Source organism: Pistacia vera, unplaced genomic scaffold (assembly GCF_008641045.1).
Source record: "Pistacia vera cultivar Batoury unplaced genomic scaffold, PisVer_v2 Contig1108, whole genome shotgun sequence".
NCBI lineage: Eukaryota > Viridiplantae > Streptophyta > Magnoliopsida > Sapindales > Anacardiaceae > Pistacia > Pistacia vera.
In genome coordinates this window covers 234915-302898 of record NW_022195147.1, presented here as the reverse complement: position 1 = coordinate 302898, position 67984 = coordinate 234915, and the positions used below count along the sequence as shown (strand labels likewise).

The 67984-nt window shown below is 37.7% G+C and overlaps 3 protein-coding genes and 1 pseudogene across 3 annotated transcripts; 1 reads left to right on the top strand and 3 right to left on the bottom strand.

Moving 5' to 3' along the window:
- Positions 1-35: 35 nt before the first annotated feature.
- Positions 36-6819, bottom strand: LOC116140334 (serine/threonine-protein kinase RUNKEL-like). Its single transcript, XM_031425982.1, has 10 exons — positions 6569-6819; positions 6386-6475; positions 5880-5932; positions 5618-5693; positions 4819-4880; positions 4657-4735; positions 4506-4565; positions 2727-4373; positions 1557-2426; positions 36-1437 (listed from the first exon to the last, which is right to left on the bottom strand). The coding sequence occupies exons 1-10, from the start codon at positions 6614-6616 to the stop codon at positions 325-327; spliced, it is 4098 nt and encodes a 1365-aa protein (XP_031281842.1). The 5' UTR covers positions 6617-6819; the 3' UTR covers positions 36-324.
- An 8575-nt stretch (positions 6820-15394) lies between these two features.
- LOC116140385 (chromatin structure-remodeling complex protein SYD-like) lies at positions 15395-19727 on the top strand. The gene is made up of 7 exons (XM_031426030.1): positions 15395-15480; positions 16233-16347; positions 16467-16528; positions 17427-17542; positions 17655-18458; positions 18846-19051; positions 19707-19727. The coding sequence occupies exons 2-7, from the start codon at positions 16243-16245 to the stop codon at positions 19725-19727; spliced, it is 1314 nt and encodes a 437-aa protein (XP_031281890.1). The 5' UTR covers positions 15395-15480; positions 16233-16242.
- A 4588-nt stretch (positions 19728-24315) lies between these two features.
- Positions 24316-29886, bottom strand: LOC116140374. Its single transcript, XM_031426023.1, has 4 exons — positions 29654-29886; positions 29453-29509; positions 25779-29327; positions 24316-25461 (listed from the first exon to the last, which is right to left on the bottom strand). Exons 3-4 carry the CDS (start codon positions 29286-29288, stop codon positions 24316-24318), a joined length of 4656 nt encoding a protein of 1551 aa, XP_031281883.1. The 5' UTR covers positions 29289-29327; positions 29453-29509; positions 29654-29886.
- Positions 29887-55819: 25933 nt separating this feature from the next.
- Positions 55820-58655, bottom strand: LOC116140366 (annotated as a pseudogene).
- Between the last annotated feature and the right edge of the window lie 9329 nt (positions 58656-67984).

Below are 67984 nucleotides of genomic sequence, written 5' to 3'. Positions count from 1 at the left end.
AAAAGTTATGTAAACAACATTTTGAAGAACAAGAATTGCATAGAAGGTGATCTAATTTGCTTATGAGCAAATTTTCAGGAAAAAGAACTCATTGAACAAGTGTATAGATGATACAAAAGTATACGTAGATTATACAAGGACAAGCCTCACATTTCATTTATCATTGACCTCCCCCTCAAGATTTCACGAAAATAGCTTTTTATGTCCTAGTGAAAAGCCGATGAATGAATTCTAAGAGCACTTGCAACTTAAGGCAATAAATTACCCGAGAGGCGATTGCTGAAAACAAGATGGAAGAGCAACTCACATGCCGTTTCCAGGACTTCAAATGCATCGAGGCAGCCGCTGCAACTCAGAGGCTGCAAGCAAGGCAGCATTTGTTAAAGCAGGTATACCTGAAGTTTTCAGCTCAGCAATAATGGCTTCAATCCTTGAGATTTCCGGAATAGATATGGATAGAATCATTGCGTGTGACAAATATTGACTACAAGAATAACCAAGAGCATGCAGCATCCGCTGCAAAATGAATTGAGAGTTGTTCCTGCGCCAAGACTCAAGGATCACAGTAACCTTTGGAAGATTAGTAAGAAATCCTGTGGTGGCTTCTCTTGGAGCTGACTTGAGTAGCAATACAACACATTCAGATGCCACATCGGCAATATTTGGTTCATGCGATCCACTTAGGTCCAGCAAGACACCGACATTTCCACCAAAATCCATTATGTCTCTTATACATTGCTGTTGATCAATTGCACTGCTAAACTCAGAAGGGCAATCACCTAAGAGTGCTGGTTCTTTGTTGATGACGCCTTTTCTACAGCCTACTGAACGCAGAAGAAAAGCTCTACACAGGCCAAGAGTTGGTTCAAGAAAATCTTCCATACCCTTTGCATATACAAACTCCAAAAGGTTTCCAATCCTCCTAACTACTTTCAATTGAGAAAGTAACTTGGATTCCATTTCAGGAGCAGATGCCAGAGCCAGGCACAATTTAACACTGTTTACATTTGCACTTGATAGATCACCGAGCAAAAACTCGAAACATTGTGAAACTGTCTTCAGATGTAGAATGTCTGAAATTTTAATATAATCAAACTCTATGAGCATCACAAGAAGCTTCTGTGCATACATGGGTATGGGATCTTCATCTTCAATGAAGGTAGGGTACAGAGGAAGGAAATGAGAATTGGATATGGACTTCAAGTCTTTCAATCTCTGCTGATCCTCAAAAGGTTCACTCAGAAAAATGATCATCACGTCAAATAAAATTTTCAGGCACAAAAATCTGGCATCACCATCCTTATTACCCTTATATAGAACAGCCAGACTAGGAAGAATTTCACGGGTAAAAACGTCAGGGCTCCCAAGAATTGACGAGGACTCCTCCGCAATAGACTCCAGAATTCGTAAAAGAGTTATTTGAAAGTCATCTCTCCCCTGAAAATAAAAAGATGATTTTTATACCCTAAAGTTTTGCTTGACAGTCAGAAAGAACACAAATGTCTTTTCTATGATGAAATCCAGTGATGACCAAGCAGCAAATAGTGGTTACTTACCTGAAATGGTGTCTCCACAACTCTAATAAGATTTGCCAGCTGCTGCAGGACCAGAGGGCTCACCACCCTATTCTTAAATGATGAGCTCCCAAGAAGATGAAGAACAACTGGAAACAAATGAACACTGGTTTTTGGCGCAGCTCGGCTGGTGAGGGAAGAGATCTGCCCATGGCGCCTTCCTCCCATCATTTGTTGAATATCTCCAGTTATAGTATCTAGTAGACCTGGTATAATAGATGTCACAACATGTACAAATGAATCCAGACATTGCTGCACAAAACTGTCCTTCTCTTTTGCCAATCTATCCACTGACGAAAGTAACCTAGCATTGCAAAAAAAGTGCAGCAGCCACCTTTTTCCATTCTTACAAAGGAGAGAAACAAAAAGAAGTGCTTTTCCCCTTAGAACTTCACTTCCCTGTTCGATTAGAGACACAAGACTAGGGACCAGATTCTTATCCTCCACCAAGGATAGAAGGTGTCGTCCAAGATTGGTAAACATATGGCTTCCAAGCATGGCCATGTTTAGAAGATTTAAACTGATTTGCTGCTCACGTGGACTACCCTTAACAAGGACAGATGCTATGTCCTTGAAAGAAAGTTTCTCCATAACTGGCTGAATGCTAGGAGGATTGAAGCGCACAAGGCGAACTAAACATGATCCTGCAGTTAGCCTCATGCTTTCCTGTTTCCCTGCAGCTCTGTATATATAACACAGGTTGGTAATGACATCCTGGGTAATGAAACGAGCAACCCAGTGTCCACCTTGACTGCAGATGTTTTCAATTGTCCTCAATGCATAAAGTTGAGTCATATCATCTTCCCCTTTACGTAAAACTGAAGACACCAATGAAATCAACGAATTTGGAACCTGCTTATCCAACAAAAGAAAGTTAACCAAAAAGAGAAAAGTAGAAGAAGAGCAACCTAATAATGCTCAAAGGATCTAAGTTATCCTGTAACCAACAGCTATCTAAGAGCATCAATTTTAAACTTCAATAGATGCACAAAAATGGAGAAAACACATACAGTAAGCGAATTAACGGAGTACAATCACAAGTTCTGGCTTTTTGGAAGTATATAGAACCAAAAATGCACAGAATAGTTAAATAGAAACACAAATGATGTGTCACAAAAAAGAAATGTTGTAGCAATAGATTACAAAGCTAACCTGCCAGCCAGATGCTGCCCGGCTATCCTTTGATGGAGATTCTGGTGGATTGCTATCTCTGGCATGTTCATTCTGTGTTGAAATATAGAAAAGCAACTCACCCAAAGCAGCCATCGAAAACCTCCTCACTTTTTCTTGCTTGTCCCTAAGGCCATCAGTTAGTGAGCCTAAAATTCCAGAATTTGCCAAATCATCTTCAATAAAAGTAGAATGCCGAATGAGCAAGCCAATAAGCGAAGCTAGCTGCACTCGCAAAGCGGATGTCTTAGACAGCCGAAGCATTTTAACAAGCAAGAGCATGATTGGCCCATTGGTCAAGATATTGGCTGCATCGGCATTATTGCTCAACATTTCAAGGTATCTAATCACATTCTGCTTCTCCCCAACACTAGCGTTTCCATTAAGAATGGCTAGAATCCTATTGTTAAGAGCATCCAGCTGCTCCTTTGACATCTTCACAAAATCAGATGCTTGCAGGGCCTCAAATGGAAGTGAAGGAAATACTTCTGATACTTTATCAGCTTTTCTGCTGGGCATTACAGGCCGGACTGAAAGATCTGATGGATGCCAAAGTACCTGTGAAAGGATGTTAGATGATCTTGAAGAATCAGAATCATGGGCAGGCACTGAACCTTCTTTAATTCTCTGAATTTTGAGTTGAGGGCTGACACTGGGTGGAGTAGCAGCCACTTCAACATGCTCTGAAGATGACTGACGATCAGGTTTCCTTGATTCATCTGAGGCAGGCATATTATATACAGGTGGTGTGTCTAAATGATGTAAGTTGCGGCCACTCTCTTCCAGTTTCTCATGATGTGGAGTTTGAATAGGTGATTGGTCCTCAGTTGTACAAGGAGGATTATCAGACCCATCTGCTTCATCTTGTGACTCATCTTCAGCATTTTCATTAAAATCAAGTTCCATATTAGTGTCCTCAATTTTGACTTCAGAATCATTCTCAGAGCCATTAGGCAAGGGCCTTCTATAGTTTTCTTTCTCATTCTCCCTCTTTAAGTTTGTTTTTGCTATTCTTGACAAGCGTAAGAGATTGACACGCCTAGTAGCACTGGAAGCATCTTTCTGTTTCTCCTCGACTACTCTGCCAGATGCCTTAGTTTGTGTCTTCCGGCCACTTGGTGTACCCCTGACTGGAGTTGATCCCAATATAGAATTCTCATCCTGTTTCATACCACCTTTTGCATCTTTTTCACGTGATTTAGGAGGAGTCTTGCTTTGTAAAGATCTATCACCGTTACGTTCTGAGAGGCATGGTTTAATGTATGATTCTATCATATTATCAAAAGCAGGCTGAGGAGGTAAAGGCACTACAGTCAATTTAGTTCTCCAAAAAACATGTCCACACACATCAGGCCACTGCATTCTTTGAGCTGGATCTTTTACTAGTAGAGAATTGACCAAATTGGCAAAAGGACGGCTTGGAGTACCCGGAAGAGGTGGCGTTGACTCTGAAAGGATGGATCTTACTAGATGAGTGAACTCCCTTGCCATAAAGGGAGGCCGACCTGCATAGCACTCATATAGTACACAACCTAGGGCCCACAGATCAGATGCATAAGAATGGACTCCTCCATCCTCAAAGAGCTCAGGAGCCATGTAACAGGGTGTTCCACGTTTTGCTTGAGGCAACTACAAAAGTTCATTGAAGTACAAAAATAAGAAAAAATGTAAGAAAAACTAATGTCAAATCTTGATGACTAAGATCATCCAAACCATAAGCATAACAAGTAAAACATTACAGTATGTAGGATAGTAGCATACCATGGAAGAAGGAGTTTTAGATATCTCACTCAATTTCCTTGCCAACCCAAAATCACATAGCTGCATTCACAAAGATAAGGATGCTTGTTAATAAATTACAAATATCCTCACAACATCCAAATCATAAGAGGAAAACAAAATGCATAATCACCTTTGTATGTCCATTCTCGTCCAATAGGATGTTCGATGGTTTCAAGTCACAGTAAATGATTCCCTTTGAATGTAAAAACCTGACAATAGTGACCACAGCCAGAAAACATTACATGTAACAACTACACAAGAAGAAATAAACAAAAAAATGAGCATTTCTTACTGCAAAGCTTTGACAAGGCCTAGAGCAAGATCATGAATAGAATCTTCAGGTAGCTGATTATCCTGCAATTCATCTATAAAGAATTACAATGCAATTCTAAATTTGCATAACATAAATAAAAAGACTCCATATTAGTATTATGACAATGTTCATTACAATATTAAGTTGATACTATAACATAACTTTGCAAACCAACAATTCCACTATTGCTGAATCATAAATTTTCCATGTATTAGAGCAGTGGTTTATTTTAGACAGCCCTCAAATAACTCAGAGGAGACATAATGTAGAGAAAGATGCCTTAATGTTTTCTTAGAGCACTTAATACAGCTGACCTAAGGAATTGTTAACAGACAGGAACTTGATGTTATCCGCAGTTGCTTTAAACAAATATATGTATTGAGGATCAAATATGCTAAGTTGGTTAAAGTACAAAAGTCAGTAGTTAGATTAGAAACAATTACATAACTGCAATCTGTCTGAAAACAAAGTATCAGGATTGAATAGTTTTCCCATGTATGGGCATATTTTGGTGGTTCAGAATTTTTGGGTAAAAGATCAAGTGCAGCTCAGAGTTATATCATCTTTCTGACCTTTTGAAAATTACATACTGTCGACGATCATATGTTTTTTGTTGGATATAACAATCCATGTATGTGTCCTCGTTACTTATAATCTGTTGAAATATATCTACCCATGGAATTATCAATGACATTGTCCAAAAGTTGACCATGCCCTTCGTGCTCAGGAAAAGAACCAAAGCATAAAAAGTGAATGCAAAAACAAAAGTGAAGGATACCTGCCGTAGTAAGGTCATTAAATCACCTCCAACGCAGTATTCCAGAACTAACCACAAATGAACAGATGTTTCATACCTGGTTGGCAAACAAAATAACTTGTAAGAGGGAAGCAAAACTTTTGATTAAAAAAAAAAAAAAAAAAAAAATTCCATCATAATTCCAGGTGAAAAACAATGTACTAAAATTCAAAGAGGAAACATCAAGCAACACAACTATACCAACCATAGTGACTTTTGTAGTTCTGCTTATTAGCAAACTTACCAGGAATAGAATTTTAAAACGTCTGGATGATCTAGAGAGTGAAGTATCCGCACCTGCATTAAAATCAAAAAACAAAAGGCCCAAACAGTGAGTCAAATTGTGCTGGATTTCAATTGCAACCAATGTGAAATTAACAATGTCTTCGGTAGAATTATATCTATGGACTTTGATTTAATCTACTCATAACATAAATTTCAAAATTATAACCAACTAAAATCTGATATTACTTTAAACACCACATTTCTCATACTTGCTTACTACCTAGTGATTAAGCTTAAAATCTTTAGAAATCCACAACTTGCCGAAATCACTTTAGCCTTAAAACATTTCAAATTGGCTCAAAAAGCATCAAACCACTACACAAATATCATATCCTTTTCATCTAATCTTTTTTTTTTTGTTTTTTTTTTTTTTTTTTTAGCAGATTCACGTTTTAACCCTCAATTAAAATAAAACACAAAATCACGCAAATTAACAATCAAACTCAACTACTAAATCTCGCTTACTTCTTGAAGAACCTTGCTCTTCTGCGATTTATCGACGCTCTTAATAGCGAAATACTCGATAGTCTTCTTCTTCCTCCCTTTATAAACAGTCTACACACAATCCGAACAAAGTTAAGTGAATCTCAAACTAATTTCAAACAAATTATCGGAGCCAAAAACTGAGAAAGAGTTGAGAGAAGTTACCGAGCACTTGCCGTGGCCAATGGCCTCATAGATGTGATAGTGATTCATTTCAGCAACCTAGGGTTTCAATTTAGCGATGAAACTCTGCCGTGAGGGAGATCCCGACAGAGAAAATGCCAGTTTGCGGTAGTGTGGGAATAAAAAAATTGGGAGAGATTTTGCTTGAACCAAGGAGTGGATATGATTAGCGTAAGAAACGGCTAGTGATTGATTGGTCAAATGGAGATGGAGAGAGAGAGAGACAGAGGACGGACAGTGTGTATGAGCGGGAATATGAATGCAATTGAAAATCAAAAGCTGGAATTATAAAAAACCTGTCGGGGATAAAGTACGCCTCGTATCCAAACAACACGGGATTTGCAACGGCATTAAACAAAGTCACGTGATTTGCACCTCCAAATGGTTACTTCATATACTGTTTGGTAATTTTGCGTGCCTACTTTTTGGCTTTAGGATAGAGAAAGAAATTTAAAAAAAAAAAAAAAAAATTGTGTATTTGAAAGTTTTTAAGCTAAAATAATTTAATTTTAAACTAGGTTTTATAAAATTCTAAGGCATTTAAATTTTTTAGAAATAATAAATAATTTTTTTTCCAAATGTTTTATAATGAACTCCATTTTTGTTACTTATTTTATATTATTTTTTCATTCTTATATATATATATATATATACACCAGGGCAATGTTCTAAAAACTGGACCGGACAATGACCCGTTTAAGGGTCCGGTTTGACCGGTTGGATCGGTCGGTTGGACCGTAATTTGTAAAAAAATTTAGTCCCTGAAGGTTTGAAATTCATCAAAAACACCCCTATAATACTCCCTTAAGGTTTGAAATCTATCTAAAACACCCCTGTCGCACGAAGATTCTGGTGAGTGGTGGCGGTAGCGACGATCGACGGCCAATCGAAGCTGGAATCATGGGGCTTTTGATGTGCAGGTGCTGGCGACTCTGATGGTGGTGCTAGGGAGTTCCATCGGCGTCGGAACTCGCCGGAATCAACAAAAGAAATCCGACGTTGCGTAAACTTTAGGTGGATGGTGATCGACGAAAGCTGGACAACGGAGACTGAAAATGGATGGGTTTGGTCGTGGAGATGCCGTCACGTCGAATGGGGGTGTTTCTCCGTCGAAAGATGCCGAAATCCGGCGGGATTTAGCTACGATTGGACAGCGATTCGGCACTATTCCAGCGGTCCAACCGCGGTCCAATCCGATTTAAATCCAAATGACTGTTTTTATATATATCGGACCAGATTTGCCGTCGGTTGCCGGTCGAACCGGTCCAACCGGACGGTCTGGTCCGGTTTTCAGAACATTGCACCAAGGTGTCGGAAGGTCAGTTTGCATGCATCTCTAATAATTTCCAAGTCATAGGATCTATTGAACACCCTTACAAATATAGTAGGTGACCACCTTATGAGACTAAAACACAAAATCTCTTAATAACCTAAAGTCTTGCCATCTGCTGGTCACGTTTATATTTTCATTCTCATTCCATGTAATAATATAAACTAAACAAATTATGTTAGATTATACGTGTTTGTAACACAACAATACTGTAGCAGTTTACAAACTTTGTCTTATAAGAAACAATACTAAAGCAGTTAACAAACCTTTTTTTTTTTTTTTTTTTTACATTACAGTATAACCTAACTCCCTTTTTTGTTATCTGTTTGAATCCGTAAGAAATGGATCAAATACAAGAGGGTACAAGAAACATTTTAATCTAGATTTATACGTTGAGAGCGTGATTATATAAGATAAATATTTTTTCTCTAAAAAAATAATTTATTCATCAATAGCAGCAATTGATCTCATAAAAGCAACCAGCATAATTTTTGTGCATCCAATTACTGAAGACAGCAACTTTTTAATTGATCGATTATGTGTTGCCAATCTAGAAAGCCTATTTAACCAACTAAATATTCTTGAAATAAATCACTCCTGAATAAACCTTAAATTAATAAACGAGGAAATATTAGGTACACTAAACTTGTTTTACATTCTTTTCACTTATGATTTCATCATATTTAATATAAAGTAACTTGGATTCACTTAGATCATGCTTTTAAGCTGAGATAATTCATGTGCTAAAGTAGATGCGTTACAAATAAATATTTAATAATTAGAAAAAAATTACATATAAATTATTTTGGTCCGATCAAATTAGGGTTAAAAACATTTTTCTCATTACGTTATTCAATAATTAATCGTCCATCTCATAATTATTTTTAGAGTAAATCTTATATATTCCACCTTAGGGAGCTTTGTGACAATAAAAAAAAAATGATAGTTGTGATGCCAAGGTTTACTCAAAACCTTAGTGATTAATTTAAAAAAAAAATTCAACTTATATTCTATTAATGAGTATTGTGGGGGAAATTCAACTTATTTCAATTTGATAAACGAAGGAAAAAGATGAGATTCTATGGATTGTAGATAACCAAGGTACGTCCCTGAAAAAGCCCAATGGGCCAGACATTTTTGTCAAATGTGCAATAGATCTGAGTCGATGGGAAGTCGACATGTGTCTAAATAGCAATGGACTTGGAAAAATCCAAGTATAGTTTCTATCTGGTTTAATGGGCCGAACAGTGGTAACTAGCTACTGTTTGCCCAAACCCGAAAATTTTGCCTAAAGGAAGGAGACTCTAAAGTAACTGCAAATTACTGACAACTAGCGTGGCATACTGGCATCCGTCATTGACATGAGTTATATTTGAATAAAAATCATAAAATTTGGCTTACGACTCAATCTTACAAACTTTACTTCACAACTTTAATGTGACATTTTGCAAATAGGCAACGCAACCCATAATAAACATACGAGCTCATTTACGAGCTGTCACGTTGGGGTTGTAAAAGAAAATTTATGAAATTGAGTTGTAAGTGTAGTATTACCTATTATATTTTCATGTTTAAATTGTGACCAAGAGCTACCATCTCACACACCGTCATGCCACCAAAATTATGGGACAGAGCCAAGGACGCAGCCAAGATTTTTAATGAGTGGGTTTAAAACATTCAAGTTGATAAAATTTACAATAAATTTTTGTGAGGTTAATATGAATTTAAATAGGATCAAAATTGTAAATAATATAAAATATAGAAATATTTTTCAAAGTTTGAGTGGGCTCAATATGAATTTAAGTTGTCAAGATAATTTTTTTTTTTTTTTTTTAAGTTTAAGCGAGTTCAATTGAACCTTTATATTGTAGTGTGACTACGTCTATGGATGGAGCCTAGAAAAGCCTATATACATCTGACGGTTCGAGGTTTTTTTTTTTTTTTTTTTAAGTTTAAGCGAGTTCAATTGAACCTTTATATTGTAGTGTGACTACGTCTATGGATGGAGCCTAGAAAAGCCTATATACATCTGACGGTTCGAGGGCTCAAACCATATGAATCCTTTGTGGAAGCGGTTTAAGGATATATGCTTGGCTAATACAAACTTTTCTTCATTTTTATCAATTTTGTAATTTTGTTATGTTGGAAAACTCATCAACACCGTTAACGATAGTGCATCTTTATTGAGTGATTATAGGGCAACAAATTTTCATTGAGTCATTGCAAGGTAGGCCTGCAATCGAACCGAACATAAATGAACAGGCTCGTTCGATAAGCATGTTCGATTGTTCGTGTTCATGTTCATGTTCGAACAAACATAAGATGTGTATTCGTGTTCGTTCGATTAACAAAAAGCTCGTTCGTGTTCGTTTGACTAACTTGTTCAACTAACTCGTTCAACTAACTCATAAATACTTGTTTGAATAACTCGTTCGATAACTTGTAAATACCTGTTCGAATAACTCGTTCAAATAAAAAATATACACCAACTTTCCAATTCATGCCCTAAAAAACAAATATGCAACAATTTATAATTCATACAAATTTAATTCAACATTTGAAAATAAACAAACTCTCTATCTATATTTATATTTTAAATAAATCAATAAAAACTCAGTAAATTAAAATAAATAACCATCATAAATAATAAAACTTCAAAATAAATTAAACAGAACAATAAATCGTTCAAAACAAATTTAGTTCCATATTAAACATGACACAAACAAAAGGAATTTGCATTTTGCATAGACATTACAGTACAACCAAAAGGATTCCAAGGAGTGAACATGCCACTATATAGTATGTACAAAATTATTATCATACATATATTAATCATAAATTAAATATGTTTAATATAGTATGAAATTACCAAAATTATAGATTATCATATATTTATTATCATTACATAAATTATCGTAAATGTTTTAAATGTTTACATATATATTTTGTATCAACACCCATAAATTCATAGTGAAATGAGGGTCTATTATAATATATGATCAATACATATGTGTGATTAATATATATATTTTGTATCAACACTTATAAATTCATAGTGGTATGAGGGTTTATTGTAATATATGATCAATATAAATGTATGATTAATTTAGGTTTAATTAAGCTATTATATTATTAAATTTGTTATGCTATAAATTACTTGATTATATAATATGTTATGTTTATCAATTTATCATAAGGCTATCAGTTGAGCCGAGCCGCTCGCGAGTCAGCTCGGCTCGGCTCGATTATAATCGAGCTGAGCCGGCTCGAATTCGACTCGAGTAAGTTACCAAGCCGAGTTCGAGTCTACCCTGACTCGGCTCGATTCGGCTCGCGAGCCAATAGTGGCTCGTTTAGGGCTTTTCTACGCATAATACAAGTTTTTGGGGTTTTTTTTTGTAATTTGACATATAAAAGACTAAAAGGTTTAAAAAATCACAAATAAACCCTTTACCAAATAACCCCAATTAACCCAAAATCAAATCGCGTAAATTCATTCTCCCCCAAATCAAGAATCCTAAAACAAGAAACCCCAAAAACAATTTCCTGATTATCACACCAAGCCACCCACAAACATAGGAACCATTGGAGATTCAACTTCTGGAAGTTTGAGTTCTATGCCGTTTTGATCATAATTTTGATGTATTTTGATGGACATTAGTGTTTTTTTTTTTTTTTGTCTTGGATTGTATAATTTGTTGTGTAATACGTTGTTTATGTTGATTTTGAAGTGATTTATGTTGATTTAGATGCAAATTTATCAAAAATTGGATATGATTTGTGTAAAATAAGATCTGCAGGTTATATTAAAAAAGGGCCAAACGAGCCATAATCGAGCCAATTCGAGCTCGCGTTAAACGAGCCGAGTCACGAGCCGAATTTTCCTGACTCGGTCAACTCGTGACTCGACTCGAACTCGTCTAATGCTTAACCGAGCCAAGCTCGTTTAGGGTGATACTCGGCTCGTTTACACTCCTAATTTATCATACTATATTTATTATTTATCAATTGAAATGCTATCTTATAATATTTAATTATTGATTACATTTAGAAAAATATGAAGCTATTATGTTATTGGATTTACTATATTATTTATTATTTGATTATATAATCTATTATGTTATTAAATTTGTCATGCTATGTATCATAATAATTTATTACTTTTTAATTAAAATGCCATCTACTTATATATTTAATTATTAATGACATTTGGAAAAAAAAAATCCAAACATATTATATATATAAGAAAAACAAAAGTATCATAATATTTTATTATTGATTACCATTAAAAAAATTTCATCCACACTAAATCAAACATAATATAAAAATGAAAAAAAAAAGAATTTAAATTATAATAATGCATAACATGTTTTTCGAACATAAATGAACGAACAATCATTCGATTGTTCGTGAACGGATAGATCAGTCGAACATATAGTGTTCGCGAACATAATCGAACGAACAACCCCTGTTCGAATGAATATTGAACTGTTCGTGAACATTATCGAACAGTAATCGAACGAATAATGAACGTTCGCGAACTGTTCGGTTCGTTTGCAGCCCCATAATGCAAGGTCAACAAACAGCTCTCAATTTGAGTGAGTTTATTACTGTAACGATTTTTTATTGAGTGATTGCAAGGTCACAAGAATCCCTCGATTTGAACAAATTTGTTTCAGACCAACATTTCACACAATAAAACTTAAGGGGGTGTTTGGTTGGAGGTTATGTGAGATTACTAGAGTTATGTCATCTTATATTACTTTAGTACCGCTTTTGGTTGTCAAGTAATATAAAATTTCGGTAATCTTCAAATAGTAGTTATTGTTGGTGATATTTGAGGTAATTTGATTACCTATATTTTCTTAGGTATTGTAAGATTACCAATGTAATCTTTTTTTTGTTACAATTTTATCCCTTATTGATAAAATTTTAGGACAATAATACCCTTATTTTTTAATTAATTTACATGAATATGGCTTTTACTATTTCACATCTATTAATTAACTATTTGGACAAAATTACTCTTGAATTCAAAACAAATTATAGCCCACCCCCACTCCCACCTGCCACCGCCGGCGACTAATAACAACCACAGCCAGAACGGCGCACGGAATGCTAGAAATGGACACCGTGTGTCGATATGGCCATTTCTAGCCAGAAATGGTCAAATCGTGACAGATATGGTTGTCAACGGCCAGATCAACGTATGTGGCCAGAAACGACCAAAGTAGATCTAGTCGTTTTCTGGCCAAATCACGATTTGGCCATACGGTGCACGGAGGCCATTTCTTGGCTTATGTGCGCCGTTAGGTTGCCGGTGGTGGTTGGGTTAGTGGGGGTGCATTGTTGATTATTCAAACTTTTATTATGGGGTTGTTTTTGCTAAGTTTTTAAATGTAAGGGGTTACAATAATCCAAATAATAATCTAAATAATAATATTAAATAATAATATTTAATTAGAGAACAATTCAGTAATTTAAGTAACATACTCACCAATTTATTCCTCCAAACCAAACATATTAATAAAACATACCCACCAATTTATTTCAATTAACCAAATACATTTTCCTAAAGATTCACAATAATCTTCAAGGTAATCTAACTTTTTAGTAATCTAACATTCTCAATAATCCAACATTTCTTAAACTAAATGCACCGTTAGAGTAAATGACTTTTCCCCACCCAAATAATATCTTCATAACACTTTATCACCCATATACTTTTAAAATATCATTTTACTATCGAAATTTATATTCTGTTTCTAATTCCGGCATTGTTGTAATCCCACACCACCACCATTTTCTTCCTCAATCATTACTCACTAAAACCCCTCAAACCCTTCTCTTGTCAATCTCGCAAATCGTCGGCAATCGAGCGATTAAGGTTTGTGTAGCTGCCCCTCCCGAATCATATTTCGATCAATCCCAACCACTAAATCCCAATCTTCCACTATCAAAAGACTCATCGATCTTTTCTCTTCAAAAGCCCCAGCTTGGACTGAGTTTACTCTTTGTTTGCTGTCAGAATATAAATTTAAGGGGGCGTTTGGTTGGGGGTTATGTGAGATTACTGAGGTTAAGTCATATTATATTACTTGATTACTATATTTGGTTGTCAAGTAATATAAGATACCGGTAATCTTCAAATACCAATAGTGGTTGCTATTGGTAATATTAGAGGTAATCTGATTACCTCGATTTTCTTAGGTATTATAAGATTACCAGGGTTATCTTTTTTTATTACAATTCTATCTCTTATTAATAAAATGTTAGGACAATAATACCCTTACTTTTAAATTTATTTACATGAATATGGTTTTTACTATTTCATCTCAATTAATTAACTTTTGGACAAAATTACCCTTGAATTCAAAACAAATTGCAGCCCACCCAAGCCACCATCCCCACCCACTTGCCGTCGCTAGTAACCACCACCGCGGGAATGGCGTATGGAAGACTGAAAATGGCCGTCGTGTGCCGATATGACCATTTTTGGCTAGATATCTGGCTGTCAAAGGCCAAATCCATCGATATGGCTGTCAATGATCATCGATCTGGCCGTTGACGGCCAGATCTGTCATGTTTGACCATTTCCGGCCAGATCTCTGGCCGAAAATGGCCATACCACGCAGGGAGGCCATTTCTTGCGTTCTGTGCACCGTTATGTTGCCGGCGGTCTGCGGTGGTTGCCGATGGCCGGCAATGGCTGGGTTGGTGGGGGTGCTTTGTTGATTTTCTGAATTTTTATTATAGGGTTGTTTTTGCTAAGTTTTTAAATGCAGGGGGGTTATATATTCAAATAATAATCAATATTAAAACATAATTTAATAATAATATTTAATTAGAGGACAATTTAGTAATTTAAATAATATACTCACCAATTTATTCCTCCAACCAAACATATTAATATAACATACTCACCAATTAACCAAACATATTTTCTTAAAGATTCCCAGTAATCTTTAAGACAATCTAATTTTCCAGTAATCTAACATTTCCTAAACTAAACGTCATTTAAGTAGTAAAGTGGTTTTTTAAAATTCTATAAATGGAAAAGTACGTTAAACCATTATTTCGGTTGGAAGAAAGTAGTTAACTATAAAAAATGTTTATTTTATTTTTTCACAAACTACCAGTAAATAGTATTTCTAGACCCCTAAAATAGTAAGATTTATCACAAATATAGATTTGTCCTTTTTACATCTAGAGATTATCATTTGTTGAGGCCCTATGATTAAATAATTCTTTAGAAAAAGAGTTGTCAATTTCATTATAACAAACTACAGGGGTGTTTATATAATTTTTTTAAAATAGGGGTAAATAAAATTACGATAACTTGTGGTCATCCAAGTAATATTCACTTTTACGTTAATTACTTCTCGAAGGAAGGGGGAAATTGATAATTTCGCAAAAGTCCCTCGAAAAGGCTCGTTTAGAAAGTAGAACCGGACCATTTTTATCTCCTCTACTCGCACATCTAAGGCAAAAACCTTCTCTATGTAGGTGAGCGACCAACTGGTGTCAACGACGACAACGTTTTTCGTGTCGGATCTCCGACCAGGTAACCATTTCAATACTCTAATTTGAGTTCCAGAGTTTGCCTTTTCTTTTCTTAACCCTTGTTCCCTAGAGAAAGGTTTTCCTGGAAAAATCAGTGTTCCGGAAGATCATCTACATGTTAAGACAAATTCGCGTCGTGATTTTGTGTTTTGTTTGTGGAAAACACAGTTTCAAAGCTCAATGTGGTTATTTCGGACTTTAATGGTCTAGTTGTTGGAACCCTAACCTGTACGCATGTATGCAGAGGCGTGTATTACAGTGGTGGTTTTGTATGAGATATGTGGCAAATTTAGCTATTTATACTGTTTTTAGGGCTTGTAGGTTAAATTAAGAAATGAATTATAAATGTTATTTAAGTTTGTGGTGAAGTAGATATTGACAAATTCGTTGATTTCCTGATCACTTCAATTGATGATTTTCTATTTTCAACTTTTAATAAATGCGTTAGAATCTTCTTGTGAGAAGTTGAATAATGGTAATTTAGATTGGAAAATCATATTCCTGGCGCCTTATAAGAAGTTTTGGATATGTACATAGAGTGATTCTGGAGAATTATCATAATTATATTTTTTGCTGTTGAATGCTTATTCTGTCCTGCAGCATCTGTTAGGTATGTATGGTGATGATTAGATATATCAGATAGTCGTGATGGGTGTGCATTTACAATACTAAGTTATAATTAATTCAGGTGGATTGAATTCTAATGCACAATGGATTAATTTTTTTGTTTTCTTTTGCTCTGCTGAACTGTAGTTGAAATGAGATGGCGTCTTCACACAATGTCGAGTTGGAAGCAGCAAAGTTTTTGCACAAGCTCATTCAAGATTCTAAAGATGAGCCTGCAAAATTGGCTACAAAACTTTACGTGGTTAGTTTTTTTTTTTTTTTTTTTAGTTTATGTTTTATCTCATTAGATATTCTTGATTGTGCTAGTCGCTTATAATTTGTACGTCACCATGTATTTATAATAAAATTTGATTGCTTCAGATATTGCAACATATGAAATCAAGTGGGAAGGAGCATTCAATGCCATATCAAGTTATATCAAGGTGCGACATTTCAATATAACTGTTAGTCTATCTATTTTAATTTGTTTTCTTGTTTTATGTTCAAAATGCCTTTTTAGGTTGATTAGGAAATTTGTTAATTGACCAATAAATTATAGACAGAGTGGAAAATTTGGAGATGCTGTTGTTCTTGCATTTTAACTGCTTTTGGATTTAATAAGTCCTGCAGATATTCAATTTAAGTAGATAAATTTGGTTGAGTACATTTGGTTGAGTACATTGGGAGACTAGAGGGTTGCATTCTGTTTTCCTTTGAAATTAAAGTATGAGACTTTATTGGCCAGATTTAGGTGGTGATGCCTTAGTTTGAGGCATTTCGACAAGCTCTTGTTGTATTATGGAAAATAAAATATTATTTGGGATCAAATATGGCTTGAGTGAATTAGGGGGTCCATGAACATGAATGATGATGATATTCTCTTTTAAAGGTTGGAAATCTTTTTTTTTTTCCTTCCCCCAGTGGACTAGAACTTGGTTTCCGTATTACCTATGCAAACATATTTTTCAGATGAATAATGAAACTTCCAGACATATGCTTGGAGGTTTGAGACTGTTCTATGTATCAATGGATTTTTCTTCTTTAATAGTTCGGTAGTTTAGCTCAAAATTGGAAGGATTGCATAGCAGCTGTGTGTCTGCAGATTTAATTTATATGATTTGCACACCACTTGCCTTGCAGTCTTGTTTAACTTCTTGTTTGTCTTCATGCACACTTTTATCAGCGTCTTGTCCCCCATTCTTTCACTTCTTTTAGTGTTGGCTTATTCATGCTTGAAGAGATCGCAACTTTTTAGCCAAAGAACCTATTGTCTATTTTTGGCAAATTATTAACATGGATCATCCTTGCTGGTTCTTCCTCTGATGCTATTTCCTTTTCTAGGGCGATGGAGACAGTTATCAATCAGAATGGTCTTGATATTGAAGCTTTGAAGTCATCACGTCTTCCTTTGACCAGTGGGACTCAAATGGGGGATTCTTCAACAGCTCAATGTGCAGGTAAAAGCTTTTAGTTAGATTGCTGTTAGATGACTAGCAGTTCAATTTTTAGAATCTCTCCTGGAAGTTTCTTGTAATATTGGATCATTGAAATGGGAAAACTATTTTTCAGGATCTTCTTCACAGGTGGTTGGAGTTGCGAAAGATCCCAAAATGGGCTTGACTGAAAATGAAATGTCTAAAATTGACCCATTTACTTCTAGTAGGCCGCCTGTGGGCCCTAATACTGCAGGACACGATTATTATCAAGCATCTGGAACTCATAGAAGTAGTCAGTCTTTTGATCACGAAAGTCCATCTAGTTTGGACACTAGGTCTGCCAACTCACAATCACAAGAAAGGCAAAAAGATGGTAAAAAGGCTGCAACTAAGAGGAAGAGGGGTGATTCATCAATTCCAGTGGAATCACAAAATGAGAACCCCCAGCAACATGATTCCCGGAACCCTGTGGTTAATGCAAGGAGGGGCAAGATGAATAAGGTTGAATCACCTGGGGGTTTTTCAGTTAAAGGTGGTGAGCTTTCTAACTTTAACATGATTCCAAGTGGTGGTCAAATGGAACATTTTTCATCTTTGTCTGGCAACATGAGTTCAGTACTTAGAGTCAAACAAGAGGGTCAAAATGTTACTGAAAAGCCAATGGATTCAGCTAACATTAGTAATTCACTTTCGAGGGCTTCGGCTTCAAAATTCCCTGAAGAGGTGGAAGTTTCCTCTTCTCATAACACTTCAGGACAGCAGCAAGGGAGTTCCCTTCCTTCTACAAATGACATTCTTGCTTCTAGGGGTGTATGGAATAGAGCAGGATTTCCGTTTGAAAGATCTCATGTTCCCAAGTTTTCTTCAAATGTTGTTCCCAGTAACATGATGTCAGAATCTGCAATGCAACATCCAACAGTATCATCTCTTGGAGGAAGTAAGGATTTGACAAATATTGTAAAATTAGAGTATTGGATTTTCTTTGTTTTTCACTCTTAATTTTTTTCTTTTTCTTTGATTCTTTTTTTTTTCTTTTTTTTTTTTTAAAAAAGACTATGGTATTTAGTTTGTTGGTATTGGCTGAAAACTGTGCAGTTTTTTTTACTTTTTTATTTCAACTAGGGGTTGAGTCTTTACTGAAAAGATTAGGCACCGTGCATGTTTAAGATTCTTTTCCTGATGTATTTTTTATATTTATTTTTGATTTTGTCTTTGATGATTATTTTCTTTCCAATTTAGAAGCTGTTATGATTGAGGTTTGAACATCTGAATATCTCCTTGGCTGTGAATAATAAGCTTCTACATGGTGTTGCTGAAAATTCAGGTGCTTTTGGCAAGGTTCATGGAGGGTTACCTGTTGGTCCAAGTTCGTTCCCAACAGGAGAATCGGGCTCCTCAATGCTTAACCCAGCAGAAGCCCAATTGTCTAATAATCGAGGGGATGAAACATCTACTGCGCATCCTAGTGGAAAGGTTATGGAGCATGATGGAAGTCCAAATACATTAACAGATTCAAATAGGGTTGTTCAGGTATTTACTTTTACCTTTATATGATTAGTCTGATTTAGGTGGGTTTTTTTATTTATTTTTTTATTTTTAATTTTTTATCTGAAAACTGAATAGAACTTAATTGGTTTAAAATTTGATATATAATCCGAATGTATGTTTGTTCTTTTATTTTTTATGGTGTGATTAAAAGTATAAGTTGTTTGTTTTTGCAAACAAAAAGATCTAAACATTTTGACATTTGGACATATATGCCCATTTGATATTGAATAATTATTATTTAAATAAATTTATTTAGTATTATTTAAATAGTGTCTTAAGTTTTTAAACTTAAAATTAAAGATAAATATCTAGTTGAATTAAAATGCTTGATCAAAAAGTTAATCTGATAAAAAATGCGGAGACTTGAAAGTAAAAAAATATTGACATATTAAAAGAAAGTGTTAAAAAGGGTTATTTAAATGGGCATATGTGTAATTATTGATATTAAATGAGGATAATATTGTCAAAACTATTAAAGTAAACTATTAAGAAATTTAAGTGAAAATTCAAAAATTTGAGTGAAAAGTCAAAACTTTGAGTTTTTCAACTGACATAATTTTNAATGCAGTTAATATCATGTAAAGAACACACTACAATGGATTGTCTGTTGTGATTATTTGTTCTCAAACTGATGCAGAGGATCATTGCATGCAACTAAGAGGCAATGGGCTACTGAGTTCTATTGAACCTGCAAGTGGTGGTGGTTGCTGAAGATGTAGCCCTAGTGAAAAATCCCCTAGGTTTATTCTTCCCACAAAGTCATATAAATCTGTATCAACAGTTCAGTCTAATATTTTATTTTTGATTTTATTTGTAATAAGTTTTTTGTGTAATTTGTTTTGTAGTTTATTGTGTGTAAGCACAATGTTGATTTTGTTATAAGGTTTGGAGTAGCTAGTCAATATTATAACATTATAGCAAAATGTAATTCGACTAGTGAATTTACAATTATCATTTGTTGGATAAGCATTGGTCTTCGTATGAATATCCTCGGTAGCAAATATGTAGATTCCCATTAATGTATTTTGAATGGATAAAATCATAAAATATGATCAGGGCAGGTGATTTGTGTGGTAAATAATGGTGAATCTTTCTGAGTTGAGTGTCTGGACCAACAACACGCAGTTGTTGACTGTAAATCCACCAAAGGGTTTTGCCTCTCTCTTAGCTTGCTGAGGTGGATCACCATTTCATTGTGTGCCACTTGATACCATTTTCCAAATCCAAAAGAAACAGGGTACTGTGTGTGTTTAGTTATTTGGAGCAGTAATTTTAAAATATTATTGTTAGGTAGAGTTGGGTAGTTATTACGAGATAAAATTTGAAAATTAAAAATAGTTGAATAATTTAGGATAGGATTTTAAGAATAGGGAAACAAATATGCATTTTGACTTGGAATACGGATAGGATAGGGAAACAAATGCGTATTTTAGGCTTCGCTTGGTTCAAAATTTGGGGGTTTTGGGAAAAGTTTTTTGAAAAAAGTTAAAAAAAGTTGAATTGGGTGGGTATTACGAGGTAGGATTTATAAATTAATAAAATGCCCCCTATGTTTTTTTTTTACAAAATACCCCCTATAATAAAACATTAAAAGTTAACAAAAACACCCCTAACCCACCCTCAAATACCCCCAGCCGGCCACCACCACCGGAGGTGGCCGGAGTCGTCTTATCGACGCATGATCGGCTGGATCTTGCCGGTCATGCACCACTATGGCCTTTGCCGGCCAGATCTGACCATATTTGCTCTCAATGACGACCAACAAACGGTCGTCGTTGGTGGTCAACGACAACCGTTTGTTGGCCGTCGTGACCGACTGTTACGGCCAAAGATTTGGCCGTCAACGGCCAGATCTTTGGCCTTAGATCTGGCCTTTTTCGGCCAGATCGACCGTGGATCTGGCTGGAAAAAGCTAGATCGGCGCACTACCGGTCAGATTTAGTCGGTAGTGCGCCATCCTACCAGATTCCGGCCATTTTCAGGCGATGGTGGCCGGAATCTGGTAAATGTGGATTGTTGGAGTGTTTTTATAATTTTTAAAAAAATATTTTGGGGTATTTAATTAAATTAACAAATTTAGAGGGTTTAAAAAAAATTGAATAATATTGAAAGTAGTATTCCCAAAAATGAGAGTTTTTGGGTATTTTACTGTTTAACTTTTTTGGGAATACTAAGAGTAGTATTTCCAATTTTAAACCAAACGAAACCTTAGGCTCCGTTTGGTTCACAATTGGGTGTTTTTGGGAAAAGTTTTCTGAAAAAAGTAAAAAAAAAGTTGAATTGGGCGGGTATTACGATGTAGGATTTATAAATTAATAAAATACCCCTATATTTGTTTATTTACAAAACACCCCCTATAATAAAATCTTAAAAGTTAACAAAAACACCCCCAACCCAATGTCAAATACAGACAGCCGGCCACCACCGCCGGAGGGTGGCCGGGTTCACCGTATTGGCGTATGACCGGCTGGATCTTGCCGGTCGTGCGCTGATATGGCCTTTGCCGGCCAGATCCACGGTGGATCTGGCCGACAAAGGCTAGATCTATGGCCAGATTTGGCCGTCAACGGCCAGATCTGGCCGTATTTTCTCGTCAACGACGACCAACCGTTTGTTGGCCGTCGTTATAAACCGTTACGGCCAAAGATCTGACTGTCAACGGCCAGATCTTTGGCCTTAGATCTGGCCTTTTCAGGCCAGATCCACAGTGGATCTGACCGGAAAAGGCTAGATCGGCGCACTACCTGCCAGATTCAGCCGGTAGTGCACCATCCTAACAGATTCCGGCCATTTTCCGGCAGTGGTGGCTGGAATCTGGTAAATATAAATTACTGGGGTGTTTTTGTAATTTAAAAAAAAATATTTAGGGGTATTTAATTAAATTATCAAATTTAAGGGGTTTAAAAAAAGTTGAATAATATTAGGAGTAGTATTCCCAAAAATCAAAGTTTTTGGGTATTTTACTGTTTAACTTTTTTGGGAATACTAAAAGTAGTATTCCCAATTGGCAACCAAACGGAGCCTTAGTTATTTGGAGTAGTATTTTTGAAATATTATTTTTAGGTAGAGTTTAATGGTTATTACGAGGTAGTGGGTGATTATTACGAGGTAGAATTTAAAAATTAAATATAGTTGAAAAATTTGGAGTAGTATTTTGAGAATAGGAAACAAATGTGCATTTTGATTTGAAATACGAATAAGATATTTAAACAAATACACCAGGTGCATTTGTTTTAGTATTTTTGAAAAAGTAAGAGTTAGGTGGTAATAACGAGGTAGGATTTAAAAAATAACAAAAACACTGTCTATGTTTGTTAATTTACTAAACACCCCTTTAATAAAAACATTAAAAATTATAAAAACACCCCCACCCACTCATTAAATATCAGCAGTCGGCCACCATCGCTGGAGGGTGGTTGGAGTTACTGTATCGACGTACGACCGGTTGGATCTGACCAGTTGTAGGCTGAGATGACCTTTTCCAGCTAGATCTGGCTGCGTTTGGTTGTCAATGATGTCCATATCTTGGCCATCGTTGACAACTATTTACACCAAAAAATTTGGCCGTTAATGATCATATCTTTTGCCGTAGATCTGGCCTTTTTTGGCCAGATCCACTGGTCGGAAAAGACTATATTGATGCACTATCCACTAGATCCAGTCGGTAGTACGTCATTATACCAAATTTCAACCATCTTCTGGCGGTGGTGGTTGGAATTTTACAAATGTGGGTGGGTGATGATGTTTTTGTCAATTTCTAAACTTTTTTGGGGGGTGTTTAGTTAAATTAACAAACCTAAAGGTTTAAAGTAGTTGAATAAAATATAATATGATTTTCAGAATAGGGAAACAAATGTATATTTCCAGAATTATAGGAATAGGATAGTTTAAAAATATTAAAACAAATGGAGTCTTAAAATCTTACAAAGATTTGTGTACAATCTAATGTGACAAAAAATAAATAGAAGAATGAATATAATAAGTTTAACTTTTTGTATTTACTTTTTTATTTATTTTCTATCACATCAGTTTGTACACAAATTCTTTATAAGATTTGTTTGTATATCTAACATTATTATTTTTTATTGCGGTACTAGTAGTTGTTGTTACTGTAGTCATTTAGTACAATAATACTATTCCAAACAAGTGATCACAGTAAATTTTATTATCCTGCATATGACTGTTAAGTAGCTTATTTTGGTTTGTGTTTACATGAGATATTCTCACACAAATCCTAACAAAAAGTTGAACGGAATTACCATTTAGGGTTGTCTATAATGTTCCCTCCGAGTGAGTTTTTTGAATAAAGCTGGGGTGGTAAATGATTTTTACCCATTTCATGACTATTAAAAAAATATTACTCTATTATATAAATTATTTATGTATTTATTTTTCAATGTTATTCCTACTTGTATAATGAAAATTAATGGCATTATGTAACTCTGAATTTTCATCCCATCTTAAATGTAACTCCGAACATAAAAGTTTATTTCACCTCAGTAACTCAACATAAGAACTGATGAATCTGCATGCTGGTGCGCTGCTGGTGGCGTTTTCGGATGCTGGGTTGGTTCCGCCTGCTGCCATTGCGGTTTAGCAGTTTCGGTGCCCTTGAGGCTGTCGGCCTGGTGAGGGCTTGTATATAGTCTCCATAGTTAGTTTAAGAAGGGAGAGGATTGTTTCTTTTGTTAAGGATTGTATATCCTTGGTCTCTTTGTTCTTTTGGGGTGAGCTTTCCCTCGCTTGTTCTAGGGTAGCTTAGTTTCGGAGTTCTACCGTCATTAGGTTGTAATTCTCGGTTACCGAGAAATAACAAAATCAAAAGTCTGTCCAACTTTCTGGTTGTATAAATAAATCATGTAAATATTTGTAGGCAAAATCTGCAACTTTCAACAAACACATAGTGACAATAAGTTACATCAAAATTGCATTCACATGTACTCAGAAAGTCAAAACATTATCACATCATCACTTCTACATCCAAAATTTACAATATGCAAGGACCCAAAACATCCCTCTCAACAAGATTAGATATGCTCACTCTCAATAGGCAAGGGAAAACAAGAAGAAAACTTCACACTTCAAGAAATCAAACTAAAAACTCATTCCTGAAGAAATCAACCAAAAAAAAAGTTAAACCAAATGCATCCCCTACCAAATACAATGTGATAAATAACATAAAGTCAACCAAGCCCATCATCGTGGAAAAAACTGAGGAAAACGCAGACCATCGATATATGTCTACCTCAGCTTATTTTTGGATTCTTGCTGTCAATCTGAATTACTGGAGCTTGAGCAAGAACAGGCACGAGAATTTCATCTCCACTTACATGATTTTCCTTCTCACCATTGGATATACTTAAACTAGAACTTTTAGATGTTTCCTCAGACACTTGTTTTGAATCATCACCTGCTGTCACACTATTTTCCAGCATAACAGATTCAACAATACTTGATGCTTCAATTTGCTTAGTAGAAACCGCTTCTTTTTCTTTCATTTCTGCTGATTGATCCTCTGATTCCAAGGGTTTCAATAACTCAACCTGATTACTTTGTGAAACTTGCTTCAAAGCAGAATGAATATCCTCTAGAGATCTTGCGTTGAGAACAGGAAAGTCTGAGCTGATACCCACTGGATCTGCATTTTCACCGACAACTACCTGATCCTCAAGCATACTGGGTAGGATGACTTCCTCCACATCTACTCCTTCATCAAGTTGCTTAAATGCCAAGACAATATCTTGAACTGATTTTGCTTCAAGAATTGGTAGCTCTGCATTGGTTGCTGCTGGTATGGAATCATTGGGAAATGACTCAACATTTGAGATATTGATCTCCTCGGGTGTCAGTTCAATATGGTGTGACTCACCAACTTCTCTGATGCTAAAGTCACCAACAGTGTCTAGTTCAGACAGCAATCCTTCATCAATTTCTCTTAATTCATCTGCTTCTTCATTGAAGTTTTCCTCATCAATGCGAGGACCATATGATTCTACCAAAGAACTGAAGTGTTCTTTGACCTGATCATGGTCCCCATATACAACTCCATCAAGGATTTCATCTTTGACATCCTCTCCACCAGGAGATCTATCTCCAGTACTTTCAAATGTGGTTGAACCAGAGTTAGACGTTAAGGATGAAGAAGTTTTCAAAGTTTTTTCCTCATGATTAGGAACTTCAGAGACATTTGCAATGTTGAGAATGCTTACTTTCTCCCCATCCGGAGATCCACTTTCAGAACTCTCGAATGGGGTTGAAGAGGAATTGGAAGTCTGAGATGATGAATTTTTCAAATTTTCCACCTCATGAACATGATCAGGAACTTCAGATACATTTGCATCGTTGACAATGTTTACTTCCTTTGTAGACTCTGTCAGGAGGATAGGTGCTTCCTGCATGATGTCAAAGAAATCAGTACAAGTCCTATACAAGCTATTTAACATATTTCACATTGCTACCCATGATATCAAAAAGTCAATTGATCAAACCAGCAGAACCATTTGTTTGACAAATATAAATAAAGAAGACAACTATCAAGAAAAGACAATGTAATGTTGATTTCTTAGCAATGACAGTGCACAATTAAAGCAATAAGCACAACTATTAAACAAATTATCATCCAGTAAGCATGACATGACATTAAAAAAAAAAAAAAAAGGAAGGACAAAATACTTGGATAAATAAAGCAAAAAACAGTAACATTACTCACCTGGGTTTCATCAACGTCATCATAAGATGGTGATTTATCTGACCAAGATAACTGCTTCTCCAATTCAGATGTGGATATTTCTTCAGAATGAACATCTTCATTACTATACTTGGCAGAAATCACCCTTAGACCAGAATCAATCTTTGACTCAGATGATTGGACTTGATCCTTTTCAAGCTCATGAGTTTCTCCCTTATCTAATGAATGCTCCTGTACACGATCAGCCTCTAAAGAATGATGAACTGTTGGAACTTGCACAGTCACAAGGGGAGACTGCTGTTCCACTGGGGTAGACAATGTGAAGTTCTTGGAATCCATATGCTGGGAACTCAAAGGCACAGAATCCAAACCCTCAGAAACATCTAGGTGGCCATCAACATGAATATCTTCATCAAAACTTGACGAGTGGCCTTGACCTGGTTCCTGCAGAAAATGTCTATCCTTGTCTGTCATGCCTTCCTCAACTGACTTCTTGTCTAATGAACTTGACAAATGGACTTCATCCAGTTCAGGTTGCACAGTTTCTTCCTTATCTTTTGTTGTTTCCTCTACAGGCTCAGACTCACTGCTGCACAGAGTAACATGTTCAACCATCATTGAAGGTTTTTGCCCCTCTGGGGCAGACAAACTTGAATAGGAGTCAGAAATCTGATCATCAGGAACTGCAGAACCAAACTTCTCATCCAACTCTTGATGATTCTCAGAATCATGACTTAATGAGACAACTTGATCCTTTTCGGGGAGAAATTGTTCTCCCCCATATAAAGTATACTCCTCTACAGGAATAATGTCTGAAGAGAACAGCCTCACAGTGGCTCCCTTTTGATCATCAGTGTTTGGATCAATACCTGAAGAACCAACCCTGTTAAGATCATGCTCACTCGTCTGTGACAATGCAACTTCCCTTGATGATGATTCATCTTCATCTGCTGCATGACCTTCTGAGGAGCCTGTACCCACCTCTTCAAAATCATCAGAAGTATCCTTCTCACTTTCCTCAATGTGTTGTTCAGATTCATTTGCATACACAAGCATTCTAGTTATTTCTAGTTGTGTATCAGATGAAATGGAGGCAAATGACAGGAATTTCTCCATTTGTTGGGGGCTTGAATCAAACACAGGCTCCCTCTGTTCCAGCACCCCGCTCATTAATCGAAATTCCGACTCCTCAAGAGAAGTACGAGTTGAAACACCTGATTCTTCAAAATGGTTGGCTTTAGGCTCCAAACTCATCAATCCTCCTCCTCTCATATCAGAAATTTTATCATTTACTTCTGACAATGATGAGAAGCTTGACCCACTACTGTAATCCTCTTCACCTGGTTCTGTTTTCAGATGAATTTCTTTTGTACTGAGTTCCTTAGGAGTAGGCATTGCTTCTGTTCCAGGCAAACTCTCATTCACATTAGATTCCTCAGGAGTATTCATCCCTTCAGTCCCAGAAACACACTGTTCCTTTTCATGGTGATTCTCCACACCCCCTAAAGTAATTTCAACCTCATTGTGGTGAACATCCCTATTCTCAGCTTGTTCAATATCTACAGCATCAACATCTTCAGAGGATTGGCTTCCAAATTCAACATGATCAGTGGCACAGTCCATGTTAGAGATCAATTTTGTCTCCCGAGAAACATCTTGTTTGTTTGGCTTCTTGTCCTCCTCATCCACCACTGAATTTACTGACTCCATATCAGGAACAGAACTTACTTTTGAATCACTAATTTCACTTATTTGTCTCTGAAATGTGGTATAGCTCATTTCTTCTGAAGAAAATTGTTCTGGTACTTGTTCATGGAACTGCCGGTCCTCTTCATCAACAGCTGAACTCAATGATTCAGTATCAGGAACAGAACTAATCTTCGACTCACTAATTTCACTTAATTGCCTCTGGAATGCAGAATAGCTTGTTCCTTCTTCTGAAGAACACCGTTCTGGTACAAAATACGGTCTCCAGCTGAAGTCTTGCCTTTCCTGCTTGGAACCCCCAAAAACAGATGCTCCTATGCTGAAGGTTTCATTCCTTCTGTATACTGGTTCCTTTGGTTGAACAGCTGTGAACTCTTGTTGGAAACTGTCTCCTTTGAGATCAGGTTTTTCTTCATTTGGGTCGTAAGGAAGATCAAAAGGATTTCGTCTGGGCAATAGAATGGAAGGTGCAGAACCAGGAATAGCCATATCACCATAGAGATCATAAGGAAGTTCAAATGGGTTTCGCCTTGTTGTTGCAATAGGTGGAACATTAAATGGAAGATCAGTACTTTCTAAATCTATCAGATTCTTCTCAGTCATCAATCTCAAGTTTTTACGAGCTCTTCTCCTTGCAATAAGATTCTCTAGACGTTGGTTCCTTTCAAGCTCTGAAGTCCCCAAATCCATGAGATTCTTCTGATCAACCTCTGTCCATTTAATTGCAGATTTACTTTCATCCTCATTTTCCTCCTTTGCCGCTTCTCCTTCTTCCTCCTCATCATCATTATCATCCTCACCTTCTCCTTCTCCGTCATTATCACTTTCCTTAGACTCAACGCTTTCAATATCACTCTTATGGGACATCCGCGAACCAGCATCTGATTCATCGTTAGATATATGGACAGGTTGAGGAGCTTCCAAGTCTAGAAGCGGGTGGAGCTCATCAAGCATTGGGAGAATGTCAGCCATCGAAGCATCTGGTGAGGAACTTTCTGCCCCACTAGACCCTGAATCCAGAGTCTCTTCGTCATCATCATCATTGTCATCATTGTATTCTTCTCCTAACCGTTTCCAAGACATGCCTCTAGCATAATCCAGCTGATCTTCCTTGAGTGCATTAATCAACTCTGCAGGAGATTTATCATTTTTGACCTCAAGATTATTACCTATATCCTCAGAATACAAATTATCTACCACCTCCCCACCAACATCATTCAACTTTTCTTCAATCTGCGGTTTCTCCTCATGAACTTCCCTCTTCTTCTCAGTCTCCAAATCATTCAATTCTCTCTCAACATGCTCAATCACTTGCTTCTCGCACTGAATTTCCCTCGAATTCACATCAATCAATGGCATACAATCAACCAAACCACCATCTTCCTCAACCTCACTTACTCTATTCTCCACTAAAATTGACTCATCAAGAGCACTCTCTGCCACGTCCCTTCCCTTTCCTATATATCTCTCCGCCGTTGAAAAGCTTCCAATCACATCTCTCTCAACAACAGTACTCTCTTCTACAACCCCAGTTTTAAAAGAAGCAATCTCATGAGTGCTAACCTTCTCTTCTTTCTCAATTTCAGGTATGTTTGGTTTTCCCAAACTCAAGAGGGCACCAAGCAACATAGCAGTACAAACCAAAACAGGAGAGGCAGAAACCAAAAGGGAAAAGATAAAAGGAGATGATCTATACAGCAGTATCAAAAAACACATAAAACCCACAAGGAATGGATGATTACAAACTGATCTATAGCAACTTCTTATTGAAAAAGCCATAACTTTCCTGATTTGAACCCCAATTTTCATTGCATCAACTCCCATTTCACTCTCCAGATAATCTCTACAACAAGAAAAATGTGTCTGTTTCAATAAAATAAAAAACAATCCATCAGAAACAAATCCTCATCCAGTAGATCCATTCACAACCAAATTCAAAGAAAACATATTAAAAGACGAAACATATAACAACTAAACCATAAACCCAACTCAAAAAATGCAATCAAATAAAATTCCAATCAATCAGAGGATGATCAGCTCAACAGCTGAAACCAAAAAAAATTAAAAAAAAAAAAAAAAATGAAAACTTGGTGATTGATTGATCATAAAGTGAGAATTTATCCACCGGGAGAGAGAAAAAAAATCCAACAAATGAATTAGAAAAGAAAGAATGAAGATGAACCGATTACCTTAAAAACCAGCGATGAGTCCAAAAGGTTTGTGATGGGCAGAGTGTTTAGTTTACAGGAGTGGAAGTTTTTGTTAGGAAGAGAAAACAAAAGAAAAGTTGAGATTGAAAAGAGAAAAAAGTGAAGGAATCTTGTTTCCTTTTTGGTAAACTTTATATGGGTTTGAGCAAGAAAAATATAGCTATGGAGAGCTGTGTTTTGTATAATCCATATATGGGGCGGCACATAAAGAAGAAAACTGAAAATGAATGAAGAACAAAAGTTACTTAATTGTTATTTGTTTTATTTTTATTTTCTCCCATCCCATGCAATATTAGATTTATCTAATGCTTAATCAATACATGCCATTGGATTAAACATTAGTGATGATTGATCTGATCAAAAGTAATTTTATAACAATCAATTCGGACTATACATAGATTTATAAAATTAATTATATATACTCTTTTATGTGTCAATTATTTAATAATAAATACAAGACACGATATGAATTTAAATGTCTTAAGCTTGAGTCGTATATGATATTAAATAATATTGAAAGTGAAATTGAGATTAACAAAGTTCAATAATATTGGTCATTATCGAGATCAAATGACCAAGTCTTAAAAGTGAAGTAAGCAAATAAATAAAAAAAAAGTCCATCTTGTGTTGTGTTGGGCACATAAAATTTAATAAACCGGTACCGTCCTATTATTATTAAATTATTAAATAACGGAAAATGGTCTGAATAAGGTGTGGAATGATCATTACTTTCCTTGGATAAAGGGATGTCGATTTTATTCTCTTCTTGCTTTCTTCACAAGTTGGCGGTTTCAACATGTCAGCCTGTCACGCTATTTCTTTTACTTTCATTTAATTATTAAGTATGGCGTTCCTGGACCTACTAATGCAATTTATCAGGATAAATAATTTTTCACCTATGAAGTTTCAGGTGAATTCTCCTTTGTCCTAATGATTATGGAATTGACATTGTGATCCCTGTTAGACTGTTAGTGTTAGTTAAGGGATGATACATTCTATTAAATGGTATAAGGTCACTTTTGTCTTCTAACATAAATAAAATTATAAAAAATAAATAAACTTTATTTTGTGTGGGAAATCGGGAGTGGATAAATCCTTCCTTGGTATCAGGATATCTTGCAATATAGGCTCCATGATCAAAAGTCGAAGATCACACTCTTTCCTGTTTTATCGAATTCGAGTTTATATCCATAAATGGCGCTATATAAATCCCCTTATAATTTGTTTTGGGGGACGACAAAAATAGGTCACAAAGAACTCATTAGAAACTCTTGTAAAGGCATATCACTTACTTCTTATATTCAATAACATAATAGTGGACGTAGATTTTGCATTATAAGTTGTCGAACCACTTTAAAAAGTCTATTTTGTTCTTTAATATTTTATGTTAATTACTGTACATTCATCATTGCATTATTCTATCGTTGATCCATCATAATTACGTACACATCCTTCGTGGTTCTAACATTGTCAATCACATACCTTTGGTTGGTGTAAGTCTTTGCATAAACATTTTAGCGCTAGAAGGAAGGCCCCTGCAAAAGCTCTTTGTGTTTCTCCAGTGGATCTAGTTCTACTGTTTGAGAATAGGGCAACATCAATCACGACTCACACAACTAGGTCAAAAGTAGGACTGAAATCAGTCGCACCGACAAACTAGAAGCCATCAATGAGGAAGTTCAAATTTCCTCATCGATATATCCGGTAGTGCCATCGAATCCAAACGTGGTGGGGACTTCAATTGCTCCCCCAACCAATCCACAAGCGATGGATATGATTGGAACATTGGTGACAACAGTCCAAACCCTACAACAGCAAATGGCCACCTTACAAAAGGCAATATTAGGGCATCAGGCTCCAAATAGTAGAACATACCTCAAGGGGCGAGAGATGACCCACCCTGGTCACCTTGCACTACAACACCAATTCAGAGTTCTGGCTCGATCAGCAAGCAAAACCCAAGGTGAAGGCGAGATCAAAATCCTTTAAGGCGCCAGAAAGAGACCAACATGGAAATAAAAGCCAACGACAAAGAGACGCCCATAACTAGCGCGAGGGTTGTACCTCATGCCAAGAAAGGGATAACTCTTAGAGAGACAAACACAACCAATGCGATGATCACACCTCACGCCAAGAAAGGGTAAACTCCATCCTCAACAGATCCCACATACAACCCGAGCTACCACAATACAGAAGTCTCGCATAATAATGGTCACGCAAGTGTGTTTTGACAGAATCAAAAAAATGGGTCAGCCTGCACTCAGTTAAATGTATTGCAGGGTCATAATGGGTCCCTTGTAGGAGCCAAAAATGGAGACCCAACAGTTAATCAATTGAACTAGTAGTAGCAAATTCTTAACGGCCTTCGAGCTCGCCAAGATAAGCAGTATGAGGGGTATGGAGAATCCTCTCTTTCAAAAGTGGTGCTCGAGCACCCCTCTGTCGAAACTTCAAGATGCCAAGCATGCCGGTCTTCGATGGGATAGGTGATCCCTAGGATCACCTAAATGCATTCAACGACTTGACAGAGTTATAGCAGGCCTCAACTCTCGTCAAGTGTCATTGTTTGGCTGTGTCACTAATTGAAAGAGTGAAAAGATGGTTCAAAGGTCTCCCAATAAGCTTGATAGAATCTTGGAAGCAACTTGCCATACTATTCCTCCAAAACTTTCAAGTGAGCAGGTGGTTTTCCATGCCGTTAAATTACTTTGCTCTTCCACAATAACAATTCCAAATGTTAAAAAATAAAAAACAAATAAGCTAAATGCTACAGAGGCCACAGGGTATGAGAAACTTACCAACATAGAGGTGCGATGTTGAACCAACCCTATAGGGAGCATCTTATTAAAAGACCATATGAAGTTCAAATTTAATTAAAAGTCTTTGTAGTTTTTAAGTGTTAACTAAATAACCTTATTATTGATTAAGGTTAATTATACATGATTAGTGGTTAATTACGATTAATGAAGTATTGTGTAATCTTTTAAAAATTCTAATATGTCCCCAAAAACCTAAAATTCTTGCAAACAAACCCAAACATAATATCTTCTTCTTCTTTCTCCCACCATTAATGCATCTCTCCCTTGGTTGCTGTTTATTCTAAACTTCGTCTACATCTTCTTCTTCCTCTGCATCTTCTTCTTCCTCCTTCCTCTACATCTTCTTCTTCTTGCCATTAACACTATCTTCTTCCTCCGCCATTAACATATTTTTTGCCACAGATCTGCCTCCTCCTCCTCCTCCTAACATTTCGTCCAAGTATGTGTATCTCCTCTTTTCATTTTATATTTTGATTTACAAAGATTTAATGATGGATTGGGTTTGGGTTATGTTTGATGTAATGCAAGTTGAAACGAGTGAAATTTGTTGAATATTTTCTTGCATTGTGGGTAGCTTAGGGTGGTAGCACCGATTATAAGTGGAGATGACTGAAAATGTGTTCTAGATCTGATGGATCGCTTAAGCGATCTGGTATGTCGGATAATGCAGCAGATCACAGATCGCTTCAGCGATCAGGTATATGGCAGAAGATTGCTTAAGCGATCTTCTTTAAGTCTAGTATCTTGTAGCAGATCGCTTAAGTGATCAGGTATATGGCAGAAGATCGCTTAAGCGATCAGGCTTATTTATACCAGATCACTTAAACGATCCAGTAAGCGATACACCACATCGTTTAAACGACTCTACAAATGGTTTTTAAAATCTATCAACCCTTAATATATCAGTTAATAATTTTTGTTTTCTTGCATTATAGGTACTTGGCTATTATTAGACATGGGATAAGTTGTTTTGGGTGTTGAATATTTTGGTGAGTGGGTGGAGGAAGAAAGTTGCTAGAATTGGATTGGGAAGAGCAAACAAGTTAAACCAATTACGGTGAGTACATAAGTTAGTTTTGATGAGTTGATTGATGAAATCATTAGAAGAGGCGGGTTGAGTTGCTCAAGTAGTGATATAGTTGTGAAGTATGTTTTAAATAAAATTTTTAAAACATACGACTCTTGCCATCACAATAAATTTTTCAACACAATAGCTATATCCTGTAAATGTGTGATGACATTACATTGTGTTTTGAGAAGCTTGAATAAATTATCCTTTATATCATATTAAATAAAATTAATTATTTTTAATTTTCATCCATTTTAAATATTATCAAAGTAATTTTCGTGTCAAATAAATCAATTTACTGAATTAGTCATGGTGAGCTGTAAAAGCAACACCAAGTCCAAGCTTACATCAATTTTTAGTTTCATTTGAACTTTTTCAGTAAAGTAAATCTTCAAAAAGCTTAATATTTTATAGAATGTTACAGCTATTGTGCTAAAAACCTTATTGTGATAACAGGAGCCGCTGTTCATAGTCAAAAAGTTTTTGAAAAATTTTGGCATTCTCTCAGTCTACAGAGTGCAGAGCAGATGGTTGCAAAGTTCAATTTTATATAAATATTATATTTATTTATATATTATTTTCTTGCAGGAGCTAATAAAAATAATAGAATAACAATAGATCATTCAGTTTTATGTACGGTGCTGACAAAGACTGAAGTGTTATTTTCACATTTTATTGAAATGATAAAAATAATTAATAATAATAAATATTAAATAAAAAAGGACTAATAATAGTGATAGAATAACCATATATCATTTAGTTTTATGTACGGGGGTGTGACTCTGCAAAACCATCTGCGCAAACAATCTTTTGACTAGTCATTCAAACTTCGTTTACTCCTTAAAATAACAACTCTTTTTAAAATCAGACCGAGAAGAATATAAAAAGAGTGTAATATTTATCAAGGCTCTAAAAATTTCACCGTCTTCTTCTTCGTCCATATCTCAACTCTGAAGCTATTTTCGTACTTGAACTCTTAACATCTTTATGTTCCGAAGAAAGAAGAAGAAGATATGTTCACTAAGCTTGCATGGTTAGCTAGTTCTCTTCTACATTAAATCTCTATCCTTGAATTTGAGAATGATTATTGTAGAGTACAAAGGAAATTAGCCTTGATTGCTTAAGCGACGTGGGATATCGCTTAAGCGATCACGACTTATGTATACTAGATCACTTAAGCGAGATAAGACATCGCTTAAGCGATCCTGCATTTGAGAATGAATTATTCCAAGTACAAAAGAAAATTTTCCTTGATCGCTTAAGCGCGTGGGTTATCGCTTAAGCGATCACGACTTATGTATATTGGATCGCTTAAGCGATCCTGTATTTGAGAATGAATTAATATAGAGTACAAAAGGAAATTAGCCTTGATCGTTTAAGCAATGTGTGTTATCAGTTAAGCGATCACGACTTATGTATACTGGATCGCTTAAGCGAGAGCCCACATTGCTTAAGTGATCCTGAATTTAGAATGATTATTAAGTATTAAAGAAATTAGCCTTGATCGCTTAAACGGCGTGGTATATCGCTTAAGTGATCACGACGTATGTATACTGGATCGCTTTAGCGAGATATGACATCGCTTAAGCGATCATGTATTTGACAATGAATATTTAATGTAAAGTACAAAAGGAAATAAGCCTTGATCGCTTAAGTGACATGATCTATCGCTTAAGCAATCACAACTTATGTATACTAGATCGCTTAAGTGAGATCCCACATCGCTTAAGCGATCTTGAATTTAGAATGATTAAAGTATAAAGGAAATTAGCCTTGATCGCTTAAGCGACGTGGTATATCGCTTAAGCGATCACGGCTTATGTACACTGGATCACTTAAGCAAGATATGACATTGCTTAAGCGATCTTGTATTTGTGAATGAATTAATTTAGAGTACAAAAGGAAATTAGCCTTGATCACTTAAGCGACGTGGTCTATCACTTAAGCGATCACGACTTATGTATACTAAATCACTTAAACGAGATTTGATATGGCTTAAGCGATCCTATATTTGAGAATGAATTAATGTAGAGTACAAAAGGAAATTAGCCTTGATCGCTTAAGTGATCACGACTTATGTATATTGGATCGCTTAAATGAGATTTGACATTGCTTAAGTGATCCTATATTTGAGAATGAATTATTCTAAGTACAAAAGGAATTTTGCCTTGATCGCTTAAGCGACGTGGGCTATCGCTTAAACAATCACGGTTTATGTATACTAGGTCGCTTAAGCGAGATCTAAAATTGCTTAAGCGATCTTGTATTTGAGAATGAATTATTTCAAATACAAAAGGAAATTTGCCTTGATCGCTTAAACGATGCGAGTTATAGCCTAAGTGATCACGACTTATGTATACTGGATCGCTTAAGCGAGATCCCACATCACTTAAGATATCTTGAATTTAGAATGATTTTAAGTATAAAGGAAATTAGCCCTGATCACATAAGCGATGCCGTCTATCGCTTAAGAGATCACGACTTATCGGTACAGGATCGTTTAAGCGATCAAGCGAATTTCCTTTTGTTCTTGAATAATTCATTGTCAAATACAGGATTGCTTAAGCGATGTCTTATCTCGCTTAAGCGATCAAGGCTAATTTCCTTTATACTCTACAATAATCATTCTCAAATTCAAGGGTAGAGATTTGGGTAGAAGAGAACTAGATAACCATGCAAGCTTAGTGAACATATCTTCTTCTTCTTTCTTCGGAACATAAAGATGTTAAGAGTTCAAACAAGAAAATAGCTTCAGAGTTGAGATATGGAGAAGAAGACGGTGAAATTTTTAGAGCCCTGATAAATATTACACTCTTTTTAGATTCTTCTCGGTCTGATTTTAAAAAGAGTTGTTATTTTAATGCGTAAATGAAGTTTGAATGACTAGTCAAAAGATTGTTTGTGCAGATAGTTTTGCAGAGTCACACCCCCGTACATAAAACTAAATGATCTACGATTATTCTATACTATTGTTAGTCCTTTTTTATTTAATATTTATTATTATTAATTATTTTTATCATTTCAATAGAATGTGAAAATAACATTTTGGTCTTTGTCAGTCAACACCGTACATAAAATTGAATGATCTATTGTTATTCTATTATTTTTGTTAGCTCTTGGCAAGAAAATAATATATATATTAAATATAATATTTATATAAAATTGAACTTTGCAACCATCTGCTCTGCACTCTGTAGACCGAGAAAGTGCCAAAATTTTTCAGAAACTTTTTGACTATGAACAGCAGCTCTGTTATCACAATAACTTTTTGCTTCTTTTCTCCCGAATGTTGTGATGTTGTGAATGTCCCAAGTTAACATTAACATTAATTAATATGAGGTTGTCAAATAATCCAAACACAAAGAAAAGATCGCTTAAGCGATGCATCTGTCGCTTAAGCGATCAAGTATATATAAGCCTTCGTCGTTTAAGCGAGACTATACTTTGCTTAAGTGATCACGTCCAAGGCAGTAAAAAAATCATCCTCAATCGCACGATCGCTTAAGCGATGTCGTGGCTTGGTTAAGCAATCTAGTGTATTTAGCCTTCGTCGCTTAGGCGATACTAGACTTCACTTAAGCGATCAAGTGAAAGGCAGAATCAAGATAATCCTCTTGTGCACGGTCGCTTAAGCGATGTCATGGATTGCTTAAGCGATCCAATGTATTTAGCCTTCGTCGCTTAAGCGATACCAGACTTCGCTTAAGCGATCAAGTGAAAGGCAAAATCAAGATCATCCCCTTGTGCACGATCGCTTAAGTGATCCAGTGTATTTAGCCTTCGTCGCTTAAGCAATACCATACTTCTCTTAAGTGATTAAGTGAAAGGCAGAATCAAGATCATCCCCTTGTGCACGATCGCTTAAGCGATGTCATGTCTCGCTTAAGTGATCTAGTCTATTTAGCCTTCGTCGCTTAAGCGATACCATACTTTGCTTAAGTGATCATGTCTAAGGCAGTAACAAAATCATCCTGAAGCACACGATCGCTTAAGCGATGTCATGGCTTGCTTGAGCGATCTAATGTATTTAGCCTTCATCGCTTAAACGATATTGTACTTCGCTTAAGCGATCAAGTGAAAGGCAGATTCAAGATCATCCTTTGGGGCACGATCGCTTAAGCAATGTAAGGTCTCGCTTAAGCGATATACGTCGTCGCTTAAGCGATCATGCCCAACATATATTAATTCTGTATTTTCTCCTTAATTTGACAACTTATTTGCATCAACACATATTAACTTTGTATTTTCTCAATTTGACAACGTATTTGCATCAACACATATTCATTCCATTTAATAACATCCCTAAATAAACTCAAAAGTAAAAAAAGGGAAAAAATATTGAATTGCTTTTTTTGAAATCTGAAATGTGTCAATTACATGAAAATACAACATTATACACATTATCTAAATGTCCTAAACCAACCCAAACTAACAGCAGCCTCGATAGGCTCCATCCTCCGTCTTCATCATTGTCTTCAGCCACTTCCCCATCCGTCAAAGTTATCCAACACGCATTCAGCATCAGCATAAGTAGCAGCAACATCTTTGTCTTCTTTTACAGCACCCCTTCCAACAATATCAGTTTAATGCACCACAACCCAATTATCCAATTCAAGACAACCCAATTATCCATATAAGAAATGCAATTCACATAAACTACAAAACTCTAAGTCCAACTTCCATACCTGTTGATGACAACATCAACAATGGCTTGGATTCGGTTCTAGTCAGTCAAAAGGTTGATAATTTCCATGGCATGCTTCACAATCCTAACAACCATCAGCATAATTTGTATTAATAATGAAAACATCCAAAATAAAAGAACTGGTATAGATTAGTGGTCAAAAGCATACCTTCAGTGGTAACTAACAGATCCATATGACCGCGAAAGCACTCAACAACCAAGCGCTCCCGAAAGTTGCTCATTGTATCGTCATTTAAGCCGTCCATTGGGATGTTGGTCATGTCGAACTCAAGAAATTTTAGTGCATATACCCCGCAATCAACACTAAAATATAAGGAAGACATTAGTATTACAATCAGCTTATAGAACAATTGTATTATGTAAGTTTTATACAAAATTTACCTTGCGTCATTTGTCGAGACGGGAACACGCTTGTGTTGCCACTTTTGCATCAATAGTTCATCGCCTAAGTGCTAAAACATACCGCTCTCTTGCAATAGTCGCGAGACAATGTACACAACGGCTGTATCTTCTTCTCCAATTGCCTCCCCCGAAAAATACTCGGATTGCAATCAAGGATCTGTAGCAAGTCCTCCTCTAGTAGCCAGATGATAGTTATCCAATGCATATCCTTGATGTTGATGATGCAGTATACTCTTTTCACGTTTGCCCAACTCTTGCCATATTTGGGCCTTTCCCCCCCTCACATATTGCATCATCCTTTCATCAAACCGATAGTCAGCAAAGACACCATCATACTTATCTACAACCATTCTTTTCCGCTTGCCTCCCCTTGTTACTTCGCCATCATTGGCCTTTTTCATTAACTTCTCATGTACGCTTACTAGGCTTTGGCCAAATGATACATCGATTATGATACAGTGCGGATAAAAATTATCACCATCATTGCTTTATCGCAACCTCATAAGTGCCAAAACCTCATCAATGTGCTGCATCAAAACAAAGCAACATGACAAGTGTCATCAAATCAAAACAGATAGCTTAAGCGATCACACAATACCTCATGGAAAACATAAGCAAAAATAAGGCAAAATACGGGAAAATAACTCACCGAGTCATCAACTTAGCGGCCCATTGTCAAAATTTAATCAAACCACTTCCGGGGATAATGCCCGGTCTTGTACTTCACAACCACATCACTTCGTTCATCATTGTAATAGGCATAAAAGGATTTTTTTTCCCTTCCTCATCTACTGCCTTAAACAAATCAAGCTTTAATTACTTCATACCCCACTTCCTCCTTGCTCCTTCGTATCAGCTTGCTTCACTTCCCCACTTCCTTCTTGTTCCTCTGTATCAACCAGTTTAGCTTCCCCACTTCCTCCAACTTCCTCCTTTTCTTTTGCAACTTTCCTCTTCTTTCCATACCTTAATTGCATGAAAGGAGATGTCACATGCTTGCTTTTTTGGGTCTCTCTTTTCTTAGGTTGAACTTCCTCCATTTCCAACAGCACATCAACCTTCTCCTCCACCCTTTGCACCCTCTCTTCCAATTTATCTACCTTCTCATAAACGGTGCTGCTCAACATGTTAAACTTGTTACTCAACAAGTCAAACTTGTTGTGTAGACCGTTTATGAGGTCAACCAACTTAGATTTAGGATGCGTAGGCAAACCGATACTTGGTGGCAAACTGGTACTTGGTGTACCGGTTAGACAATTAGAATGAGGTGTACGAACCAGAGCCTCCATGTCTTCCTGCTCATCCATCTCGCCTACTTGGCCTTCAGCCTCAAACACATGCTCAACAAGCAGCCTTTCCACTACAGTCAAATGTGTGACTCCTTCTAAGTCTCGCATTAGGCCGTCTATCTTCTCATCAAAAACATCATCCAACAGTTTGAACGATGTAACATAATCCATAACCGATTCAGCCCTAGTAGGAGTGATGAACGGATGGACCTCTCCCTGCAAAAAAGAAAAAAAAATCAATCAAATTTACAAAAACCATTTAATATATTACATATTCAAAACACAAATCCTTTAATCTTACTCGAACCAGTTGAATTTCCATGTCAATTTTCTCATAGTCCCAATGTGCACTCTTCTCGATGTGCCATTGCAACATCTTAGGAAATTGCGATGCCTCATCCGAAGTCTCAATTCCCCCCCTCCCCCCTCCCACCTTAGCCAAGACAGGGACGACCTCATATATCTAAGCCTATATTATAAAAAAATAGTCCATATCAGAATTAAAACACATATAATGCAAAAAAATTAACTAAAACCTATTAATATTTACTTGCATTGCCCAAGGGAAGCCAAACAAATTGTATGTACTGGGTTTCCGCTTCTCGGCATATTGGCGGTATTTAATCGCCATGCCTTTTCCTTGTAGGGAATCGATGGTTAACTGAAATGACAACCTTCCCCACGGATAAGAATAAAAGAAGTCCTCATTACTTGCATATCGCACCCAATCCTGGTTTACAACTTTCGTCGAGTCATAAGCCATCAAGATTGAATGCATGAACCATAACAAGCACATTCAGAACTTCTTTGAAGAGTTATACTGATTTCCTTTCACTTTTAATCTTTCCTCTAAATCATGACCCATAATTGATTGCTGCCTTGCGAACACCTTTCTAATAAAAGTTCAGTAGCCTTGCTATTCTTTACCCTTTCTTCAACTTCTACGTTTGGAAATGGCCCACAATTTAGGCCCATCAGTAGGCAGAATTCCACCATCCCAAACCGAATCGACTTTCCATCAACAAAAACCACATTTCATTCTTCTTTTTGCATTTAACAACTTGCACCAAAAGATAATGTGCACCTTGCCCCCAGAAAGCCTTAGTCCAATTATCTCTCAACCCTGCAAAATGACCAAAACATGAGTTTCTGAATCGTTTCATCCCTTTCTGATGCCTACCTAGAATGTCCTTAATTTTCCTAAACACTTGCCAACTAGACCTAACGGTAACCCTTGCCAGGAAGTATGGCACAACATCATTTACAATCTCAAGCCCATAATCCTTATAATTTATGCTCTTATAACACTACACAATCAATATACACTACATATCAGCACAACAAATAACCAAAACAAGCAACATGTTGGAGTGCATTGGGGGAGTGGCTGTTTTTGGCTTCCAGAGGCCTGTGAAGACAATGGAGGTTGTTGTGGCAGGTTCGGTGCTCTAGACTTCACAGAAGCGAGTTGCACAAGGGGGCTCGGGGCTTGTCTGCATATTACAAGGCTGGCTGCGCATGGACAACCCTGCAATATGCAGGGCATCCCCCCCATTCTGCTCTCTTTGCCAACAAAAGTCATCCAAACTGCCACAAACAACCTCCCTATAGCCTTCATTGGCTTCCCCAGCCCTCTGGAAGACCAAAATACCCACTTCTCTGATGCCCTCCAACTGCTCGACAAAATGCAACAATGACCCTAACAACACACCAACAAAATATCTCCTAAAACAACCAATAATTTCATAAAATATATAAATTATTACCTTTTCTTCATCTTGTTCCTCCTTCTCGCCTAACATTGCATAGACATCCTCCTCTTCATTTTCAGTTTCGACCTTGCCTTCCCTTGTTCACCTGGCGGCCTGTCTTCTATCGATCCGTATCATCTCCTATTGGACCAACTTCAGTCATCGGAAGTTGCTCCACCGCAACCTCCGATTCTCCAATTTTTGAACCACTTGCATCCATGATTTGAAGAGAGGCTAGGTCTTTGTCAAAATCTTTGTTTAATTCAGCCATTGTTTCTTTCTAAGTAAGAGGGAATGTATTCAATACAAACAGCAAACAATTTCGACAATGGGTGGCAAAAAAGGGCAAGAAAAACACAGTAAAAGGGTGGCTGTTTCGTTGGGGTTTTCTTAGGGTCGATTAAGCGATTGAGTCCGTTTAATCAATTTTGATTGGGGAAGGGGGGTCGTTTTTAATTTTCAAAATTTAAACAAACTTCCGTTAATTATAATATTACCCACATTATTTAAATCTTTTCAGTCTAACCCGTTCTATATGTTTAATAAATCCTAAGTGTGCCACGTCAATTTTTCTAACTTAAAAAAAATTGTAAAATTTTTTCAAAGTTATTTTTTTACTTGGCATGTTTGAGGAGTTAAATTTCCTCACCCTATAGCCACCAACGATTCAATATCCAACAACAAATGTTGATAGCATCATTTAACATGAACAGACATCACAACCTTAACACACTTGTTGATGCGTGATTCTAACACCAACTAATCGTCACATGCACAACGTTGATTGGTCAAGATACACACGTGATTATGAAAACGTAAAAAATGAAATAAATGCAATGGGAGCTTTTAAAGTGGTTCGGATGCTAAGGTAGCAAGTCCTACGTCCACTGATTTGTATTAGTAATGTAGGTCAGGTTGCAACAGCGGACTGACTTACATATGATTAAGAAAGGTCAATACAAGGTTTGCAAGAGAGAGAAAGTTCAAGAGTAAAAATGGCCGAATCCCCTTAATGAAGGGGTCTTCTTCTTTTTATATCAAGCTGAAGGCATGTAATCATCATTAAATCCATGGGTTGGTGTGAGTGTTAGGACATAATCTGGCTTTACGTCCCATTGCCCTCCTTCCAAGCTGATTTCACGTGATTTATTGCAGGGAAATGGACACGTGAGAGCTCCATATCTTTTGGCAGGCCTGACGTGCGCTTACTGTTCTGACGGGAGCAGGTCACTCTTCATCACGTGACTTTCCATGTCAGCCCTTACTTTCCCAGGCATAACAGAAGTCCCCTAGTTTCTAAGGTTTGAGGATCGACCTGTGGAAAGAACTGCAGGCTGAGGACGATGTTTCCCTCACTAGGTTTTACAACCTTGCAGAAATATATCTTCGAATAGAGAATTCATTGGCGGCACTACGCCGTCGCGATCACGACACTTTAAGCAGTATGTCTGATCGGGGAGAAAATAGGAGAGCTGATCGCAAAGGAGACATTGATGATCAGCGAAAAGGGAAGAAACCCCGCTACAAACATAAGAAGTCCTATGCTCCTGTTTCTCGTCGCGACCGAGACAGAGCTCAATCCACTCCGCTGAACATGTCCATATCTGCAATCCTTGACAGATCCGAGGAGGCTAGCCTGCTCGGTGAACCGGAACCCATGAAAACTCCTGCTACGGCCAGAAACAGCAAAAAATATTACCGTTTCCATCGGGATAATGGGCATCACACTGATGAATGCCGAGCTCTAAAGCAGGCAATCGAGGAGCTCATCAAGAAAGGGCACTTCAAAGAGTATATCGATGACTCCCCAAAAGAGAACCAAGGTGAGCAGAAGAAAAAACGTCGTGATCGTAGCGGATACAGCAATGTTAACATAATCTTTGGAGGCCCGCACCTCGCGGGAAACATGCGAGGAGCGCAGGAAAGGTATGCTCGCGAAGCATATCATGACCCGATCAGGGTAATGAGCACTTAGCAGCGACCGAAAAAGGCTCGAAAGGAGGAACCGATCACCTTCTGCGAAAAGGAAGCAGCTCGCTTGCACCATCCTCACGAGGACGCCCTTGTGATCACGCCTCTGATAGGGTGCCATAATGTCTACAGAATGCTTGTGGACAACGGAAGCGCTGTGAACATCCTGTTCAAGACTGCTTTTGATAGAATGAATCTAGACGAGGCCGACCTGAAGCCCGCCTCGATGCCTCTTTACGATTTTACTGGGGATCACCTGATCCCTAAAGGAACGATCCAACTACCAGTCACGCTCGGCGACTACGACAAGGTGACTACGGTTACCGAATTTTTGGTCGTGGACTGCCCATCGGCCTTTAATGGAATCTTGGGGCGACCTCTGTTGAGAAGCTTCAAGGCAGTCACTTCCATATATCACCTCAAAATGAAGTTCCCCACTCCAACGGGGATAGGGGAAGTGAGCGGATCGCAAAGCGCATCTCGCGAATGCTACGTAAAAGTGGTACAGATGGCAGGTAAGGGCATCTTGTGATGTGTGCCTTGCTAGGGTATGGTGATCAGCCAGATCGAGGCACAGCCTGGTCCAGCGGAGGATAACATAGATCCGTGAATCCAGGAAATCCCTCCTAGCGGCCCGGTTGAGGATCTGTCCGAAATTTCGATTGATCCAAAAGAGCCTAGCCGAGTGTTAAGGATTGGAAGCTGTCTCAACCCTCAGCTCGCTTCCGAACTGATAAGCTTCTTAAGGGAAAACATCGACGTGTTTGCCTGGTCGCATGGAGATATGGTCGGGATCAGCCCAAACATTATTTGCCATTCATTAAACGTCAGCAGTGAAGCCAAACTAGTTCTCCAGAAAAGAAGAGCAATAGATCCGGAGCGGTACGCCGCACTGAAATCAGAAGTGGAAAACCTTCTCCGAAATGGGTCCATTCGAGAGGCTCTCTACCCAACCTGGGTTGCCAACCCGGTCCTGGTAAAGAAGCCAAACGGCAAGTGGTAGACCTGCATTGACTTCAGCGACCTCAACAAGGCTTGCCCGAAAGACAGCTTCCCTCTGCCGAGAATTGACCAACTTGTTGATGCCATTTCGGGGCACGAGCTGCTAAGCTTCATGGATGCATACTCGGGATATAATCAAATCCAGATGTATGGGCCAGACGAGGAGCATACGTCCTTCATTACAGACCGGGGGTTGTACTATTACAAAGTTATGCCTTTTGGCCTCAAGAATACGGGTGCGACCTATCAGAGGTTGGTTAACCGAATGTTCTCCGACTAGATCGGAAAAACAATGGAGGTCTATGTGGACAACATGCTGGTCAAATCCCGAGTCGCCTCAGAACACATTGCACATCTCGCTGAGATGTTTGACATCCTCCGATTGTACAGAATGAAGCTAAACCCACTCAAGTGTTCGTTCGGGGTATCGTCAGGAAAGTTCCTGGGGTATATAGTTAATCAGCGGGGCATAGAAATAAACCCTGAGAAGATCCAAGCTCTGCTCGATATGGAGAGCCTGACCAGCAAAAAACAGGTCATGAGTCTAAATAGGCGAATAACGGCACTTAGTCGCTTCATATCAAGGCTGACAGATCGCTGCTTGCCATTTTTCAATGTTCTGAAGGCCAACAAGAAATTCGAATGGACTCCCGAATGTGAACATGCGTTCCAGAGTATAAAAGAACACTTCGGGAAGCCACCTCTCCTCTCTAAGCCTCTTCCACAGGAAATCTTGCTCATCTACCTGTCCGTATCTCAGTTCGCGGTCAGTGCAGCTCTGGTATGGGAAGAGGAAAAGGCGCAATGGCCAGTGTACTATGTGAGCAAGCGCCTGTCAGATGCTGAGATGCGGTATCCGGAAATGGAGCGACTAGCCTTTGCTCTGCTGATCGCATCCAGAAAGCTGCGACCTTACTTCCACGCCCATATGATCAACATAATAACTAATTACCCCCTCAGGCAGGTCCTCCAGAAACCAGAAGCCTTAGGTAAACTGCTCAAATGGGCCATGGAGTTAAGCCAGTTCGACCTGAAGTACAAGCCCAGGTCGACCATTAAAGGGCAAGCCGTTGCAGACTTCATCTCAGAATTTTCCTATCTCCCAAGCGAGCAACAGCCTAGCGAGGTCGTGTGGGAAAGTATTCAGAACCTGTCAACCTGGAATCTCTATGTCGACGGGTCATCGAATAGGAAAAGAGCCGGTGCGGGTATTCTCCTTGTAAGCCCCGAGGGGGCTCGAATTCATGGTATTCTCTGGTTCGGGTTTAAGGCAACCAACAATGAGGCTGAGTATGAAGCCCTGCTTGCCGGGTTGCGACTTGCCAAAGAGATGGATGCAACTGCGATCAGCATTTACAACGACTCCATGCTGGTCGTCAACCAAATTCTAGGGGAATACCAAGCTAAGGAAGAGAACACGGTCCGCTACCTGAAAGAAGAAGCTAAGACCGCTCTCGGGTCGTTCAAACACTTTGAAATCACTCAGATCCCCAGAGATAGCAATTCTATAGCGGACGCCCTAGCAAAGATAGCCTCGTCGTTGGATTCCAAGGCCCTAGATAGCATTCTTGTTCGTTTCGTGGATGCTCCAACTATCAACTCAGCTGAACAGGCTGACTCAACTAGATTCCTGGATGACTCCCATTTTCCAGTACCTCAAGGATGGGACCCTGCCAGACGATAAGGTCGAGGCAAGGGTCCTGCGAGCAAGATCTGCTCGTTACACACTCATCGGGGACCAGCTATAGAGGAGAGGATTCAGTGCCTCTCTCCTCCGATGTGTAACCAGTGAAGAAGCAGACTACGTCATGAGAGAAATTCACGAAGGAATCTGCGGTAATCACACAGCTGCTCGATCTCTTACGAACAAGGTTGTTCGTCAGGGATATTATTGGCCCCAGATCCAAGAAGATGCGCACAATTTTGTCAAGAAATGTGACAAGTGCCAGCGGTTCGCGAACATTCCGTGAGCCCCCTCACACGAGCTGATAACGATGTCTAGCCCCTTGCCGTTTTCCATGTGAGGGATCGACCTTATCGGTCCCATGCTAGTTGGAAAGGGAGGGGTCAAGTATGCCGTGGTCGCGGTAGATTATTTCACAAAATGGGTGGAAGCTGAACCGTTAGTCGCGATCACGATCAGAAAGCTGAAAGACTTCGTTTTCAAGAACATAGTGTGCCGTTACGGAATTCCCCACACCCTCATCTCAGATAATGGGAAGCAATTCGATAATGGGGAGTTCAAGCAGTTCTGCGATGAGCTGGGCATCCATAAAAAATTCACCTCAGTCGCCAGACCGCAAGCAAATGGCCAAGTTGAAGCTGTCAACAAGACCATCAAGCACTCTCTAAAGGCTAAACTCGGGGCAGCCAAAGGGAATTGGGCTGACGATCTCTCCGAGGTCTTATGGGCGTACAGGACAACCCCAAGAACCTCCACCTCAGAAACCCCTTTTTCGCTAGCTTATGGCTGTGAAGCAATGATTCCTGTAGAGGTGGGAACTGGTTCTCTTCGGAGGGACTTGTACAATGAGGTTGAAAATGAAGCACTTATGAGGGCAAGTTTGGACCTCGTTGAAGAGCACCGCAGTAAAGCTTCGCTAAGGATAGCAGCCTACCAGCAGCGTGCCAAGAGGTTTTTCGATTCAAAGGTCAAGCGAAGAGACTTCTAGGTTGGAGACCTTGTGCTAAAGGAAGTTCTCCTTGGGACCAAAGAGCCGAGTGCGGGGGTACTAGGACCTAACTGGGAAGGATCGTATCGGGTCGACAAGGTGATCAGATCGGGGACTTACCATCTCAAAAGATTGAACGGTTCCAAAGTACCCTGAGCTTAGATTGCCGAGCACCTCTGGCCATACTATCAGTAATCCCGAACTCAGCTCTCATTATAGATCAGTTTTTGATTTTGTTAATTCCCTTTGTTGTAAAGTATTATTCTGTTCGCTGAAACAATTCGCTGAAACAGTTCACATCTATTCTGTTCACTTGTAATGATTCACATGTAATACTGCCTATGTAAAACTGAATTGTAAACTGCACTTATGTATAAAAAAGCGAGCAGCAATTGAAAGCAAAATGTATTTTCATTTATGTACAACAAAAATTAAGACCCTATCTCCATGGAGTCAAGACTTGTTACACTATGGCTGGTCGGGGGGATCCTTCGAAGCAGGACCAGAACCCCCTGCCTGGTCGGATCGTCGGGTGGCCGCTGCTGCTTGGTCATCTTCCTCCGCCAGAACCCACAAAATCTCTTGCCACCCCTCTAGGAGGTCGGAAATATCCAGATTTGGGTTCTTTGGTCGCAGGGTATAAATGGACCTGATTGCCCAGTCGGCGGCCTTGTCCTCGATCTCCTCTGACTGGATTCGCATTTCTTCAGTCAGTGAAGTGATTCTTTCCCGACTCTCCTGGAGCTCGGCCTCGAGAGCTAGCCTTTCCTTTTCGGAAGCTTCCCTTTCTTGTTCAGCTCGTTGAGCCCATGCGGAGGTCGTTTGGAGCTGCTGGTCCTTCTCTCCGACCTCCTTGGAGAGCTTAGCAGTTGTCCTCTGAAGCTCCTTCACTTTCTCCACACGTCGTTCAAGCTTCGCCTTTTGGAAGTCCACTGTCCGTAAAGCGGCATCTTTTTGGTTTAGGTACCTGTTCGCCGCTTCGAACGCTTGCGTTCTCTCCGCTTCGACGGACTCCAGGCTCTGTTTGAGCTTCGCGACCTCCTCTTTTAGGTCACTTGTCCCCTTCGCGGCCCCCAGCTGAGTCTTCTCCATAAACATCCTCATCGCAAGCAAGGCCTGCGAACAAGAAGTGAATTAGAATAAAGACGACGGGCAAACTTTAAGAGCAGTTTGCTTACCTTGCTTAGATGCTGGAACGATGTGGTCATCAGGTCGTCGCCCGTATCGGCGAACTCGTCATATGACTCCGATAGCCCACACTCGAGCAGAGAATAGACTATCGACTGCAGGTATTCGGGCAGGCTCCCCAACGAGTCCAGCACTGGCGCGTCTTTCGCCTTGTCGACAGCAATCGCCTCGTCCAGGGGTTCCTTGCCCGACCTCCTTCCTTGAGTCTTGTCGCGACCTCAAGGGTTCCTCCTCAGATTCGGTCTCCGACTCGTCGACCTGAATCAGCTTCCTCTTCTTCGACCTCTAGGTCGGAGCCTTCCGCCTCGGGCGAGCAGGTGGCATCTGAGTGATCTGTTCTGTCCTGGTCCCTTCTTGCACACGACGGGGTTGGGAGGGCGTGGCTGGGAAGGCGTGGCTGGGAAGGCGCGGCTGTTCGCACCGGTTGTGCAGTAATGGGACGAGCAGCTTCGGTCGCCCTCTCTCTCCTCGATCGAGGGAAAACAAACGGTGCTCGGCGAGGCTACTCGGACTCCTTCAGAGGCATAGTCGCTGCATGTAAGTACATTAGTAAACAGAAGTTATTCTGCGACCAGAAAGGAATCAGTGTAACTTACCTTCTAGGGGCTCCAAAGACGTGTTGTTACTGATGAAACTGTACTTCCGCAAGTTCGCGGTTGTCACGAGCTTCCTCGCTTCCTGTTTTTCCTTGGGAAGGACTCCAAAAGATACGAGCCTGTCTGGGTCGTCAAGCAGGTCTTAGCTGGTCGTCTTATTGACTGCAAAAGAAGGCAGGTCGTTATGATAAAGCAGACGAACAGACAATGAACCTAGCGAAAAAGAACCTACTTGGTTTCTGAAAACGGCAGTGGCCGTCATAGTAGAAAAAGAAGAATTTTGTCTCGTAGGCCCCCGCATTGCTGGGATAGCTATGTATCCCTTCGGCGATGGTAGGTCGTTGGGACAAGTAATAGGAATCTTTGTCCTCACTCTTTTTGAGATAGTAGGCGATACCGAGCTCCACTGTCGTTGGCTCACCCAAGCCATTCTCGCGGCACGCGATGTACATCGCAACGGCGATGACATACGCGTTTGGCATCAACTGCATCAGTGCGATCCCGAAGTGATCCAGGACCAACTTGATGAAAGGATGGAAGGGAATCATCCCTCCACCCTTGAAGATCTCTTCAGAGATAGCAGCAAGGCCTTCGGAAGGATGCCGTGACGACCGGGTGTGGTCGAGGAACACCTCCGCGTAGACGTCGAATTGTCTTTTTATCCTATTGAACTCTTCTTGGGTGAGAACCGAGAAGACATCAAGGGATGCGTTCGCGGGAATGTCCCGCGAGGACGAACTTGCCGCTTCCTCGGGTCTGGACGTTGACGGTTCCATTCCAGTCTACAACACCGACAGACAGGTCATTTAAGCCATCGCACGTTGTCTCGCACGACGGCATGGGACAAAACCCTTAAACCCTAACAGTAACTCAAGCCCCCTTCCATGACTCGAATCCGACGACAGCGTCGCGTCTTTGGTGAAACGCCAGGAGACCCAACGCCATTGCCCACCAACCAAACACAAAAAAGAGAGGAAGAAGAAAAAGGACCTTACTTACTAGGGCGCGTGACCAATGACAGATCTTGTTTCAGATATCTGAGAAGCACCAATCGGAAAAGAAGAACTTCCGGTTTGCAAGAATTTGTCGCTTGAGGCAGAAGGGATTTTGGTGGCTTCATCTGAAAAGTTTGGGCTTTTATATGGACTGCGAACCGACGGTTACCACCCCTCGGAAGCGAAACGACAGCCTTCTCTCTCTCTCCGCATTAAATGCGCCCCACGTCGCATTCAATGCTCTGATGAGGATCGTCGTTTCAAATGAGTCGCACAATTAATGCTGTCAAAACAACGCCGGGTCAGCACGCAACGCATTTAATGCGCTTGCCAGACGCTTTTGTTAGTGCATATTAGTGTATGCCCTAGAAACCATTCGTGTTGTCAGTTTCAGAGCATTTTGTCTTGTATCTATGTATATCATAAATAATAGAAGAAAGAGTTCTTCAATTCATATATGTAAATTGCTTCCTTTATTCAGTCATGCATTTAAAATAAAGTATGTATATGAATTGTCCAGATGATTCATTTAATAGGTAAATGAATTATCGAAAAGGGTTCCCTACGGAAGCAATATAAATTTGGGCAACTATATTGTACAGTAGGCATACCGGATGCTTCCGAAAGATATCATGAGTTGATATAAGTACGGATGACGATGATAGTCATGTCACTAGGGCATTGGTATGGATTAACGGTTGGTGAACTGTTTTTCGAACGTGACCGAATAACGACAAATCACTTGGAAAAGCATGTAGTCAATGATTTATCGTTTGGTTATATCAGTGCACGATGTAGTCCTTTGACCTGAGACATTGTAGTCGGATCCGATATGGATGCGTATGGTTCATACGGTGTATAAGTACGAGACTAATCATGTTTCGTACAATAAAGCCTATTTGGTCATGCGTTGTTCATATGCGGAAACGAACGATGGTCAAGAGGGGATCCATTGACTCGGAAATATAGGATCGGGAGTACCGCTGACTCCATCCGGATTCGAGTTCCTAGACGAACATCGATAAATGTCGGAAAACTGAATCTCTGGCCAGAGTCTATTATTAGTCATACAAAAGTAAGTTTGTGATGACAAGTTCCGGACATATTGATCGACAATTCGGTAGAAGATCGAGTTTAGGATTTTGACGTTCCATGAATCCATACTCGATTAGGATATCTCAATGGAGGGACTTTACCTGCATGGTACGTATGATCTGAAATGGGTTCGATGAAGTATTTCTTCATCGTGGTTTAGGGACTATGGCACATTGCTAGATGTTTACCATAGTCGTTGGGCCTCCGGACAGGTTTCCGGATTCATCCAGAACCGGCTCACGGCTAATCCACGGTGGACCTACATGGTCACACCAATAGCCTTGGGAAGTTAGAGAAGGATGAGAGAGAGAAATGATTATCCGAAGAGGGCTAGCACCTTCCGAGGGTAATAACGGGATTTCTATAGTAATAGTTACATAGAAAATAATTTGTGACATTTTAAGGGTTAAAATGGTCAAGCAATAATTAATTATATTTAATTATTATATCTTAAAGTGTTAAGATTAATGAGATGAACAAAAATAACCTTTTAATAGTTAAAGGGTAAAAAGGGGTAAATTTTTGGGTTGTTAATGTAAACTAGTTTAGTTTACATGGGCCCTTGAATAATATTGATTATTCAAAGGGTAGCATAATAAATTCGTGGGGTCCCTTTATAAAATAAGATTTTATTGGGCTTTGAAGTGAAAAATAAATAATTGCAAAATTGCCCAAGTATATATAAATGCAAAAGGTTGCATTTTTGTTCATAACACACATTGTTCACTCAAAGCAAAACCAAAACTCTCTCTAAAAGCCACGACCACTCTCTAAACCTCTCAAGGTGGTGTTAAAGTGTGGAGGTCTCATTACTTTGAGGCTGATCTTCATCAATCCAAAGCAAAGGAGTAGGTATAATCTCTTTTCCAAGCTTTGTTTGAAAACCGGTTTTTAGAATCCATGCTTTCATTCTCCATCTCCACCACTCTTCATGCATGCTGAATCTTTCAGCTTTAACACGTGCAGAGCGTCTGACAGCGTGGAAACAGACTCATTGGATCTCCAACCAGGACACGGTAAGAAACATCTGATGAATCCAGGTCGCTGGGATGATGATTGTCAGGTCGTTTGGGCAGAATGCGAGGTAGTGTTCGCAAAAGACCCTGTCCCGAGCTTCTTCCGTTCAGGTCGAAATTACCAGAACCTCCAATTGCAGCATGACTTAGTTTCCAAGGTTCGATCCTCAAACCTTAGAAACTAGGGGACTTCTGTTATGCCTGGGAAAGTAAGGGCTGACGTGGAAAGTCACGTGATGAAGAGTGACCTACTCCCATCAGAACAGTAAGTGCACGTCAGGCCTGCCAAACGATATGGAGCTCCCACGTGTCCATTCCCTGCAATAAATCACGTGAAATCAGCTTGGAAAGAGGGCAATGAGACGTAAAGCCAGATTATGTCCTGACACTCACACCAACCTATGGATTTAATGATGATTACACGCCTTCAGCTTGATATAAAAAGAAGAAGACCCCTTCATTAAGGGGATTCGACCATTTTTACTCTGAACTTTCTCTCTCTTGCAAACCTTGTATTGACTTTTCTTAATCATATGTAAGTCAGTCCGCTGTTGCGACCTGACCCACATTACTAATACAAATCAGTGGACGTAGGACTTGCTACCTTAGCATCCGAACTACTTTAAAAGCTCCCATTGCATTTATTTCATTTTTTACGTTTTCATAATCACGTGTGTATCTTGACCAATCAACGTTGTGCATGTGACGATTAGTTGGTGTTAGAATCATGCATCAACAACACTCATCAAATTTTGGACCAAGCCCATTATTTTGATCATATGAATCTATGCCATTCAAGAAAAAGAAAACAAAGAAAAAGCCTCTTAAACATACGACTAGCGTCAAGGGAACCTATGGAAGCATTCAAGCTCTAGAAAAGACAAAAACTTACTGGGTTGAAGACCATTGGTGTAGGGACCTCCACATTCCTCTCAATAAGGTGACTTCTCCAATTGCCACCTACATAAAACCATTTACACTTCCACTCGTGGGTGGGACTAGTGAAGCCTGCGAGAAACAGTCTTGCTCCAGGCGCACAGGTAGTACCAGCCATGGGAATCATTCTTTGGCACAACCATAAGTTGATAAAGGTTTTCTAACTCTTATGACTCAGATTTCACGGGAAAATAAATTCCTCCACAATACCCGATAGCCCATGATTACCCTCCAACCATTGATACTAATTTGACCAAGGGCCATCTTTGCCCCTAAAGAAAAACCTCTTCCAATTCATTTGCGATCAGGAATCTCAAACCAAAAAGAATTGATGATTTGGTAGGGATTGCAGTTATGGAGAATGGGTTAAATGAGTTTTAAAGAAATGTGAATGGGGGCAATTTCATCCATCAAATTAAATTAGAAAAATTAGGTTAGACTATTTTTTGAGATACTTTCCACTTAGGGTTAGTTTTAACACCACATTCAAAATTCATTATGTAATAATGACAAATTTTAGCTTAACAAAAAGGAAGCTTTCATTTCAATTGTGTTTATATTTATGGGAGGTGATTTTTTCTGGCGAATCTGGATGAATTTGGGAAAAGACGAGAAGAAAGGAAAGTAACAGAAGGGAGAGATGAAGAAGAAGGGTAAGAGAGAGAAGAGAAAAAGGAAATAGGATAAAAAAAATTAGGGGTTTATAGATTAATTTAAAATTAATGATGAATATTAAAGTTTATTTTTGGTTGGATATAAAATTATTATATTATCTTTAGTTAAACGGATTTTACTAACAGATTTGGACAGAAAGTGAGTAATTGTCATTTTCAAACCTTTCGGGTATCAAATTGTCTTTATAGGAAACTATGAGTGGATGGATGTTGTTGGCCTAGTTTTTATTTCACACCCTAAAATAGAACTAAATAGTACAATTTCCCTTTTAAGAAGTTAACATGACTCGTAACTAATCAAAAATGAAAAAAGAAAAAGAAAAATTGAAGTAAATAAATTCTAGTCAGTTTACACAACTCATTTAGTAACTAAATTGGAAAAGAAAAAAATATAATTAAATTAAATAAATGATGTGTGAATTTGACTTGGCTTCATCCTCCATAAATAACCTTTCTGCATCTGTCATTGGAAGAAAGTGGCCGATCTCTCAGAAAAATTGTTAAACATGAGGGCTTCGTTTGGTTGGATTTTGAGAATACTACTTTTAGTATTCCCAAAAAAGTTAAACAGTAAAATACCCAAAAACTCACAATATTATTCAACTTTATTCAACATTTTTTAAACCCCTTAAATTTGTTAATTCAATTAAATACCCCTAAATATTTTTAATGTTTTTGTTACGGCGACTCCGGCCACCCTTCTGCGGTGGTGGACGGCTGTCCGTATTTGAGGGTGGATTGAGGGTGTTTTTGTTAATTTTTAATATTTCATTATAAAGGGTGTTTTGTAAAAAAACAAACATAAGGGGTATTTTAAAATTTGTAAATCCTTCATTGTAATACCTGCCCAATTCAACTTTTTTTTTAATTTTTTCAAAAAACTTTTCCCAAAACAAAATTGTGAACCAAACGGAGCAGAGATTTTTCAATATTCATCTAGCCGTACTTTAATTTTCTGCTGTGTCTTTATCATGTTTCAAATTCTCTTCAGAGATTTTATCAGATTATAGTTAAAACAAATAAATATAATAAAAACCGCAAAAAATCTTACTCCATATGAATAATAATGACCATTAACAATGTTTAAAACGCTTAAGCAACCTCATTCAGTTCTAGGATGCTCTTAAATTAAGCACTCTAGTTAGTATCTGTGTTATTGCACCAATAAAATACTTTTAACAATTTTTTTTTTTTTTTAAATACACATTAATATTTTCAAATTCAGATATTTATTCAACATATTCTCAAAAATTTCTCAAAGCTTTGTTGAATTAAATATACAATGAAAACACATAAATTTGTTTAGAGTTGAAAAAAGAATTTTTCTAAATTTTTATAAATATGTACTTAAAAAGTAAGTGCATATAACCCCATACTTTAATTATTGCTTACTCTTATTCTAATTCTGCAAACTTACATATTTAAACCAACCAAACCACTCCCCAGCGCCCACTCTTGTGTGAGCGGGAATCGATCCCAAGACCTTTTATACGATTCAAGAGATCCAACTAAAACAATTAGCTGCAGTCTAGTACCCACATTTAATAATTACTTCCTAATCGTTGCTAACATGGAGTTTTCTACATGAAAAATAAATAAACGACAAATATTTTAAAATAACTTAGCAAGAGAGTTTATCTTTGAGTGAGACATAGCTTTCTTCCTTTTTACGTTTTGCTAGTTGAAAGATCTCTAATATCAGCTGCGGAAGATCGTCTTCTTGTGCAACTGACATTGTACATGGATACAAGCCTCTTGTATCATTCCAACATTTAGTCAAAATTCTTGCTTGGAAGAACTAATTGTATAAGATGCAAGAAAGCATGTTCAAATTTGGAAGAAGAATCAGATAGCCAGAAGCCATGCTCATATTTCAGACAAACTCACTCAATGCACTTCCTTTGGCTCTGCTGCTTCAATATTTGGAACATCATCGCAGGTTAGGTTGGTACTGGTGTTTTGCTATCAATGGATTCCACCTTCGAGGCTGTTCACATCAACAGATGATAACTCACATTCATCAGAAGCTTCAGAACATGGGTCTGAACCCATGAATCTGACTGTTGTTCTGAAGCCAATAATTCTGATCATGTGATTGAGATGCAACTGATATTGGATAATTGGTAGAGAAGATCCAGAGTTCATGATGTCAGATTTTTTAGCATCATCCTCCCTCATACGTTTTGCATAGCCTCATAGTTGAACCCAGCAGTGTTTTTCCCTCCAAATACGGATTCCAACTTATCCATATCAAAGAGAGCTTCCATTATCTTCTGGCTCTGAAGTCTCAGTAGGCAAACCTGACTTTTTGTATGTCTTCGGCTCAAGGAAAGGTTTAAACCAACTGTAGCAAAAAATAGTTTTCACCATAATCTCATAAAAGAGATTATATCAAAGTTCATAGCAAGTTTGCTTGGCACAGGGAGTTGACATAGCAGGAGACACTAATTTTTCATTTTTCACCTTTATGGTGAAAATGCTAGCAATATTTTCTATACCCTTGTTAGCTCATTCTTCAAATTCAGATTAAAAAAAAAAAAAAAAATAGAAAAATGGTATCGATTCACTTCATGAAATTCCTAATGCTCTAAAACACTGATCTCATGTAAAATAAACTGCTCATAGTTATCAGCAGGCCAAAGTTGATGGCAAAAATCAATAAACAAAATAATTAAATTAAAACAACTACACTTGGAACTGATATTTAAAGCAGAGTCTATCTCTTATTTGGATAGATTGACAGAAGAGTTCTAAAAATAACTATCCAAGATTTAGAAAGGATAAGTTATGCACACATATGTATATTGGTAGGTCTTCACTTATGCGGACATTCACATTTTTGAATTTCACTCTACTCATGAATGCATGAGATGTATGGCTTGTCTGATGGTTCACAAATTACATTATTCTTATGAAAGAAAAGGGTCACTGATTCTAAGCCAATTATGCAAAATAAGAAACAGACTTAGTGTTTCAGTAATTGTTTATGACAAAGTCTACATAGTAAACAGGCTCTCTAATTACCAATTAATGAAAGGTGAGGGTCAGCATATTCTGTGATTAATTATGACTGAATAATACTATTAAGCACCTACTGTATTAAGATTTACAGAGTACTGCTATACCACAAATCAAAGGCAAAGGTTATATAAGACAAGATGAAATGACATACCACCCAAAAAGATTCAAATACTTTAGGGGGATTGTAAAGGATTGCCAGACCCAATCTCTCAGGGTAATGATTCTGCAAGACATTAGCTGTTTCTCGAGTCACCTTCATTGATATGCTTGACATCGTCCACCCTTGAAAATCATAAGCCAAACCATTTGATCCTTCTCAGGGTTCAAATGCATTATAGCATTTTCCATACAATATACCAGTACTTGATCTGCAATTCGGTTGACTTTGTATTCTGACAAAGTGAAATGTTAAAATTTGTCATCACATTTTCAATCATAAACTCACAGTAGTAAACAATAACAAAACGAGATAAAGAACCATGTAGTAATACTAATGCAACTACCTGGAAACCTGGCCTCAAAATAAGAACCCCTTCCAAACTTGTCATGGTAATCTGCTCTATAAATTTTTCCAGTTTCAGCTTCTTGTGCATGTCTTCCTAAAGCAAGGACAAAAGGTTTCTTTCATTGAGAGAACAATAGTGACAATATGAAACTATCCTAAGCAACAAGCAAGCAGTGTTGTGTCAAGACTGCAAAACATGAAGCCTCATCATTCACACTGTTTTAGATAAAATCAAAATCTTAAAAACACCTCGAACTCAAATAATAACTATAAATTCAGTTACAACTTTAGGCCATTTGTAAAGCAATTTATACTTTTTGAGCATATTGCCTTAATCATATTGTTTATCCTGAAATGGCGGTTCCCATCTATATATAATGGAACACAGTTATTTTTGGAAATAATCAAAACTATTTGAGAACACTGGTCGCAGCAATAAGAAACATTCAGTCAAACAATCAACCCAATAACTCAGTTACATTGAACTTCATTCCAAGTACAACTTAGTGTATATTTCCATTTAATTTCTTCCTTCAAGAAGCCAAATTAATCATGCAAAAAACAAACAATTGCAAAGCATGAAACTCATACCCATCTGATATTCTCTGGCTTGTATTTCAGCCTCCACTTCAAGCTTTCGTCCAACATTTTGGTCGCCTTCTTTGTATTCCAATTCCTGCTTTGAGATACCTTATTATCGCCGTGTCCGAACAAAGGGCTGGAATTTTATCAGCCTTAGTCCCCAACATTCTCCTAACATCATTGATCTGAATCAAACCAAACCCTAAACAACCTGTAAGAACTTCTTCCGTTCAAGATTTTGTTAAACTCCGTTAAATGCTCTCAAACAATGAGAATTTTCACAAACTTTGTCATACACCAAAATAAGAACAAAAAGAAGATTCAAATATTCAAAGAACTACAACAATCAACCTGAAACTACCCAGGAAAAAACCCTTACATGAATTAAAAAAAAAAAAAAAAAAAAAAAAAAATTAACAGCACATTCATTCACAAATTATAACCTTGGCTTTGTTCTTCAAGTGACAAGATTTCTCGGCTACACTTGGTGGTCTTGACTTTCGACAAGACATTGTTTCAAATTTTTAATGAACTGAAGGAATAAAAAAGAATTAGAATATTAATCATGTAAAATTAATTAATTAAGTCTCAGCTGTTCTATGATTATTAAACAATTCCCATCATGTTTCATTTATATCAAAAACATTGATTAAAACAACAAAATTCTCATAAAATTCCTCCTGTAAATTGTTATAATATAAAATCTACTAATAAAAATATAAATAAAATGGTATTATCGAGAAGAATTTACCTTTATTTATTTTATTTTTTCTCAACGAGACGGGCTCATTTGACGTAAAAGATACACCAATCCAGAACTTAAATAAATATAAATACAAAAATAAAAATAAAAGAAATGGTGTTCGATATATATATATATATTGAAATTAAAAAAAATTATGGAAATTAAGCAAATAAAAAAATTTTTGGTTATCCAAATATGAATTCAACGTGATCCTCTGAATGCGTGGTGGCCTAGAAACGATTGAAACGATTTTGACCGGCAGATGGCAGAGCTAACCAACAAACGACACTTATCCAATGCTATTTTACTTGTTTTTAGTTAAGTTTTTGCTTTTTAAAATTTTGAACAGCCTCGGTCTCTCCCACCAAACGGCATGTCGTAGGTTGGTCCATTGTTTATAAGGTCTTTTGAGATTATTCAAATTAATTTTATTTGTAGGCAAAAACAATTCTAATATTAAAAAAAAAAATATACATATATTTCCTCAATTTCTCGTAAATAATTCAAGTATTTGAATTTACTTTTGAAATAAAAACATGTATTTTAAGAAGATAAAGGAACTAATCAAATTATCTTTTTGGAAAAAATCGAATGTGTGTTTGTAAAACCAGGGGGTGAATGGGAGTTAATAAAAATTAATACAAAATAATAAATTTCTCAACTACCCAAACCTTAGGAGCAGTAACTAACAATAATAAAAAGCAATAAATAATCAACAAGTAATAAATGAGATGAGAGAATAGAAATGCTCATAGATTTATAATGGGTCGAAGCTTTGATCAAGAGTCTCCTACATCTCCTACATCCATTTCTTCAAGGCAACCTCCTTGAAGTTCCACTAGACTTAGATTTTGTCAGTATAATAGTTTTGACAAGATTTCACCTCTATAATAGTTTGACAGAATTTCGCCTTTAGTTTTACAAGAATTCGCCCAGAAGGATAAATAAAATATTTTTGTGAATGATTGCCTCTAAGCCAGGTTGATACACAATGGGTTTCAAATTTCTCTCTAAGGATATGAGTTTGAGTACAAGTGAGAGGTAATTTTAGTTTAAGATTAAGTTCTAGGGTTTGCAAGATTAATTGATGATTGTTGTACTATTATCTCTCTTGTTCTCTTGCAGTACCTCTCTCTATTTATGTCTTCACCAACCATTGAAATAAATTAGAGCCATTGCTTCATTTAATGCACTGTAGCTTTTTGCAAAACTGCAGAACCCAAAGGAACGGGCATTCTTGACACCAACGGTCACTTTTCTTTAAATTTTAGGGTTTGGAATGATTGTTCCCTTACTTGGAATAGTCATTCCCTTATCATGAACGGGCATTCCTTCTCCAAAATGGTCATTCCAGCTTAGATCTTTTGAAGTCCAGAAAATTCCAAAACTTTGAACAACTTCTTGGAATGGTGTTGTTCCTTCTTAGAACGGCTTGATAATTTTTGGGAACGGGCGTTCATTGAGGTCGTTTGGGTCTGACTTGTAATTTCTAAAACCTTGACTTGAGCTTGAAATCTTTTATGGGCAAAATCTTGACTTTAAACTTGGAACGGGCATTCCTCTCATGGAACGGGTGTTCCTCTTCAAGTCGCAAAAAGTGTCAAGATTCCAGGACGATGAACGATGTGATGGAACTACGTCGTTCATGTGAAATGGTCTTGAAGAACGGTTGTTCTATTTGGTTGTTCCTTCTTCATATGTGTGTTTCAACCTTTTTCGTCTAAGTCTGCTAATATGCTTAGAACGACTTGACTTGACAGTTGTTCAATTTGGTCGTTCCTTTTAGATGAAAGTTTTAGCTTGACTAGACGTTTGTTTCATTCTGGACAGAATTATGAACGGCATCATGAAACAATGTCATTCTGATACGTGCAAAAGCAACACCTAATTTTACCTCACTTAAAATTTGTAGAAATGTCATGTAACAGTATAGAGAAAGTAAGGGTCTTTCCTGCAGAAGACTTTTCTAATTAACTAATTACCTCCTTAAATAAGGGGTTTCTATGATTAAACAAAAAATTAAAAACAACTATTTAAATAACTAATTAAAAACAACTAGCATAATTATAAGAGTGAAAAAATATGAGATAACTTCGATTGAAGGATCATTCACCACTACTAAACATGTAATGCAAATCTATAAAAGCACCTTTTAACTTCCTACCCTCTTGATTATATTATCTCAGAAAATACCAAACGTTGATAAGCTTCATCTCTCCTTATTGAGTTGTTGGATTAGATACAGTTGTAACTCAATTCCCTATTTATTAAATAACCTAGGATACGATCTCTACATTCAAAGTAATAAAAGCATTAAGATGCGAGAGACATATTGAATCAAGCCTAAACTCATATGATCGGTTTAATTATCTCAAGTGATTACCCCCAATGCACGCAAGAAGACAATTAACCACTAGTTATTTAGATTAGTAAAGCAATTAGTACTAGACAATCTAAATTTGCAATAATAGATTAACTTAACTATTTAATTGACCACTTAAACAATTAAAGACGATGTATTTAAACACTCTTCATAGAGAATTAATCACATAATCAAGAGGTATCAAAAGATAAAAAAAAGTTGCAGATTTTATTATTTACAAAACTTATCTAGGGTTTTGAAGTCACCCTCAATCACAAAATAATTAGTTACCAATAAAAATAAAAATATCATCATATTATTGATAACAAATAATAACAAAGGAGAAGAAAAACTTAGTAAAACCTGGATAGATTAATGGAGTTGATGATGATCTCCTCCAAACCTTCTTCTCTAAGCTTCTTTCAATCTCTCTTTCTCTTAAAATTCTTGAATATATAGTTTATTGTTCTTTCTCTCTCTAAATACCTAAAGACATCCTTTTATAGTGCTAGGGTTGTGGGAAAGTGATAGGAAAAATCCTATACAAAATAAGACCATAAAATTCGGATGAAGTAGTACAAGAATCCTAAAACACCTAGGTTTCCTCTGCCATGCCATGACATTAATTTTTTCATGCCTCGACATTGAACACATTCACCACAGCTGCCGCAGCATGAATTTTTTCATGCCTTGGCATGCTTTGTCCAAAAACCACCATTTCAAACCCAAGCATGAATGTCGCGTCACTGACTTTTTCATGCCGCAGTGTAGAAAAACCTTCAATTTCAAGCACAAAAACGTCCAAATATGAAGATCTAATAAACCTGAGAATTGTAGCCCTTCGAGTTAACTTTTCAGTGGTCCAAGAATCATCCAAATCCAAGGTTTAAAACCCAAGTTATAATCGAAATACTGAAGCATGCTAAAAACTCAAGCATTTTCCAAATTTTGTATTCCATGCCAAATACGCTATAACTTCCTCATTTGAACATCAATTTTCGGACCGTTTGTTTCTAATCGTCAGAAACTCTCTCGCAAACATCGTCTTCCATCCAAATATCATTTTTAAGAAATTATACCTTGAAAACACAACAAAAATATCCCTAATCCCGAAAAGTACATTTATGAAACAATTAAGTTAATTAATGCAAATTAGCCCTAATTTCCCGAAAATACTTCTAATAAACCACTAAATATAGGTGTATTTTCAAGCACTTATCAATCACTTCGCACTTGAGGATTGCCTCCAAGATTGCAGCCTGCCTAAGAGGAGGTTGTTGAGCCAAATACCTCCCCAAGTTGCTAAGAGGCGCAGATCACGTATTGATCTTTGACGCGGTTCAACTCTACCTAAGTGATCGCAATAGGATTAAAGGAACCCCGCTCAGAAAGACCGACACCTAATTCAAAGGGATTAATAGAGTTTGGGAACACATTCACTTTGCTCTCCTGGTCCGTGTCCTCATTACCAAGAGATTCTCTGGGTAAAGCCTCAATAGTCAACAATAAAGGAACGGAGTGGACAGACTATGCGCTCGAAGAACTCGATGAAGACGAAGATATGTCCTCTGCATACTCACGTACCCCTTAAGAATAATTACTACCCTAAGACATATGAAAACAATGAAAACAAATATCAGATTTAGCCCTAAGGTTACACTTTTTGACTGTGAATAAAGTGTCATAGTCACTGGCTTTCAATCGCACTTGCCCTCAGCTTCAGACAATGGAAATCTATCTCTACAAGTCACCTAATAGCTAGTTCATGACGGCCTAAACTAAGTTCTATCCTGAGAATGACCTAGAAGTTCTACAGACAATAATGGCAAACATAAACGATAGCAAAAATGAAATCAGTAAGCCACAAAAGGAAAGAAACACTACGTTGTGTAGTTTGACAAATAATCGCCTAGAGAAATTGTCGATAAGATTGTTGAAACGCTAAGAAAGTCTTGCCAAAAAAACAAAGTGCAATGCTTGTTGCTAGGGTTTTTGCGAATGAAGAAGACGACTCGGCAAAAATGGCAAACAACGGTTCAAATCTCAACTTATAGTAGAATGCTTCCAAGCAGGAATCAACTTTAGCTGTTTAAACATTTCCACATGGCAGAAATCAAAAGATAAAGCATAGCCATTAGAAAAGAAACGCGGGTAACTGCAATCGCCAGTGTCAACATCTAATATGCCAGTGTCAACATCTAATACACCAAAAAGGAATGTCAACTCAACACGCCTACATTCAATGTGCAAAAAGACAAGTAACTGGAGAGAAAAAAAAATCACTCCTCCATAAGACAAGTTTCCAGAAAGCAAATCGCAACGTTCTGCCATTAGCCAACATTTTGGCACTCATGTTTGCTGTACATGAACTCGCGTCATCAAGTTCACAACATGAGGTCACGACATCATGCACACTTTAGAAAGTATAGTTCGTGCTCGCAACCTACGATGTGATAGTTGCCCAGGCAAGATGCATAAGCGTTCGAAGTCCAATTTTGAACTCCATCTTGCATACTTGACATGACGTGCATCCAAGCACCATGCTTGACCCAACCCAATGAGCCAAGTTATTCAAAACTCACTAAACTGCTCGTTTCCATACTCCACCCAATTCTAGTAGGTCGAGTAAGCTTCCTACATTTGGAATAACATGGGGACTACCGAACAAATTCCATGTTCCTCCCCATGATGATAACTTAGTTCGCATGTTAAGTCGAGCACACAACCTCAGTCGACTCGATGTACTTGTCTTATTCGAGCATGCTCAAGGCAAGAACGAACAAGGAATTCCAAAATTTCTTCTCTCCCATTTGATACTGATATCAAATGATTATACACAGTAGTAGCATAGCCCAATAACATTTTATTCCACTTCAGAGACTGTCGACATAAGGCTCAATGCCTCAACATAACTCCGATTGGCCTGTCCAACTTTAGTTGGTCCAATATATTATACTCACGACTCCATGCCATGACCTAACTCCGATTGGTTGCTTAATAGATCCCATCACATAGAAGATCTACTCCACCAGTTGGTCCAATCAATATGCTTTCATTTTATGAGACAAGCCACTTTGAGATTTGGGCTGCTCTGCGAGTCAGGTTGCTCTGCAACTTGGGTCCGTTTGCAAGCTAGTCTACTCAAAGTGACTGTGACCTCCCTCATGACTCAAACACTTGAGAGGATTCTAATATCCCAAGGTCTTTGAATCTCTTCCTAACTCTCTATAGATTCATAATCTAACAAGACTCTAATACACACAAGACTCCAAGTCTTATACGAATTTTGCCAGTCAACGATTTCCAAGTCCCATATAAACTCTACCACCCTAAGGACCTGAGTCCTACTGGAATTCTGATATCCTAGGATTCCAAAGTCTTACACGGATTCTTCCTGCTTTGAGTACACCTAGTTTCACGGGAACTAGTACTCCCAGCTTTACAAGAACTAGGACTTTGAAGTTCTACAAGGACTTAGCCTTCCTTGGCTTTCTATATAACAGAGGTCAATGTAAGAATTCATGCTTACAAAGGGTAAAATTGGTGTATAACACGGTATAAGGTCATATGACATGTTATTGAAATTAAAAGGGTGAAATTGTTACCTTTTATGCTTTACAACTCTTGTAACTTGAAAATGAGTTCAAGATCTTCAACAAATTTGATGAAAATCCTCAAAGTAAAGTTCACCCCAAGATGAAGAAAAGAGAACCAGCCATGAGAGCTCAAGAGAGAGATTTTCAATCCAAATGAAAAATTAGATTAAATTTAGGAATATCACTTATTCATATACAAGGACCATTTTGCTATAATTTGAAATTGTTCTCAAGTCCTTGAATTAATATGGATCCTATATTAACACTTAATACAAATTCAATATTATTTTCAAGTCCTTCAAATAATTTCAATTTAGTATTAACTCTTAATATTGAATTATTATTGACCCTAAGCCCTTGAAACAATTTCAATTTAATATTAACTCTTTAATATTAAATCATTGTTTTAAACAAATTTATAATCAAGGCATATAAAATAATCCAATTTAATATTTAACCCATTATTGAATCCAATTCAATAATATATTTTTGTCCATCATTGAATCTAATCCAATAATGACCAAATTACCTTAGTAAGTGCTAGCTTCCTATGAGTAATCATTTTTCACCAATACATAACTTCGGATACACACGTTTATATCTGAACATCGTTAACCTTTAACGATATATATTACTCTCTCTTCTCATACTTGGTTTTTAGGTGTGACCACTTAGGTTCACTATAACCTAGCCGTAGGCCTAATATCACAATCCGATATGTTTTGTCATAACTCTTTGTGATCAAAACTCCCACGGATTATGGTAGGCATCTAGCAATGCTCCATAACCCCTAAGCCACAATGAAGTTAAACCCCAATGAACCTTTTTTTTATCCTGATCGTACGTTTTATGTAGTAAAATCCCTTCGTTGTCTAATCCCGATTAAGTATATGTTCATGGTATGTCAAAACCCTTGACTTAATCTTTCTCCGAATTGTCAATCAATATAATGGAACGTGTCATCATGAAACTCCTTTTCATATGACTATTTTGTACTCTGGCTAGAGATTTCATTTTTTCAATGTTTATTGACATTCGTCTGGGAACTCAGCACCAAACTATTTCGAGTCAACAGATCCCATCTTGACCATTACTTGTCCTTGCACATGAATAGGGGTGTTATCGAGCTGAGCTGAGCCTAGTTTTCGGCTTAATGAGCTCGGCTCGTGAAAGAGATTATTAATCGAGTCGAGTCGAGCCGAGCCGTAGATTTTATGGCTCGGCTCGGCTCGTGGAAGAGCCAAAAATATTTTGAGCCGGCTCACGAGCCTACTTATCGAGCCGAGTTCGAGCCGACTCGCGAGCCAACTCTCAAAAATTCAAATTTTTTAAAGAAAAATCAATTTTTTTTAGAGCCAGGCTCGAACTCGGCTCGGTCTGGCTCACGAACTAAGCCAAGTCGGCTCGTTATGTGACGAGCCGAGTCGTTAACGAGCCAAACTCGAGCCGGCTCACGAGCGGCTCAGCCCGTTAAGCACCCCTACACATGAATAACATATGACCAAACCGGCTTCTTACATAAAACATCACTAGTCTCGTGTATATACACCATATGAATCATATGCATCCAATGTCGAATCCAACCATGATGTCTCAGGTCTAAGGACTAGTGATACACTAGTACGATCCTACGATGTATCATTGACCACATTCTAAATGTCCATGTGATTCATCGTAATCGATTATATTCGATAAACAGTTCACCAACCTTTTATCCATACTAATGCCCTAGTGATATACCTCTTATAATCACCCATACTAATAACATCACATGATATTCAATGGAGGCATTCAGCATGCCTACTATGCAATGTGATTGCCCAATTAACATTACTTACATAGGGAATGCTTCGATGATTTGATCTTTTAAAGATTCTTATCATCCGGACATTTCACATGCATTATAAATAGTATAAATGAAGCAGTAAACAACATGTGAAATCGGAACTCTTTCTTCCATTCTCAAAAGAGTATTTACAAGATATAATGCCCTAAAACCGACAACACGATTGGTTCATAGGGCATACACTAACAGTCAGTCCACTTGGAGATTCATTCAATTTCCATCAATCCAGAATCTAGTATTCAATTGATACTCGATACACCCATTATTCCCCCACCTATTTTCTTTATCTGCCGTCCGTCACTGTAGAGTCGAGTTCTGGCCCATCTACGACGATAGACGTGCCTTAGCTTTGTGGTAAAGGTAAAAACTTTAAACCTAACCTACTTTATGCTCTTTTCTCATCACAACCTCACTAACTTGAGCGTCGAAGTGCCTATAGTCGACACCATACTAGTGTTCCCAAGTGTTCCACGTTCACTTTCCATGTCTCTCTATAGGTCCAAAAGATTGTCGGTGACTCATTCCTACGATATTCCGGATAGATTTTACCATCTACAATAACTTAACTAAACTTCTTGAAATCTTGAAGATTTTTCATCCAAACTTGTCTTTTCCTTTCTTGATAAGCTTTTTCATGGCCTTCGAGAATTTCATTGACATTTAAGTCCATACTTTAGATAGAGTCATTTAGAGGAATATTAGTTTGTTATCATCAAAATAAGAGCATTTTGACTCTTTGAGTCAACACATAATGTACCTAGTACGATCTACGTTTGCCACTTACTTCACTATTTCAAAATTTTGTTGTTAATGAGTTTTCTTGTCTTTTAGTTTTAAATATCATTCTTGGCTTCAAATATTTTCATTTATATTGCTTTAATAATTTACTTACAAATACGTCTTTCACAACTCATTAGATATACAGCTCACAGGCTTTAACTTTCACAAATATTTTATTGATTTTCTTGGTTTATAGTAGTTGTGCATAGAGATGGCAATGGGCCGGGCCAGGACCAAGGGCCTGTTTGCCGAAGCTCATCCCGACCCACCATGACCTTGGCCTGTGCACGTTACAGGGATGGCAAGTAAAGCCCAGACCCAACCTGACAGGGATTTTGTAATCCCAGTCCTGTAGCTATCAATGACAATCTTTATTAATGCTGAAATTATGCTTGCAAAAAACAAATAAAAAAAATTGTGGAGTGCATAAAAAATGGAAAATAATTTTTAGTAGAGCGCTGAGTTCGACTAACTTTTAAACAACTACATAAACCTGGTCTACCTTCAACTAAACACTTGAACAAACAACAACAACATGCTAAACATGAGCCATATGCCCAAGACTAAGCTACCATACACACGAACTGGATGAGATGGAGCCAGAATTATCCTTTTTGTTCATCACCCCTTTTTTGCCCTTATACAAAGGCAATGCAAGTTGTCAAGCCAATGGATCTGCAAAACCTTGAATTA

Coding starts and splice junctions, on each gene's coding strand:
- LOC116140385 (XM_031426030.1), top strand. CDS start 16,243: ATGGCGTCTTCACACAATGTCGAGTTGGAAGCAGCAAAGTTTTTGCAC. Junction 16,529..17,426: donor CCATATCAAGTTATATCAAG/GTGCGACATTTC, acceptor TTCCTTTTCTAG/GGCGATGGAGACAGTTATCA. Junction 19,052..19,706: donor ATTCAAATAGGGTTGTTCAG/GTATTTACTTTT, acceptor AAACTGATGCAG/AGGATCATTGCATGCAACTA.
- LOC116140374 (XM_031426023.1), bottom strand. CDS start 29,288: ATGGGAGTTGATGCAATGAAAATTGGGGTTCAAATCAGGAAAGTTATG. Junction 25,462..25,778: donor ATGACGTTGATGAAACCCAG/GTGAGTAATGTT, acceptor GACATCATGCAG/GAAGCACCTATCCTCCTGAC.
- LOC116140334 (XM_031425982.1), bottom strand. CDS start 6,616: ATGAATCACTATCACATCTATGAGGCCATTGGCCACGGCAAGTGCTCG. Junction 5,933..6,385: donor AGAGCAAGGTTCTTCAAGAA/GTAAGCGAGATT, acceptor ATTTTAATGCAG/GTGCGGATACTTCACTCTCT. Junction 4,881..5,617: donor TAATGACCTTACTACGGCAG/GTATCCTTCACT, acceptor GATGAATTGCAG/GATAATCAGCTACCTGAAGA.